The 57,139-nt window shown below is 46.9% G+C and overlaps 2 protein-coding genes across 3 annotated transcripts in view; both read right to left on the bottom strand.

Moving 5' to 3' along the window:
• Nucleotides 1–551: 551 nt before the first annotated feature.
• Nucleotides 552–32,214, bottom strand: SSH3 (slingshot protein phosphatase 3). Its single transcript, XM_056852245.1, has 14 exons — nucleotides 32,141–32,214; nucleotides 24,397–24,434; nucleotides 20,837–21,017; nucleotides 15,781–15,899; nucleotides 13,415–13,486; nucleotides 8,006–8,071; nucleotides 7,384–7,578; nucleotides 6,807–6,900; nucleotides 6,372–6,500; nucleotides 4,781–4,827; nucleotides 4,322–4,468; nucleotides 3,690–3,890; nucleotides 1,355–1,790; nucleotides 552–1,119 (listed from the first exon to the last, which is right to left on the bottom strand). The coding sequence occupies exons 1-14, from the start codon at nucleotides 32,204–32,206 to the stop codon at nucleotides 622–624; spliced, it is 2,289 nt and encodes a 762-aa protein (XP_056708223.1). The 5' UTR covers nucleotides 32,207–32,214; the 3' UTR covers nucleotides 552–621.
• Nucleotides 32,215–43,709: 11,495 nt separating this feature from the next.
• The window catches only part of ANKRD13D (ankyrin repeat domain 13D), a 21,780-nt gene continuing 8,350 nt past the window's right edge, over nucleotides 43,710–57,139 (bottom strand). For both annotated transcript variants that reach the window (XM_056852241.1, XM_056852242.1), the window contains exons 9-15: nucleotides 56,620–56,681; nucleotides 56,317–56,447; nucleotides 55,950–56,107; nucleotides 55,516–55,674; nucleotides 54,528–54,691; nucleotides 54,043–54,122; nucleotides 43,710–44,264 (exon numbers count right to left, since the gene is read on the bottom strand). In XM_056852241.1, coding sequence (XP_056708219.1) covers nucleotides 43,982–44,264; nucleotides 54,043–54,122; nucleotides 54,528–54,691; nucleotides 55,516–55,674; nucleotides 55,950–56,107; nucleotides 56,317–56,447; nucleotides 56,620–56,681 — 1,037 coding nt within the window. In that variant the 3' untranslated portion in view covers nucleotides 43,710–43,981. The remainder of the gene's footprint in view (nucleotides 44,265–54,042; nucleotides 54,123–54,527; nucleotides 54,692–55,515; nucleotides 55,675–55,949; nucleotides 56,108–56,316; nucleotides 56,448–56,619; nucleotides 56,682–57,139) is intronic.

Raw genomic sequence — 57,139 nt, 5'->3', positions numbered from 1 at the left:
ATCTGTCCATGAGATGAAACACACTTTGGAGGAAAGGACATGACCAGAGCTCCTGCAAGTGGAAAGTGAGTTTATTCTCAGACTGAGTGAAGCTGCAATGGCATAGTAGCTGTGTGTGCAAAGATGAGCGGGGATAGTTTCTTCCCCCGTGGATCACAGTGAAAGGCCCTGCTTGATAAAGAAGTGCTCCGTGGCATCAAAGCACATTGAAAGAACAATCAAAGGTGGCCTGTAAATAGAACTTGGCACTTAACGCTCCCACATGGAGCTATGCAACGTTCAAGGCCGTTACGAGGTCTGAAAGAAGTGAACAGTGAGCCTCAGTGAGCCCCCACCAAAGCAGGGGTTCTTTCCTGGCCCTGGTGAGCCCATTATCATCCATGGAAGAATGTGAAGGTGAGCTGGCAAGGTGGCTGTGGTCTCCTGAAGGGCTGATTTCCTTTCCTCCCTGCTGTCCTTCTCCTATGCAGATACTGGTTCCCAGGACAATGTGAGGCCATAGGCTGAAGGCAGAGGAAAGACGACTTCACTATATGGATCAAATCCTTTTTTTCAGCCTCTGGGCTCCGTGCACCACTCCACTTAACAACAGTATATGAGGGGGAAGGCAGAGACAAGTCTTCATCCTGAGCTGGGATCCATGTCTATGCTGGTCTGCCGCACCATCCGCCAGGATCGAGAGCCAGATCCAGGACTTAGGGCATTGTCTTCACCAGGTTGGGGATCTTGTGGAGAGGGCGACTTGAGCTGATCAGGGCTTTCAGGATCTGTATGTCCCTCAAACTCCTTGGCCCGGCTCACCACCAGGGCAGCATCAGCCAGTTGGGCCACAGAGAGGCGGTGCTGTAAGGGGGGCTTGTGGCAGAATGGGACGGGGCCTTCCATGCGCCTGACAACTTTACGCACCCGGCCTTTTGCTGGGTGGTATGAGAGCTGCTTGCAGAGCTGGGAATGGCTCTTAGCCTTACGCCCATGGCGTCCAGGCTTGCGACACTGCACCCATTCTTTTTCTGGCAAGCCTTGTTTCGCTGTAGAGTCTTTTGCTGATCTTAATTTCTCTTCATTTGAGGGGGATGATGTGGAAGTGACAGGGGATTTCCTCTCAGAATGAAGAAACACCTGTTGGAGGAAGAAGAAGGTAGACAGACTTGAGTACCAACAACTACACAGGATTCTCTTTCATCCTACCCCCAACCATTCCATCCCAGGTTCTAAACTTTATACCTCCCACCGCCCCAACCCCTTGCTTAGTATCTGTTTGTGCATTGCCATAACCTTTTCACACATCTCATTATTCCTTGTCCTACCCTCCATCATATGGCTTCTTTTGGTGAATGTCATCACACAGACCTACCCTTACCTCTTCTGTGGCACACACTGGCATGGGGATGTGTTCTGGGCTATCCATCTCACTGATGCTGCGCATGACTGCGTAGAGGTTAATGCGCTCTCGTCGGGGCTGGACTGACTGCTCTGATACTCTCATTGTAGCCAGGTGTCTTCGCACTTCCTCAGCCCCTGAGTCGTCTGATGCCCCAGGCTCCTCTGTCTCCAGAAGACTAAGTCTGGTGGCATCAGGTAGGTCTAAAGGCCAGTTGGGTTCTTCAGGAGGTTCCTGCAGAGGTCGAAAGCAATACTGGGGGGTTGTCACTGGCTCCTCTGGTTCTTCTTCTGAGCTTATTGTCTCATAGTCTGGGCTTCCAGAAGGATCACTGCTGGCATCACTTACATCTGAAGAAACTTCTGACTGAGCATCTTCCACCTTTTGTTCCCACAGGCTGCTATGTCGGCTGCACAGACACATAAGATGATTGTGATGTACTGGGTTGCATTTAAAAAATAAAACTATTCTTTATTACGTGTTACCAGCCTGCTATTTCATGTTAGCAAGGATTGCCTGCTATTTCAAGTTAGCAAGGAATCCTTAAGATCTGGACCAAAAATCACAGTACATGCAAGTTTCCAAAAAAGTTCTCTTAAACCATAAAACACCCATACAGAACTCAACATGGCTTACAATGTGAACAAGGTGGTAAACAATTCAACAATGTTAAAAACTGACCAATCCATGATCTTATATACGACTAGCAACTATATAAAACCAAGCAAAAACAGTTAAAACCACTAAAAGAAAATCCACAGCAGCTTACAATACAGAGTATACAAATGCAAAAACAGTAAAAACAACCAGCAGGGGAAAATTAACTTAAAGCCAAGTGTGAACAAAGAAGGTGTTTTTCACAGGGGAATACACTTGTGTGGTTTTCCCCTTGCTGCTGATGGCTGCAGATACATAGCAGCAGCAACGGTACTTCCACATGGCAGGTTTCCATGTGGCTGAGTCCTTCCCACCAGTGAAGGGCTTTTAAAAAAAACGGCCTTTGAATATTGTTAAAATATTATAGCAATGTGTCTACCAGGTTCTCTGAATTTCCCACTTTCATATTTCAAAAAGTGTGTAGCCCCTTTCATTGCAGAAATGCAAGAGGAAAGGCGTATCTCTCCAGCAAATGGGGCTACACACTTAATTTTTTTTTAAAACAGCTGGGAATTCAAAGAACCTGGTAGACAGATGGGAACATGATATTCAGTTGCTGATTTGGGGGAAAAAACCCTCTGGCGGCAGGGAGGAAATGGATGCAACACAAGGGACTGGGACAGGGGAAATGACACCAATGTGGTTGGGAACAGGGAGGTCCAAATTTCCCTTCTACATAGGTGCCATCCTGGCTTTGCTGAGATCTTTCACAAAACATCACCACAAAGTAGGTTTGGGAAAAATCATAGGAAGGACAGGGAAAGCCTGGAAGGTGCATGGAACCCCCATGATGTTGTAGGGGAAGCAGGATAAAAACCTGCTTCCCGAAGCATCCAAGCTGGGGTAAAACATCCCATCTGTAAATGATTCTAGCCTCTGCCTGATACAGAAAGATGTTTGGCCAAGCACCATGAACAAGGAGTTGCTTAGGCGGCCATCTGAGGGCAGGAAACAGGAAGAGGAACCTGAGATAGGGAACCCAGAGCCCAGGTAGTCCTTCAAATTTCCTAATCCCAAGCCACAAGAAGCTTTATAGGTTAAAATGTACAGTGAAAGACACATACAATGAAATCTAAGCAATATACTACAAATTTTAGCTGCAATTTAAGCAAAACAAGCCACCCCTCACACTATCTGTGGTTCTTCCAGCTCAAACTACACATGATATCCAAATGTGTGCAATGGTATTCCCAAGTATTGTTTGACTAATACAACTGGACTGGAACCTGGGAAGTGGTGGGGGTGCTTAATCTTTCTACCTTTTTTCTTCTCTCACTACCCATTCCAATCACTTTTCCACATGTCTTGTTTCAAACAAGTTATCTCTTGCAAACAGGCATTTGGAACCCCACGAGAGAGAAGGGAATAGGTTAACCCCCCCCCCATCTCTGATCTGCTCCCAAACGCTCTCTGCTTATACTGCTTTTCTACTAAAAAGGGGGCTTTTAGGCTACCGTTTTACACAGTTGCATGCAATGTTTATCTGGGCCCCTGGACAATAACAAACCCAAATTTTGTAAGGGTGATAAGCTAGTGCCTCCTGGTGGGCTGACAAAGTTGGGCAGCTGCAGTCCCCATTGGTCCCCTTGTCCACTGATATCTGCACCAACCAGATAACACCATGCCCTTCTTGCCCTTCCCCTGAGATTACCTGGCATCCAGAATCCCCTGGTAAAGCTCCAGCTGTCTCATGAAGCCTGGATTAGGGTGGACGATTGGACGCCGTTCCCGCACATGGCAAAGGGCCCGTTCCAGTGACCAGCCGTATTCCTTCATAGTATAGGCGATGACTGTGGAGGCAGAGCGACTCACGCCCATCTTGCAGTGCACCAGCACCCGCAAGCCTTGTACCCTGCAGGGGAGAATCTTTGCTTCAGCATTTGCCCATTAGCATATTGCTTACATCATGTGATGTAAGCCACTCCTACTGTTTCCCTGGAGAGAAGGCTGGTGGCTCAAGTGCACAGCCCCAGGTAGGTAAAGAAGAAGCTTCTAGGCACTGCTTCCAGCAGTGACGGTCACACCAAACCAGGTACTTCAGCAAGGGAGGAGGATGCTGGATTCAGTTACCTGCTTCCCTAAATGTGATGTGGTTCCATCACATTTGACAATTATGCCTAACCAGTACTGCATACATGGATCCCAAGCCTGTGTGTCAGAAGCTGCTTGTATAGCCCTAAGTGCTGGGTTCAGAGATTCCACCCTGGTAACCATCCGGGTATGGTTTTGCACATAGCATTTCCCAGTCCAGCAGGAGACTCCATCTCCACGCCTGATTCTCACCGGGCAGCTGAAATGAAACTGTAGGTCTCCTTCCAGTGTGGCAGTAGCTGTGCAGTTTCCTCATCATAGAGCCGCACATTCATGTATGTGAAATGCTCTGGGAAGAAGTTGTCAATCTCACGGGTTACATTGAGGATGTGGCTGATGCTGAAAGACAAGGCAGAGAACAGACTGGGTTCTCGAACACACCCGCAAGTAGAGAGTATAAGCAACTTTGTACCACCATGTTGTTATCCCTGTTCCCCCAACCCCTGTTTTCTCTCCTAATCATTTCATTGTACAATTGTAGCCCAAAGTGAGATCAAAACCTGCAGCAGGAATCCTTTCTGGTTAGAAAACAAATTTTCATTAAGAGGTTTGGCAAATGGTCATCTCAAAGTTAAAAGATTCTCAATTAAAGGAACTTCTCTGGGATGCTGGCGCTGCACGATAGGCAAAGTCTTGTACAGACCCACATACTTGTTCCTTTGAAGCTCCTCAAGATTAGCTGCATTCCATTCAGAGCCCTGGAGCAAAAACAACACCACAAGACATAGTTCAATCCCATGATATGTAAACCATTAGCAAACATGCTTATATTATTGCTTACTAAACACTTCCCCTCAGAGAGCAGCTCAGAGTTATATGTTTAGCAACATTGTGTCATGGAGTCTTCCTTCAATTGCCACTTCATGCTGCAAGAATAAAGCGGGGACCCCCTCTACACACCCCTGCCCTTGGGCCCCAGACCAACATAGTATGAGCGACTGCGTGTGCCTCCCTGCTTTAGTTGATGGACAGTATTGGGGATCAGCATAGTCATTTGTTTGCATCAAAAAAAATATTCTTCCATGGGCCCTCACCCCTTGGAGATCCTGAAGTACATGATGGTCTCTTCTTACCCCCATGGGGCATAAGTAACTTCATCCAGCCAATTAATGTTTTATCTGAGAGAACGTATTCAAGATCATTGATTCATTAGTATTCTACCTAATTTACTCATTTTCTTGGGTTGTTTTCCAAGATCCTGCTGAAAGACCCTCTTTCTGAGGCACGGTTGGTAGCAACATGGGATAACGCCTTTTCAGAAGTGGACCTTAGACTAAGGATCACTCTTGTCAGGAAGTCCACCCAGCACCCTTTCTCCTCTTGTTCAGGAAACAGGTTGAAATGTTCCTGTTCCAGAGGGCTTTCCAGAAACACGGGTGTTGAATATTTTAGACTACTAGGGGGTGGAATTTGTAGTGTTTATTCTTATTGCTGTGATTTTCTTAGCTTTCTGTTGGACTGGATTTAATTGATTATGATATTATGAGCTGTTAGTTGCCTTAGGCACTAAGAAAGAGCAATGCATAAATATTTTAAGGAAAACAAACAAACAACATGGCTTAGTTTTCCTTTAACTCCTTTTGAGAGTAAGTTAAGGTGGATAAAGAGTAAGGAGTTTGACTTATCCTTTTAAGAACAACGGCGATCTGTCATAACTCCATCCAAGAAAAAAAATCAAGCAATCTTATCTGTATTCTGTACCTGTCCCGACAATGAGTCCAGAAATTCTGTGTGTGTGTGTGTGGGGGGGGCAACAACTAATGGATGCCACTAGTTAATTTCAAAGGACTAGTCAGTGTCCATGAACAGCTAAGGCTCCACCTTTAGAAAACACCTCTAAGAAGTTACTGTTTTGATGCTGCTGTATAATTAGGCATGAGCTTCACCATCCAGCCATGTTATGGTTGAGGGCCTTTCCACACAATCAAAAGTAGTGTGCCCAAACCACACTTTGTGGTTACTCCCACATGTTTAGTTTGCCTATAATGGACAGAGGGGGAAAACAACTTTGCTACATGGGAACAACCTGCTATAGATCATTGAGGGTGAGAAGATGGAGGCAATAGGAAGGAAGCTCTCAGAAATGACAAGGGGAGAGAGGCACAGCCTGAAGGCCACTAGGTGGCAGCAAGACTTCCATCTTTTTGTCATGGGAAGAGTTTGAGACAAATTGAGAGGAAGGGGTTATGATCTCCCGGGTGTGACCACAAAGTGCCATGGAGACCTAATTGTACTGCCTCACCAGATAGAGGTGGTCAAACATCCTGGATGGCCGATCCATCTGAGCCATGATGAGCAACATCTCATTATCAATAAATTCCTTGTAGTCCTCCAGGCTGCAACCAGCTCGGTGCTCCAGTTCTGTGCGAATCTGTGGAAGAAGGAGAGCTTGTGAGACCTCAAGTCATGCCATAGCCTTCCTGCTCTTTAATCACCCACTTTTCTCTCAGGTCTTACTCATGCATGTCCCTGCTGCCCCAATCCCCCATATCTCTCTCATTCCCTGACTTTTTCAACACTGCTTATATTTATTGTTCCCATCCCCCCATCTTCTCTCTCACACTCACTCTCTCACATTCACTCTCTCATACTTCCATGTCCTCAGCAACTCTTCACCCCCTTGCCATACACTCCCCATCACCTCCTCTTCCAGCACCCCCCTGTCCCAACATCCCACCTCCTTGGAGGTGATGCTCTCCAGGTCAGTGGTGGCCATCACCTCACGCAGCTTGGCCCGGATCATCCGCTCTGTCATCTCCTGTGCTGTCGGCCTGAGGCACAGAGACGGGAGGGTCGGCAAAGCTCTCGGCCCACCAGACTCGGCCCCAGACACCACCATACCAGGGCTTCCCCTCTATGCTCAACATCACTACCACCAAAGGCAGCAGACTTACAAGTATGATGCTGTCCTCAAGCTCTACCTTTACCCAAAACAGCTTAATTAATTTGGAGCTGGAAAAAAATGATGTTGTGGGAGCAATACTGGGATTTTTTTTTAATGCTCTCACCAGCATTTTCCACTCAGTTCTCATAAACAGTCTCCTCTATTCCCTGTTGGCTATCAAGCAGTGGTGCAGAAGAGGGGCTCCATGGGGTACACAGTAGACCTGAGGTTGACGGGCAAGGCCACCCCAAACCTCCATGCTTTGAACTGCTGCATGGTGTAGAATTCCACCTTGGAACCATCAGAGCCCCACTGACTATGCCACATAGTCTACAATAAGCCCCAGGGAAGGAAAAATGGTATCACTGACTGGTCAGAGGAGACTGCAGGAGAACTGGGCCGCACAGACTCCAGATCAGACATGGCCAGCCACTCATTAATGCAACTTTGCTCAGAGGTCACCGCCTTCTGGTACCACTCAGTCCAGCTCAACGCACTGCCACCAGGGAAATTATTGTAGCAGAGTGCTTCACTGCATGCCTTGTGCAGTACTTGCAGTGCTGACCTGAGAGCCGAGATGAAAGAACAAGACAAACAGTCAGACATAATAAATAATGCCAAGCAACGGAAGTACCCAGAATGTCCGCCACCACATCCAAAGGCTGGGAGCGCCCTGTAATGTTTGCTCCACCCACAACTCCTTTCAGACATGGTTGGAACTGAACACCTGGGCAATGGTTTAGATCTACAAAAGGGGCCTTGTCTTAGGAACTGTACAACAAAGATGTACAGGGGAATATGGAAGGACGATCCCCTCCCATTCAGTTCCCTGCCCCTCCCATGAAATGTTTATATTCTCTGGCAGCTACCACCGCTATCAAGAGAAATTCAATAAATGTCTCTTCCCTGAAACACTGTGATGGCACCTATATCCTGCTCCTTCCTTGCCTGCCAATGTCTCATTTATCATCTCACCCAACAGCTTTGCTTACCACATAGTCTGGACAGAGATGGGCTTAAAGATACGTGTCTGCCCCCCAGATGTCACACTGAATCCCCTAGAAGAATAGAAAGGGAGAGCTGATGTTACAAGAAAAACAGAGGAAGGTGGTACATAAAGGGGGCAAAGAAGAACATATGGACTGGAACCTCTGTGTAACTGCTTTGAGATGTTTAATAATGCCAGGTCCCATCTGTAAGCAGGAAAACTGGGCTTTTTCCATCCTTGGGGGTCTAAAGTCAAGTTGTGCAATGGGAAAAGCAGCCTTAATGTAAGAGTTTTAAAAATGGATTGTACCAGCTAAAGTCAATATGCTAAGCATTCTCCCTCTGCACAGCATGACCATGCTAGATATTCTTAGCATTCATACATCTTAGCATTCATGATTCTGTTCTTACCATAAAGTTTTTTGCAGCAGGGAGAGACCAGTTGAAGTTTGGGAACAAGTATACTGGGGCCAGATAATAGACAGCCAGTTGTCAGGTCCCTTGGATAACCCATTGTCAAACAAAAAAACTGATTTGAATACAGTAAATCATGATTTTGCCTTGAGGGGATGCTAGGAAAGTGAACTGTAGAGCATTAAGGCCTATTTATGCAATTTTAGAAGGGAAATATGAAAGCAAGCTTGTACTGCTTAGCATGTGACTGTGTGGAATGGGGATGAGGCTTGTGTTGTGAGTTGATCCACAGTCCATTGAAATGTTGCTTGTGAGTACACTGTTGTGAGTACACTGTTGCAGTACACTGGTGAGAACTTCAGGAAAGGGGAGGGGCTCAGTGGTATTTGCTTTGTATGCAGAAGGTTCAATCCTGCCATCTCCAGTTAAAACAATCAGGTAGTAGGTGATGTGAAAGACCTCTGCCAAAGAACCTAGATGCTTGCTGGAGACCTTATATAGATGAGGAAACCTGAAATCTGATTGCATGTGCCTGTGGTGAGTTATTAAATCTGATTGCATGTTCCAGTTATTCTACAGCAAGCTAAAGAGACAGGGAAAAGCACTCACAAACAAGGAGTACAAACAACAATAAACTGAACGATAAACTTAGAACCAATCTATATGTATTGCTACAATATTATTAGGCCAATCGAATCCATAGGCTAGTTTGATGTGCTTCAGTCCACCCTTATAAGATGATGTTGCCATCTCCGGCAAGATGCCCTTCTACTTCAGAGGGGAAAGGACCTTCTTGGTGAGTAAACAATGTACCATTCCCGCTCTGAAGGAAGAGCATCTTGATCTTTGGGATCTCCAAGAGCAATGATATAATGGGTGGGAAATCAGTCCTCATCATCTTCCACCAGGTGCTGTAAAATACATCTGCCGAATGCTGCTTCAGCGGATGCCATAGTAATGATTCGATAATGTCTAATGAAAGTAGTCACGTTGGACCAAGTAGCTGCTTTACAGATCTCTTAGTCGAGGCTTGTTTGAAAAATGTGGCCGACGTGGCTGCGCTTCGTAGTGAATGGGCTGTTATCCCATTCGGAACTTGGAGACCACTGGCTAGGTAGGCTTCTCTGATGCATTGTCTAATGGATATGCTGATAGACGGTTGGGACATGTGAAGTCCCCTGTTGGGTGCAGAAATGGAGATAAACATAATTCCGTTTTCCTAATGGATTCAGTTCTAGATATATAAATATGAATAGCTCTACACAAGTCCAAGGTGTGCCAACTCCGCTCTCTGGGAGTAGAAGGATAAGGACAAAAAGAAGGGAGGTGAAGCCTCTGAGACTGATGAAACTGGGAACCCACTTTGGGGGTGAACGAGGGATCAGTACGTAGAACGACTTTATCTTTGTGAAAGATACATAAGTCCTTGCGAATAGAGAGGGCACCCAATTCTGAAACCCTCCTAGCAGAGGTTATGGCAACTAAAAATAAGGTCTTAATCCTTACTAATCATAAGGGAACTTCCCTCATAGGTTCGAAGGGACTTTTGGTTAGAGCAGAAAGTACAGTGTTCAGTCTCCAGGTAGGGAAGCGGTGAATCACCGGAGGGGTAGATTGAGCTACTCCTTTAATAAAAGCCTTAACCTGAGGATGCGACGACAGAGGAATCCCTTCAATATCCAGACAGACTGAGGCAATAAGCAGACACTTGCTTTCGTAAGGTTGCCGCTCTAAGGCCCTGCTGTGCACCATTCTGTAAAAAGTCCAGTAACTGACGTAGCTTAGGAGAGATAGGGTTGATTGTCTTCCGGTGACACTACCTGGAGAAGGCTTTCCAGGTGTACTGATATATCCTTGTAGTAGAAGGATGTCTGGCTTTAAAGATGGTCCCCACCACCTCCACGGATAGACCAAGGGCTAAGAGCCTTGCCCTTTCCACACCCAATTAGTCAATTGAAACCATCCTGGATCTGGATGAATCATTGGTCCCTGTAGAAGGAAATCCAAGGATGTTGGAATCTGCCCTGGTGCCCTGGTGGGGAGTCCCATGAGTGCCGGAAACCATGGCTGGTGTGGCCAATTGGGAGCGATCAGGAAGACTTCCGCTCTCTCCGCCCTTATCTTCCTGATGACCTTCGGAAGGATAGGCAGTGGTGGAAAGTCACTGCTTATTTCCTTTGAAGAATTTGTCAGGTTTGTCCACCCTAAAGGACTGTGGTTGTGAGGTGCGGTTGAATCTGTTGAAACGTCGAAAGGACCCTCTGAGGAGCCTAGTGTGGACGTCTCTGATCCTATCTGAACCTGGATAAGGTATGGTAGGATCGAAAGGTCTGAGAGTATTGGCCGGGTTCCTTTTTATGGGATTTAAGGATCACCTTATTTTATCCTTAATTTCGGACAGCATCCTATCTAGTCTCTCTCCAACAACTTTCCACCCTTGTATGGATGACCCATTAACATGGTCTTGGACCTGGACTCAGCCACCATGGCCTTACCCATAGGGCCCTGCGAATGGCCGTATTGGAGGCAACCGCTCTAGCAGCGAAGATCACTATGTCCAAGGAGGCATCTGCCATAAAGGAGGACGCCTTTAGCACTCAAGACTGGCCCTTGCCTATATTTTTTTTTTAAATTTGTGGTGGGTAGAAGCTGAGTGAGCTTCTTTATCCAGGCATTTGAAGCCCTAGCCATGAGTGCTATAGTGGTATTGGCCTGAATAGCCTCATGCACCTTTCTGGAAAGAAATTCTATTTTCCTATCGAGCTGATCTTTAATAAAGCCCACTCCATCCTCCGCCAGGAAGTCAGAGGGTTGAAGGGCAGAGATAGGAGCACCTACCACAGGCAATTCCAACATATCCATTGCATATGAGGCCATATCATATAGTTTCTTGGCATTGCCAGAGAACTGTTTATTATGTAGGGATTTGTCCCATTCAGCTCTAATAACTTTGCTGGAGAAGCTGCATTGGAGGACATCGAGCTCCTTTCCGATGCAGAACAAAGTATTCTGGTAAGGGGACCTTAATAGTCTGGGCCTCCATTGTGGGAAATATTCCTTGGAACCTTTACGTCTGGATTTAGACTTAGATTTCTCAGGTGCTTCAGATTCATCAGATAGGTCTAAAGCAAAAAGTGCCTTGGCCAAAAGAGGCTGGAAATCATCAGAACAGCACAGCCGAGACTGCTGTTCCTGAACAATGGGGAGTTCTTAGTCTGAAATGAACTCTCCCTCCTTACTGTCAGCCCCAGAATCCCTATCCACAGGGTAGGTTTCATTTCTCTGCTCTTGGCACTGCTTTCATAGCTGCCTTAGTGGGCCACTGCCTAGAGGGGGCGCTTTGGCTGTAGCCAGGCTCCTCCTGCATGGGTTCAAATATGGCTGAGGACCCTGGGGAAGATGTCCAACTATATGAAAACCCTTGAGGAAGTGGCTGAAGGTCTTTGAGGAGGGTAACCCTGCTGGAAGGGTAGGATAAGAGATTGGAGCCTCTGAAAATGTCTTTCCATGGAGCCCTCTATCATATTATATACCTGTTCAAATGTGGGGTTCTTGGGGGATCCCCCTTCCTCAGAAGGGGTGGTTACTTTACTCTCTGTAGGTATCCTGGGCTCCACATCCAAAGGCACAGCAGAGAATCCGGCTGGGACCTTAGAGGTCAAAGCGGAACTCTGCTTAAGCTGGCACTTGCGGCTGCTGCCTCCCCACCCACCCCCGCCATTAGACTTGTTTTTCTTCAGCGATTTTCCAGCCGAAGTAGATGGTGGCAGCGACTTTCCGGTCTCCCTCTCCGATAGTCCGCCAGGGCGGCTAACGGCGGGATCCGATTTTAAGGCCAATTTTTGATATGCATCGGAAAGGAGCTCGATGTCCTCCAACGCAGCTTCTCCAGCAGCCATTGCCGCCTCTTTCCCACGGCTTAGCTGTGCTCCCGCAGCTCAGCTGATAGTCAGCAGAGCCAGGAGCTTAAATTTAAAAAGCGATTGTATACGACAAGGTAAGGAAAATGATCTATTCTAACCTAATTTCACTAGACCTAGGCAGCAGCTATGGCTGCAACGCTCTCACCCCAGCAAAGGCAGGAGAAGAACTGGAAAGGGAGGCGTTCCTCGTCAGGAGACAGGAAGTTGTTAGTTTAGTCCTGCCTACCCATAGCAATGGACGAGAAACACCCAAAGATCAAGATGCCCTTCCTTCAGAGCGGGAATAGGGGACTGAGGGTCAAGCTACACAATACTACTTCTAGTGAGTTGCAGTAAAGCATGTCCCTCCCCCCTCCCCCCTAGGGTTGCCAGGTCCCTCTTTGCCACCGGTGGGAGATTTTTGGGGCGGAGCCTAAGGAGGGCAGGGTTTGGGGAGGGGAGGGACTTCAATGCCATAGAGTTCAATTGCCAATGCGGCCATTTTTCTCTAGGTGATCTGATCTCTATCGGCTGGAGATCAGTTGTATTAGCAGGAGATCTCCTGCTACTACCTGGCAGTTGGCAACCCTACTCCCCCCCACTGAGCATAATTGGGCCTCTGTAGGCTTTTAAAATGCAGTTAAAAGTGAGTTGGGTCTGGGGAACTGGGACACAACTCACTAGAAGACTGAGCAGAAGGTAGCATTGGACAACCTCTTGGGTTGAGCTTGAAAAAAACAGGCTATGTGGAAAATGGATTGAGAAATGTTGTTCTATTAAGACAGGAGGGGAGGGGCAGCTTAAACAAGAAGCAACCTTAAATCCCCTTCTTAGCTATTCTGGATAAACCATGCCACTTCTCTCTGGATATAATTATTAACTAAGATCAGGGAAGAAGACATCTCCTATTTATTCAACTACAGGCTTGGCATAAACATGTGAGGACTGGGGAAAAAACAGGAAACACACACACAAAATGACCTCTCACTAGCCCAGGCTGTTTGTCTAGTTGCAAAGTAAACTTTCAGAGCTTTTCACAAGGATTACTAGTAGAAAGGGTTATATGAATTAGGGAGAAAGACATAAATAGTCTCTTACCCATCGCCATCAAGGAAGACCTGGGTGTCACTCCAGAGTGGCAGCACCATCCCCAGAGTGCAGGCAGCCGAGCTGAGGAAAAGGCAGAGAAGAGATCAGACAGCAGCCAAAGGGGTTATAGTCTGTTTGTTTAAGAGATATTTATGCCTGTCTGTGCTCTCTCCACAGCTGGCTTTTGCAATAGCTTGGCAAACATTGTAGAAGTAATTGCTATTTGGAAATGCAAAGTCAAAAAACATGTGATGTTACATCTGATTTCAGGGAAGAAACAATAAATACTAGACACCAATGTAGCAGTAGCGGTGACAGAGGAACTTGGCAAATGGCATCATTGCCCAGAGACAAGCTCCTGACTGTGGTTAAAGAGAAGAAATGCACCCATCTTCCGTTCAGCCCCTTGACTGCGGAGTCCTGTGGGAACTCCTGTGTTCTAACTGAATACGTTAACTAAAGTTTCTAGGGCATGCATATCAGGAGTAAAAGTGGAGGGAAACGGAGTCAAGGGTTGCCAAACTTGTTTGACCAGGAAGTAAAGCACATTAAGGAGGCTTGCTGCCTAGGAAGACAGGAAGAAACAACTCTTAGGAGCAAAGATGATTTAGATTTTTCCAGAGAGAGAGCAAACAGGTTTTGTTCTTGAATTTCAAATGATCTTGCTTGGAAGTAAGTCCCATTTATTTGAATAGCGCTTGTTTCCAAGAAATAGTCACAGCCTTGGTTATAAAAGCAGAACCTGCAGCCTGAGTCTATTCATGGCTATTCAGGAAGTAAGACCTGGTAGGTGCAGCGGGGCTGACTTCACTGTTAAGGGTACATCAGGTACCCTGCAAGATTTATCCAGTACTCCATGAACAGACAAGCCTTGCTGAAAGACATTGTGCAGGCTAGATACAAGGCAAGTAAATACAATCTACTGAGGGGCTTTCCTGCTTAAATCTGTGCTTTCATCACTGCAACAGGAATATTTTATGCTCTGCTTTGTGAAACTAACAGGGCAGTTCTGCGCAGTTACCCTAGTCTAAGCCCACTGACTTCAGTGAGCTTAGACAAGAGTAACTGTACATAGGATTGCAATGCAAACCATTCTGAATTATCTGGGATCAGCAAATTGCCTAAATCAGAGAATTGCTCCTTGAGAGTCAGTATCCTTTCACAAATAACCAGTTGGAATAAAGCCTTGAGACAACAGGACAAACCACCATATGAGAACAGAGTAGCCAGAGGCAGAACCCCATGGAAAGGAAGTACAACTCAAGAAGCTGCATGCCTGCATGCTGAGTCCAAGTAGTGGGGGTGTCCAGACAACAGCTTTGATGGAAGAACTGGAAGCATTCAAAGAGTGATCCCAACCCTAAATTAATGCCTTCTGGGAAGGAGGGAGGAACCTGAATCATGTTGCATCTCTTGTAGCACATTACTGTAATGCCTATGTCTCCCACTTGGAACAGTATCTCACAGGTGCAGACTCCAAGATCATGGACCTTGCATTAATCGAAGGGAAGGATAATAGTGGTGGGTAACTTCACAGACCTCTTGAAAGCAGACAACTTCCACCTCTCTAACAGCACAGCATCACATGGTGTACTGGAAAAAGTGCTGGATGGATTGGGAGGCCTGGTTTCAAGCTCTAGCTGAACCATAAATCTCACTGGGTAACTGGTACAAATAGCTATTCTTTTAGCCAAACAAATGCCTCAGGGTTGTTTATGAGAGTTATTATCTACACTGCTCTGGCTCCACAGAGAAGGACCAATGACATCAGGAAAGATGGGCTGCAAGAAAAGATAATTTTTTGGGAACACATACCACTCCTCTGATCTATGACAGGAATGAAATATAGATTGTTGCTCCCCTTTTGCAGCAAACTTCCCTCCACATTTCTGCCCTCTTGAAAATATAACCGTGGGTGTCTGTGCTATAGGAAGGTGGCACACCTCTGGCTCGCAGATCTGATTTGTTCAGATTTCTTTCCTATCCTAAAGGCTGAAGTAAATTTCAATTATTTTATGCTCACATTTTCCCCTTAAGGTTAGTTGAATTGGGAGATCTTTGACCAAGGTAGCATTTGACGAGGATCTCTTTTAACCAAATCAATCCATCCCACCTCACAAGCTCCTTGGGCATTTTCTTTTTGCATCTGCCTTTATCTCTTTTCGCCCCAATGATTCTCCACGCCCACTTTTTTTGAAATATTCTATCAGTGTTAGAATATGAGATTTTGGGAATGTGAGATTTTAAACAGCTTTCCCCTCACTACTGGGACAAAGCTATCCTTTCCTCCCTGCTTCGCTCCATACTTCTTCACTTCCTCTGCTCCTGCACATTCCCCCTCCCATGTCCTCCTGCTCACTTGCTTGCCCTCTCACCTTTCTTCAGGAAAGTCCACTCCAAGCAGCACCATCTCACTCTTGCTCTCCCTCTCCAGTGCTGACACAACCAGCAGGTACCGGATTCTGTGAGATCGAGCCGACTCCAGCCTCACAGCCTGTGGAGAACAAAACACAAACAGTCATTGTACAAGTGACCTTCAGTGTCACCTACATATCTCAAGGAGATTTTCCTGTATCAAAGGGGCAGTCAGCTTGTTTAGCATCCATAGCCATCATGCAAACATACTATTGTCCCTGAGATCATTGCCAAGGCATGGGTGCGCTTACATTACATTAAACAAAAAACAACAAAAAAAACCCACATTGCAACACTTATGCGGGACTATGGCACATTCCAGCCAGGCTCAGGCTACACAATGCAATTTCTAGCATGAAAGAAGCAGTGATGTTGAAGGAAAAAAAACTATTTACATTTATCCAGAAATAAAAACATTTGTTTACAAGACAGCCAATGACTAGAGCAAGTTTAAGTGTGTGTTGCCTCCCATTTGAACATTTAAGTCTGCCTGAGAGCTCTGCCATTTACACGTCCCAAAACCACGGATCATCTCTTCAAAATCATGATTATGTACAAAATCATTTGGAGCATGGAACTAAAGCTTCTAATTAATCTTGCACCATCTTAGCCTTTATAACCCATTTTCGATATTTTCTCCACAGTTAAAAGATCTAGGAATAGTCTTCTAAAATGACACATCTGTTAGTCACTCAATAGTGCTGGAGGGAGACTAGATGTATACCCCTTAAACTTCTGACCTCAGACAAATGGGTAGGGAAAGGTCAGCTGATGAGGTTTCCCTATCTATTCCCTAGAGGCATATTGTGATGCTGTCTGGTACACAGTAATCTACGAGGAAGTTACTTTCACAAGAGGCACTGAAAAGTGGTTGTAAGCTCTTCTTACACTATGAACGTTGCTAATATGGGACAGAAAGTAAAAGAGAAACGAAATGTAAGTGCAGATTTTATACGGTCGTTACGGTCTGGTTTAACCTAAAGCCTCTTAGCCTTATGAGTAAAAACGACCTTAGTGATAAGGTGCGCACACAGTTCTTGTAGGGCACTGACTAAACACGCTGAGCCTCACTGTTGCACTACTTGAACTGAGAGTTCACTGTAGGACATACCCAACACTCCCGTGACTCCACATTTATTCATTTCTCCACACCCCACATTACAGGGGAAAGACAACAAGCAAATTTTCCAGGGTAACTGGTCTACCATTACTGACCCCACTGACTATCAAACATACTTGTGTTCCTCCAGCTACTATCCAGAACGTATTGAACAATCCACTGACTACAGTCAAGTATAGTGTTGCAATTGCATTTCCTGTGATCCCTCAGACAGGGACTCATCTGAAGAATTTACAATAGATATACCTAGGATTACAATATCCACTTAAATGAAGGAAAAACAGATTGACAAAGCCAGGCGGATATCCAAAAACTGTCTGCTACAGGACAAGGCCAAAGCAGATCACAGAATGCCTTTAGCTGGTCAAAGGTCAAAGCAATCCAATGATTCATCAACAACCTACAGCCTCTCCTTGATAAGAACATTTATCTTTCATACACCTGGGGTTGCAGGTCGTTCCTTGCCCAATGTAAAACAGCTTCTCACCAACAATGGACTACCTAGCAACCTAGATGCCAGCTTTGTCTTAGATCCTGTGACATTCCCCTCACGATTCTGCCCAGCCACTGTGGAGGCTTTCCTCCACTGGAGCACTTGGTTTTACTGCTGCTAGCACTGCTGTGTGTCCTTCAACGTTTTTTTTAATGGGCCCCTATGTACACACAAGTGCTAGAGGGGGAGGAAGCAAGTGACATAATGGAGGAAATCCTCCACAGGGGCCAGACAGAAGCACAAGAGGAACACATAGGATCCAAGCCATTGTCCCTATATACGAGTGTGTGTGTGTGTGTGTGTGTGTGTGTGTGTAGAGTGCTGTCAAGTCGCAGCCAACTTATAGCGACCCTGTACAGTTTTCAAGGCAAGAGACGTTCAGAGGTGGTTTGCCACTGCCTTCCTCTGCCCTGAGACCCTGGACTTCCTTGGTGGTCCCATCCAAATACTAACCAGGGCTGGCCCTGCTTAGCTTCCGAGATCTGATGAGATCAGGCTCGCCTTGGCCATGCAGGTCTGGGCTTCTGTCAGGCCTGTGTCTCAGATAGTTTTGCATTCCTGTTCCCTTTGAAGCTTGCAGATGTCCGTGGGAGCAGCGGCGCCTCTGTACTGTTTGTAATGTGTTCGAAATAATCTCATGAGACTGTACTGCTGAGTGCTTTTTTCGATGCTTTTATATTATCAAGTGCATGCCAGTTTCCTCCATTGCTGTCTTGGGTTCTCTATGCTCTGTTTGCCTTTGTTACCATTAAACCAACTGCTTTGGACAACTACGTCTCCTGCTGTGGCTAGTGGTTCTCGATAGGGCAAGTGCTTACAGCTTCCCTATATAAACTTTAGCAACAAAATTACAGGACCTAAGAACATCAGCTATACCATCCTGGGCTCATTTCCCAATTTTTAATTAATTTATTTTTATTTTATTTTCAATTTAATATACGCCATCACATGCCAACAGTGCCCTTCTACCATCTACATTGGACAATGGTCAGTTCAGAAAAATGTGCAGCAATATGACGTCAAAAATTTCAACATTCAGAACCAAGTGAGGGGAAATTTCAGAATTCTTGCACACGCTGTTTCAGATCTGAAAGTCAAGGCTCTCCTACGAAAGAAAACTTCAAAGGGAGAATCCAACACAAAAGTGTTGAATTAGAACTCATCAAGCAATTAAACACTGTCCTCTGGGCTTAAACAGAGACATGGCTTTCCTTACTGACTATAAATGCTAATAGCTTAACAATGCCCACTCCTAAGACATATTAATTGGTTGTTTCTACCATATTATCACGCTGTAACTCTTTTCAGATGGCAGACAATTTTTATTATGCTCTATATTGCATATTCCTTTATCCTATTTTATTACACTGTTTATCTGGACTTCATGAGAGGCTGGAACCTGATCTCTCTCATCATTCATTATGGGTAAGAACCACATCCTCCAGCCTGTTACCATCACACAGGGACTCCCACCTGAATGATTTACAGCAGAATGATTTTTGCTGCAACTCCTCCCCTTCCTCCCCCCATTCTGTGATTCTGATTATAAAAGAGTTTCCATTCCATATGCATCTGATGAAGTGAGCTCTGACTCAAGAAAGCTTATGGTGGAATAAACTAGGTTCGTTTTCAAGGTGCCACTTGATTCCTGTCTCACTTTGCTACAGCAGAATAACACAACTATCCTTTTGAAATTACTGATCTGGTTAACTGAGAAGCCCCCAATAAGCTTCTGAGCAGCACTAGAATGATCCAGAATTCAGCTTGAAAACTATGACCTAAAGCACTGGTTCCCAACCAGGGGTCCATGGACCCCCAGGGGTCCGCGAGAACTAAATTAAGGTCCGTGAAACAAAGTTATAAACCCATAATAAATTAATATTTTCAATTAAAAGTTCTCTATTATAATATATATATATATATTCAAATATAATTCTAAGTTTAATGTTTAACTAACAGTTATGATTAAAGTTTATTTTCAAATTCCTGGAATTTTTATTTTGAACCTTGGGGTCCCTGCACCGAACAAAAAAGTCCTAGTGGTCCCGGGTCAAAAAAAGGTTGGGAACCACTGGCCTAGAGGGATTGCCTCAGGTACACAGAGGCAGCCATGACTCACTTTCTAGGGGGGAAAGAAAATACTTCAGCCAGCCTAGGAATCTCCCAACAGCGTCCCCAGAGTTGAAACCAGGCTCACTGAGAGTGCCGCCGCAATCTTGTGCCGCCTGTTCACGAAAGACCCGCAGGCCATAAATGGGGAAACGGCTGCAGCTCTGGGATGCATGTCTGCCCGGAAGTCACATTCTAAAAAGAGAGGAATCCCTCCCCTTGCCCACCCCCACCCCCACCTCCATGTATGGACAACGACTCCTTAGCCATGTCCTCCCAAGCAAAGAGTCCCGGCCCTCTTGGGTGGGGGCAGGGCTGATTTCCTTAACCACAAGAACGCCACGCCAGAAACAATACAGATGTTGGACTCACACTGAGGAGAGAGAGAGAGAGGCTGTCAGGTCACGAGCAAGGAATAAGACTCAGATGCCTACACAGAATCATGACAAATGTCTCACTGAGATAGTGGGACATTTGCTTTGGCTGTAACACTTACATGATGAAATGTTCCCACGTGAAAAACAATCCTCCATCCGGGAGAACACCCCAAACTGTTCACCCCGACATGGTTCTCTATATGTGGGGAATTGTGTTTGTATAGAAGAGCATTCAGCCCATGAACCCCAACCTGCAGTCTGAACAATGGCAAACAGGTTTACCTCCTCAGTGTGCAGCAGGCCAGCACCCTACAACCCTGTCCTCCGAAGAGCTGCTACTTTTTTAAAAAAACTAGCGAAACAAATCCTCTTGTTACCAACAGTTCCTTGATCTGTCTCAGCCTGCCCAGTGACTGCAAACTGAACTTGTAGGGCAGGGGCGAGCGAGTGACTCCTGAAACAGCTTCATGGGATAGATAGCTAAATGGAAGGAAATATCTGACTGGTTTCTTACAGTGCAAAGGGGACCCTCTCAAGTAGATGGGATCATTTGATTGACATAATGAATGGGACAGCAAGAAGCTCATCCCCTTATTAATGTAATAGCGAGGAATGCTAAATCGTTAAAGGGCATTCGCTCCAAATATGGGGCCTTACATATAGCCATTGGTGTTGTCAACTGCGGGGGCCAATTCTTGGAAAGGCAGGCTAGAACAGAGCAAGAAAGTGGTGCAAGCCCTAGAGCAGGAAGAGGAAGGAGAGGGCACAGATCCCCACTTCCTCTGGCAAATGACCAAAATACTGGACCAGATGTTCCAGCCTCACTGGGGCTATCCAAAAAGGCACACATCAACAGTTGGTTTCCAGTCCCTATCCTTCCCACACTGCTGTTTCCATGCCCCCGTTAATCATCTCACCAGGCGGATGGTATCTTGCGGCCGCAGCAGCTCCACCATTTGCTGCAAGTGCAGCTCCTGCTGTCCTGCAGCATTCCCACTCTGCTTGTGGCCAGAAGGGGCTGGGCTCTCCTGCAAAGCCTCAAGCTTTTCTTCTTCTTGCAGAAGCAGAGCAGCTCCTTTGACCATGACGAAGCTGTGTCTGCAAAAAGGGGGGAAATCAGGGAGACCAATACAGTAAAACCACCTCTTCGTTCATGGAAAAGATCCAGGAATTAGAAAAGACCAATGGGTCCCAAAACGCTTTTGCTCCAGGGGGCAAGGAGAGCCTCTCCCCTTAAACCTAGCCCCAATTTTTTTAACGGATTACAGATTACAAATCAATCTCAAATTCTGAAGTAGTGAGACAGACAACCCGTAAATTCAAAGCAAGCACGGCTGGTTTGAAGCATTAAATAAGGCACATTAAATACACTAGAACAAATGAAAAGGGAAGAAAAAAACCTATGTCGTTTTAATTGTAAGGCATACAGGACTGACACTACACACACTCCATTTGAGGACATACAGTGAACCAAGAATTTTAGGAATTGAATTTTTAAATGACAAGAATTTTAGGAATTGAATTTTTAAATGACAGAATTATTTACTTTCTATACTTATAACCCTCCCCTTTGACTGCAGAGGGCCTCAAAATTCATGTTTTTGAAAATAACAGCATTTTGCCAAATTATCCTTTTGTGTCATTATATAAACAATATCTTGCCAAAACAAAAACCCTGATTGTGTGGGAAATCTCGGAGATTTATCAGTGTAGTGGGGAATAGTCTCATTTAGTAAAAAATGTAGATCAACCAAAAATGTGGAAGAATACTGTCTCTTAAATAGAAACATCTCATGGAAACCTTTGATTCTAGTGTACTGTAAAATCCAAAAGCATTTTGAGCCCATGGTGGAGGCAAGGAATTACAAGGTGGTGGTGGTGGGTGGAAGAAGGGCACTGGATCAAAGTCCTAGTAGTTGGGAGGGGGGTTACACCTCCTCACCTCTCTATCCTGCCCTCCAAAAGCAGCTCTGTGTTTGTTTAAAAATATTGGACCAAGCAAAATGATGTGGTGTGCTGCTGTTTGGCAAGTATGCCTGGGGTTGCAGACCCCTGATGTAACACAGAATTGACATTTTCCCCTCTTCTCTTTTCTTTTGGATGGTTTCTGGAGCACAGAGTCATAAAACTGCACAAAACGGGGGAATCAGTGCAACAAACATTCAGCTATTACACATCTGCTGTGCACAAGGTCTTTCCTCAAGCTTATGCATCTGTTGCAGAGATCATACGTTCCCAGAAATGTATGCAGTATGTTTTGCACTTGGGAAAGTTCTGCCAGGATAGCCATATTAGTCTGTTGCAGCTAAACCAAGGAGCCTTGTGGCAATTTAAAGACCAACAGACTTATCGAAGCATAAGCTTTCATGAGCTAGAACTCACTTTGTCCTACATCTGCAATGGGCTCTAGGCCATGGAAGCAGCGGGGTGATGTAGTGTAGTGGTTACAGCATGGGACTAGGACCTTGAACGACCAGATTCAAATCCCTTGTTCAACCATGCAACCCTGCCAGGTGACCATGGATCCGTCACAATCTCTCAGCCTAATCCACCCACACAAGATCATTGTCGTGAGAATTAAGCGGAGGAGGGGGGAATGATGTGAAAAGCCGCTCTGAGTCCTGATCAAGGAAAAAAGCGGGATATAAATAAAAAATAAGCAAAATAAGAAGCACAAGCTTCAATACACCTGTTAATCTTTAAGGTGCTACAACTAGGGTTGTCAAGTGCCAGGTGGTGGCAGGCAAATCCCCGCCAATCCACCTGGCTGCCCGCCAACCAGCTGAGGGTCAGCGGGCAATGTGTGCATGCGCGCCTGCCTGCAGTGGTACATCACTTCTGGTGCTGCATCGCAAGAGTTTGAGTTTGAGTGGAAAAGGCCTCTTGATGTAGCACTTCTGGTTGTAAACCAGAATGTAGCACTTCTGGTTGTAAACCAACTTCTGGTTGTAAACCAGAAGTGACGTAATCATGTCGGTCCGGCCGCGATCCCCCCTCACCTCCACCCTAAAAACCTCCCGCCCAAGGACAGGAGGAACCCGGTAAGCCTAGCTACAACACTCCTTTTGCCTTTTAATTAGGAAATGCAACTCTTTCCTTAGAAAATACAAGCCACTGCTATGTAGTGACTGCTAACTGAAATTTCATTCCACGCTGGGTATTAGTTATGTTTAGTAACACAAGTAACACAACTCTTATCCTTTGCTGCCAAATGCCCGTGCTATTTTCTGAACTTGCATTTTCTCTATTGTTGTTATTTTTAAACATATTGTAGGTGGCTGTGAGCTTCTTTAGGACTGAGGCAACCATGCAGAGCTAGCTTTAAAATTTTTAAAAGGAGCAAGGCTACTCCCTTCCTGCTCCCCTCTCCCGAATCCTATCATTTCAGCCCACCCCATGTTTCCTTGCAGTGCAAATCCAGTAGGGGAGCCCTTACGCAACTCTTTTGTAAACAGTCGCAATTATTAGCATGGCGGCACTGCACAACATTCCTGCCCCATCATTAAATCCTTTATGGAACATTGTTCTATTGATGGCAAATCATTGCTTTTTTAAATATAATTTTGTATTCATTTTTAATAGGGGGTACAGAAAAAAGAAGGGGAAGAGACAGATGGGGAAAATTTGACGTTTCATTTTATGTCAGTGCCCAGGATAACCCGTCTAATTGTCCTCACCCCACAATAAAATCTCTTATAAAAATGAAAAAATTTGACTGGTAATTCAAAACTCAATACTACTTCATTTCTATTCTATTCTTCTCAGTCTTTACTAAAGAGCTATTATAGACTGAAACCTCGGCTAATAACTACATCTATATTTTCATTATAGAAAATTAAACCCATTATTGAAAATGCTATAGTCGAATCTATTTGAAATAACTTCACATTTTATTTAAATCTGACCCTGATCCCTTGTTTCACAAACAGTTATACATATCTGTCAAAGAATAATTGCCATTTCTCGTTATATTCATCAATCAGCTTTCTTTGAAGCAGGTTCGTCTCGACATGGTTGCGAACTCGTGCAATTTTGTAATCCATTCTGTTAGTTCCAGTACATTCTTGGCTTTCCAGTACTTCGCGAACAAGATTCTTGCCGCTGTTGTAGCATATTGGAAGAGTTCTTTATGGATGGATTTTATCTGGAATCTGAATCATTGCTAATGAGAATATAATGCTAAAACTAAAATAAAAAAGGGGGGGAGGTTGGCGTGTAAGAAAAGGTCCAGCATGGTGTAGTTGATAGGGTATTCAACTAGGATGTGGAAAAGCCAGGACACTTATTGGGTGACCTTAGGCCAGTCTCTTTCTCAGCCAAGCCTACCTCACAAGGTTGTTGCTGTGAGGATAAAACAAAGATGGGAGGAATGATATACACGTCCATAAGTTCCTTGGAGGAAGGGTGGGATAAAAATGTATGAAATAAACATTTGTATGGGGGGGAAAGGACAGGGTTATGAGGGTTGACTTCTCACCGTCTTTGCAGCTGTCTCTTCCTGGGAAGATCTTCATCCTAGAAGGGAATTCCGTATGGATTAGTCATGCTTGCTCCAGACCAGAGAAAGACACTCGTGTTCCAGATTACGAGGAAACACTAGATCCCACTTTCCCATTGCTAAACAGCTTTCTGCACTCAGCAGTTTGCACCAGGACCTCCCAGTGGGATAAGGTAGCTCAGTTCAGATGAAATAGTCAGAGATGTGTGCAAGGCAAACCTTCAGCTCTACCTAGCAATTAATAACCTTGTCTAAACCATAGGCCCAAGTCATAATGTATGTTAATGCACTGGTGTAGCAAATGTAGCATATAAAATACTAAACCATACCATCAAATCATAACAATCTACCTCATGCACATTTGAAAAACGTAAATACACTCTTTTCATAAGAAGCATCCTTTTTAGTTATATCCCCATTCCTGTAGCCAGCAAAGGTTCATTTTTCGCTAGCTAGATCCAAATAGCATACAGCTCAGGCATTTCCACAGTTGTTTGCAACTCATTTGTACCAGGTGGAATCCAGGTGTTTTTGAGCAATCTCAAATTGGTTTTGCACTGCTGGCTTTGCCACAGAAGGTCATAGTATGACTAAATTTTTCCTGTTCCCAAACAACTTCTGTGCCACAAGCAGAATGGAGGCCCACCTATTATTCTGAACACCAAAGGGCCTTCCATATAGGGTTGGGTACATTATGATCCAAATTATGCAACCTAAATGTGCATATTTGTGTTTATTTTGCATAATCTATTCTGCATCTGCTAGTCATAGTGAAAGGACAAGCTCAAAGAGTTGCATAATCTTCTACTGATTTCTCAGAATTCATAAGCAATGTCCAAGGTTCATAAATTCTTTACAGCAACCAATATGGGCAGAAGCATGTTTTTAAAAACAGTTAAAGCAGAGATTCTCTGATAACTAAATCCTGTGCTTGCATGAAGTGGTTCCAGACACATAGAATATACACAGTGCTGCTTAATGCTAGTAGCTCCAGTACTGAAACCTCATTTGACTGAAAAGATGGAAGTGTCTAGTCTTTTATGATCAGCTGAAGACCAGCTGAACAGTGAAGACATATGAAACAGCTGTTGTAAATTCAAGATGGGCACCTTTTTCCCATGTCCATTCTAATTCTCTCTGGGTCATTTAAGATGACAGCTTCAGTTTGCAATAAAGGGTTGTCCTACAGACCTTCATTTCAGGAGTGAAAATACCTTTAACGTTTGTCCTGGCCACAGATAAGGGATACTTGCCTGGTGTTATTTTCATAACTCTTGACCTATATAAAGTGGCTGAAGCAATTTCTCAAGCAAAAAGCAGGATGTAAAGGTGACTAACTCTAGTAATTCCAGAAAGGTAGCTTCAGCAGAGTTACTATCTTCTAACTTCACTGAAATCAATGGGTTTAGAAGGGTGGCATTCATAGTTTAAAGTGTTGTGCACCTAAAAGATTAACAGAATTTTATTCCAACATAAGCATTTATAGACTGCAGCCCACTACTTCAGTCAACGACAGTGCAATCTTATGCACACTTACCTCTAGGAGTAGACCCACTGACTACAGCAGGACTTACATCTGAATAAACATGCCTAGGATTGTGGTATAAGACCCTGTACAGCAAGCCTCTGCAGTGGATTAATATTTATGTCACTACATTATAGATGGTGCTGTTGACAATAGGAGAATAATGACTTGCTGTGCAATCCACAAGGAGGGGCAAAACTGCATCAGAGCCGGCGTGATCTCAATGCCGGCACCCGTGCCTCTTGTGCCATTCAAACTGGCACAGACGCCGGTGTAGGGCGACTTACACCAACCCCGGAGAGCAACCCAGCAGCGTGGCGCTTGGACAATGGTGCAGCCTCCCTGCCGGCGTTTTCCTGGCGTATCTCCCTGCACCAGCATCCGGGGGAGGCGTTCCCTGGGGCGGGGCAGCCTTTAGGCAGCTTCCTAACCACTTTCGGCTCCAAAGAGTGCCATTTTGCAGGCTTCGAAATACGCCTGCTAAAAATGAGGCACAGCCCCATGGAACTCTATGGGGAGTTCCATTGTTGTTGCTTTTAAATTAATTCTTTTTTCGGCTTGCTGCGCTGGCAGCAAGGTGCTCTGGAGATGGTGTGATGCACCACCTCCAGCCGCTGTCATCATAGGTGTAAACTATGGGGGGCTGAGGGGCTCAAGCCCCCTCCCCAGGAAACCAGTGCCCACATGAGGGGCTCAGTTACAATGGCAGCTGAAGCACAGTCCTGTCCTACCTTCCTGTTGTATCATATTACAATTTCCATGATTCTTTGGGACTTTGTTCCTGTTTGCCAGTATGTATTGGTGTGTTTATTATACAATTTATACATTGCCTTAAAAGACCTGTGTTTATGGCCCAAACAAAAAGATCTTGCCACTGAACTCTGCAGGTTTGTTCTCACCCACAACTACTTCAGGTTTGTTGAGGAGATGTACCTTCAAATCAGTGGTACAGCTGCGGGCACCAGCATGGCTCCACAGTATGCCAATATTTTCATGGCGGATTTAGAACAGCGTTTTCTGAAGTCCTATCCATTGGCACCTCTATTTTACTTGTGATTAATTGATGATATTTTCTTCGTCTGGTCTCATGGCAAAGAAGCCGTCAGAATATTTCACCAGGCTTTCAACAACTTCCACTCCACAATCAATCTAACTATAAATTTATCTGAACAAGAAATCAGTTTCCTGGACACCGCAATATGGATACACGAGGGACGCACAAGCACCACATTATACTGGAAACCGACAGATCAGCAAACATATCTACATGCCTCTACGTACCACCCCAACCATACCAAACAGTCCATTGTCTAAAGCCAAGCCCTATGCTATAGTCATATCTGCTCCAACCTCTCAAACAGAGATACTCACTTGAAGGAGCTACAGCGAGCATTTTTGCAACTACAATATCCTGCTGATATGGTTAAAAAAATGATTGCAAAGGCCAGAATGATACCCAGGCACAGCTTGCTATTAGACAAACCCAAAGAAAACGACAACAGAACACCTCTGGTGGTCACATACAGCTCAAAACTCAAACCAGTTCAATGTATTATTATTAACGATCTACAACCAATTCTGCATTGTGACACTTCCCTCTTCAGAGACGAGAACTTCTAATGTGAAGCAAGAGCCAGGCCGATAGTACCAAGATACTTTGAAAAGAACCTATGAATGGCTCTCTCATGATGTGGCAATGGAAAAAGCATATTGTGACATCTGTTGCTTAGCAGCAAATGACATGAATGTTCCTCTTCCAAACACATCAAGAGACAAGGATACACATGAAACTTTTGTTCAAAATGGCTTCTCAAACTGGAAGAAGTCACTGTTAAGATTTCAGAACCATCAGAATTCTAACTTGCACCATGCAGCTGTCCAAGTTTAGTCTCTGTTAAAGCAGGAGTAAATGTACTGAGCAAGTTTTCAGAAGGCCAGCAGAAGCAAATGCAAGATGCTAGAAAGGCACAGCTGATAATTTTAGCATCAGTAAGGTACCTTGCCCGTCAGGGCACTGCAGTATGCAGCCATGACGAGGAAGAGTCAAACCTGAAACAGCTCTTGCTGCTACATGCTGCAGATGTTCCACAGCTGAAATCATGGTTGAATCGTACAAACTACAAATGGATTTCACCTACCATTGTGAATGAAATGCTTGAGATCATGGCTCACAATGTTCTATGTACACTAGTAAGATTAAAGTAGCTGTTTATTACAATGTAATGGTTGATGACACCACAGGTATCACTACACAAGAACAGGTTTCATTTTGCTTCTGCATTGCTACAGAGGATATGTTTGTGGAGGAATTCTTTTTTGGATTTTGTGAAACTGAATCCACCACTGCTTAAACTCTCTTTTCTGTTTTGAAAGATGTACTCTGTTGCTATGATCTTTCTCTTGACAGATGTCGTGGCCAATGCTATGATGGAGCATCAAATGTTGCTGGACATCTTAGTGGAGTACAGGCTCTTGTAAAGGCTGAGGAGCCAAGAGAACTATATGTTCATGGTTTTGCACATGTTATGAACTTAGTAGTAACATTTTCTGACACATCATGTACCATGTGTAGAAATTTCCTGAGTGAGTTATCTGACATGATCACCTTTGTAATAACTCTTGCTTAGTTTAAACACTTTCAGCATTCAGAGAACATAAATCTGAGACACTTTTGCCCCACTAGGTGGACTGTAAAAGCAGCTTCCTTATTGTTAGTGGCTTCAGATTATAGGGAGTTGATTCAGTTTTTTGAGAATGTATCATAAGAAAAGAACATAAGAAAAGCTGGATCAGACCAAGGCCCATCAAGTCTGTTCACATAGTGGCCAACCAGGTGCCTCTAGGAAACCCACAAACAAGATGACTGTAGTAGCATCCTGCCTGTGTACCACAGCACCTAATATAATAGGCATGCTCCTCTGGAACTGGAGAGAATAAGTATGCATCATGACTAGTATTCATTTTTACTAGTAGCCATGGATAGTCCTCTCCTCCATGAACATGTCCACTCCCCTCTTAAATCCTTCCAAGTTGGCAGCCATCACCACATCATTGGACAGGGAGTTCCACAATTTATGTGTTGTGTGAAGAAATACTTCCTTTTATTTGTTTTGAATCTCTCACCCTCCAGCTTCAGCAGATGACCCCGCATTCTAGTGTTATCTCTCCATACAATGCATGTTATAATGTCTCCACTTAACCACCTTCTTTCCAAGCTAAACAGCCCTAAGTATTTTAACCACTCCTCATAGGGCAGTTGCTCTAGCCCCCTGATCATTTTGATTGCTCTTTTCTGCACCTTCTCAAGCTCTGCAATATCCTTTTTTAAGGTATGGTGACCAGAACTGTACACAGTATTCCAAATGTGGTCTCACCATAGATTTGTACAAGGGCAGTATGACAGCAGTTTTATTCTGGCATGGAATCTTCTAAGAGAGGAGATCTTGGGCAAAAGCACATGCATATGCACAAAGCTTGTTAAGATTTGCTACTTACTTCACAGTACGGTTACTGCTGCTTGTGTTTGGTCATTTGGACACATTAAACAAAGCTCTTCAAAAAATAATCTACAGTTCCATCAAACAGAGTTTCCTTTTGCTTCTGCAAAGGAGAGTACAAAGCAACTGTGGAACAACTTTGAACAGTCATGACAGCAAAAGACTTCAATTTAGACAGTCCTACTGTTCCTTGGTGGAGAAAGCCTGCACGATGTGTTGATGCCAGGTGTGACTCTCACCTTAGGAAATCTTCAATCTCCTAAGGATTTCTACAGCAAAACCTTTTATGAAGTCACTGATAATATCTACAGCAGTTTACACAATCACTTTTCTTCAGCTGTGTCGCAAAATTCAAAAGTTTGCCATAGCAGAGGATGACAGTACATACATTCTAAACTTTTACAAAACTGACTTGGATGCTGCCCGATTACAGCTTCATTGGGATGTTTTTGGATAATGCAAGGGAGAATGTTTGATTTTATTGTAATTTAAAAAATGTAAATAAAGAAATAGTTTGCATTGTTAATTAAAAGTTAAAGTTGTATTTCAGCTGTCTGAAGAACATTTGTTGAAGGCCACCTAAATTTCTGGGAAGCCCCTACCTAACTCCCCAATGCCCCCTCTGTGATGTCACTGGCTCCTCCCCATAATGTCATAGCAATGCCTCTTGCCCAGCCCCACCCCCACCCCGAAAATTGGAAAGTCTACGCCCCTGGCTGCCGTACACCCCCTTAGGAATGGGCTGCCGTACAGGGTTATTTAATAAGTATACAGCTGAAGCAACATTTAAACTAGGAGCTGCTCAGCTCAGTCTTGACCACCGCATTAGCTCTTACTATGGGACACCAGGCGCACACAACTTGGGCTCATCTTATTCTTGCAACTCCTGAAGAGCTTTTTTCAAATCTCTGGCACACCACAATATATGGCTGGTTGGCTATTTAGTCTGGTAAGTCTCAAGTTGTGCAGACCTACACTACATCATAACTTCAACAAATACCAGTGGCAACCTCAACAAATACCAGGCTCCAAATACCAGGCTCGCGTGTATATACACATGGGGAACAGAATGGTTCCCTTTTAGGCCACTGTACATGCTAGACTTCCTTCTACAACTGCAAATATTCGCCTGAGCCAGCTTTGAATTCAAACCGTTGCACAACCTTATCTATGTACTTCCAAGCCTGTTAACTATTTCCTGTGGCATTTATAAGCATGGGGGGGGGGGGAGAGGAGGAAAGAAACAATGTCACCATCTAATTACCAGTTCCTGCATAGCATCTAATTACTCTTGAAGCTCCTTCAGTCCTGTACTTTAAAGCTTGGGGTGGTAACTCAAGTGCTGAGTACCGCAGTTTAAGGAACACAAGGGTGTATCTCTATGCTGATATTGTAGCCTGGGATCTCCTGCTTTTCAGAGACCTTTAAGCAAAGGATTTTTTTTTGGGGGGGGGGGGCTACATTTTCTATGTCTATGATGTAGCTATGTGCAAGGAACTAGCAAGAAGTGACAGGTTGTGAAATTCAGTGACAGGTCTCTATTACTGCCTGGTTCCCCACCACAGCATCTTCAGTTGTCAAATTCTGATTAAGCAAACAGCACATTTGTACGGACATGAGGAAGTAAGGACTATTGGCCACTGGCCTGCTGCTAACAGGTTTCTTATTTTTTTTCCCTTACATGGAGGAACTGCCCAGGGAGGGAAGAGGCACTACAACAAGCCACTCTCTGTTGCAAAGGCCCAAAGCAAGAGTAGCTGAATGGTCCTTTCACAGCTGGCTCCTTCCTTCAAAAGCTGCAAATGAGGAGGTTTTTCTGCTCAGGGAGGCAAGTTTCCTACAGCTGGAGCCCCCGGGTTACCCTGCTCCTTGGGTGAAGGCCAGTTTGTGAACCCCCTTAGGCAAGGCAGAAATCAGCATAATGCCCCCACTGCAGCCTGTTGGGAAAGACCCTGGTATACTATATGCCAATAAAGGCTTGTGTTGTGTGACCCTGGTATATCCCCTATTTGATAACCCAGAAAAACTACAACCACTACTACCCTGGTTCCGTACTCATAAGGGCCAACAGAGATGGCAATCTTGCCCCACTGCGTTATTCATTTGAATACCACCGCTGCTCCCTAAGCCCACACCTCAATCACTTTTTGCCCATGAAAAAAAATGTGAAAACACCTCCTCCTCCCCCATTGCCAGGCTGAAAGGCCATAAGGGGTAACTGATCCACCTTAAGAAGCAAAGCTGGGGTATAATATGCCAGTCTCTGCTACAGCCCGGAGGAAAGACTAGAAGGAGAAGGAGCGATCCTATCCCTGATCTTATCAGCGCTGCTTCCTCCATGCCGATCCCTCTACTGGGAAAGCGGAGGACCGGGGGAGCCGCGAGGTCGCCCCCCGATGCCCAGGATCCTACCCCCGACAGCGCCCTCTGCAGGGACATACGGCGGGGGAGGGAGGCCAATTAAAGAGGGAACAGCTGCAGACGCCCACTGCACAAGTCGCACTGGTAGGGAGAAGCAACGCCGGGCATGCGGGTGAAACACGCGTCGGGGGACCCCCGCAGGCTGCCACGCACACACACACACACGAGCCCCTTGAGGAACAGCAAGGAAAACCAGGGCGGGGTTCCTTCGGGACAGGCTGGCTCAGAGCCACAGGGGTCTGATCCTGCCTTGCCGGGGCTGGTCTAGAGGGGGGCTTACCTTGCCGCCGGTGGGCGTAGAGCGGCCGCTTCCCGACGGAGACCGGCAGACGGTAACAAGCGCCATGCGGGGATCCCAGCCCGGGAAGCCTCCGAAGACACCCGCACCGCTTGGGGCCAGCCGCCGCGGACAGCCTGGAGGAGGAGGAGGAGGAGGAGGAGCCCAGCCTCCCACCCACCCCGCCAGCGGTGGGATCTGCCCGCAGTAAACTTTCTCCTCCAGCGCCCACCCGCTTCAACCAGGAAACGCAGGGATGCTGGCGAGCCAGGCAAACCCCGGCACGTCCTTCGGGGGCGGCTCTATCTAGACACGAGCAGGCCGGAGAGGCGAGGGGGCTGAGATGGGAAGGGTGGATGGAGGAGGAGCATCGGGCCACTGCGGCGCTCGCTTTCCCGGGCCGCCGCCGCCCACAGCTGCCCACAGCTGCCTGTTTCTCCTCCTCCTCCCTTGCCTTGGGGCTTCCTTCGGGCGAAAGGCCCGACCGCCACCCCTGTTGTGAAACAGGGTGTCACAATGAAGAAGGGGATGTGCAGGGTGCCTTTGCACTGAATACTCCAAATAGAAATCTTAGCGCTCCCACGGACTTCCTCCTCTAGCAGCTCCCCCGCCCCGCAAATTTACCACCTTTCGTAGGCTGGATAGACTCTATAGGCCCAACCTTTTATTGACCAGGGACCACTAGGACTTTGTTGTTCGGGGCAGGGACCCCAAGGTTCAAAATAAAAACCTCAGAGAATTTGAAAATAAACTTTAATCGTAACTGTGAGTTAAACATTAAACTTATAAAAATATATATTCAAATACTATTCTAATAGAGAACTTTTAATTGAAAATATTAATTTATTATGGGTTTATAACTTTGTTTCGTGGGCCTTAATTTAGTTCTCGGGGACCCCTGGGGGTCCACGGACCCCCAGTTGGGAACCAGTGCTATAGGCAGATGAAGAGCAGCTGATCGTAGTACTGGTTCCTACTACTGTTGGGGGCGGGGGTGGGTGTAAATCTAGCCGCTTTCCTTTTTTTGGCACGTTGTTCCGATCCATGCTGCCGTTACACGTGGAGAAACGTCTCCCTTTAGGCTTGAGGTGACCCGATCATTACAAGGGAAGGGAGGACAGCGTGTTAATTTGTTTTGACGTGTACAAATTTTAAATCTCGCCTGCTGGCAATGAAGCCGGGGGTAAAATAAGAAAACTCTGCCCCAGGTGGGAATTCAACCCTTTTCATGGTACTACAATAACTCAGCAGGTGGTAAATAAAAGGGTCGCACCAAAATACAGGCAAGCAGCACAATTCCTCCATCAGCTAGCAAGAAAAGGCCATGATCTAGTTTATTTTCCACCAGGAGGCCCTCCACAAGCTTACCACAAATCAGTCTTCATAATCCAGAGCGCAAGGAACAGCCTATAAGCATACCTCTCCAGCTGACACACATGCACAAGGAAGCCAAACCTAAAGATCAAAGGCAAAAGGGCAGTGCTAGAATCCTAAAACCTTTGGAAGTTGGGTAAGATTGTGAGCTGTCTATCCAGAGATGTCTGTCCTGCTGAAATTACAAACTGAATAATGTCAAGGAGCTTTAAACACAAGCAACTATCCTAAAGCAGGGGTGCAGAGGGAAAGTTTGAGGAGCAACTCCTTAAATGTGCGTATGTGTGTGCGGAGACTTTAAACATTTTCTGGGACATTTGCTGCGACACACTTCAACACTTGAAAAGATAAAAACACTTCTGGAATGGTGGGGGGGGGTGTGGGAGAAACTGTAACGCCTGATGGGAAAAGGAAAAATATTTGGAGGAATTGCTATAATGGTTGCAGTGTTGGGCTAGGACTTGAGAGAGCCTCGTTTGAATTCCCACTCTGCCATGGAAGCTTGCTGGGTAATCTTTGGCCTGTCACACACTCTCAGCCTAACCAACCCGACTGGGTTGTTGTGAAGATAAAATGGAGGAGAGGAGAAGGGTGTAAGCCTCTTTGAGTCCCCATTGGGAGAAAGGTGGGGTATAAGGTACTTAACAGTTTTTCTGACTGGGTATTGAGATCTTGTTGGGGTTCACTCCAGGAGGGTGAGAGGTCTCGGATTCTCCCAGAGACACCTAGCTTCCAGATTGCCTTAGAATACCAGCCAGAAAATGCACTGATTGTTGCCAGGATACAGCAGCTCAGACCCAGTAACTCTAATTAGCTGAGCGATACTGAGGAGCTTTAGTCCTAATGCTGTCATTCCTTCCAGTTTAAATGTAGTGAATTTAGACTATCCTTTCCAGTGCAAAAGATTTCACCATAAGACATAAAAGAGATGCCTGTCTGCATCCAGAGACAATAAAAGCCGATGGCAGTTTTTAGCTGAATACTAGAAATGTAGTTTTGGTATGGAATTGAATAGTTTCTATTCTGAAAAGTTTTTCCAGACCTCTTCTCACTCCTGTTCAGGCAGCTTCTCTCTAGAAGTTATTTCCAGTAAGGAACGTTCTTGCTGTCTCTGGTACAAAGTCTCTTTCCGTCAAGAGGTAAGATTCATTAGAACTTGGGCAGAGCATTTTAAGTTGTAGCTCGACAGAAGGAACTATCCTTGGAGACTTAACCTTATAGACAATACACAAATATTTTACTTTAAAGTGGTTGATCAGGGTTTCGTTCTAGCTTTTCACATACAACCCCTCCACGCATTGACTGAATGTGTGAAGAGCAGGAGCGGGCACAAGTGCACAGTATCCCTCATCATGTTCATGGACACTTCCTCTGCATTGGGGTTGCCGGGTCCCCTCTTCATCAGCGGTGGGAGGTTTTGGGGGCGGAGGCTGAGGCGGGTGAGGTTTGGGGACTTCAATGCCATAGAAGCCCATTGCCTAAGCGGCCATTTTCTCCAGGTGAACTGATCTCTATCGGCTGGAGATCAGTTGTAATAGCAGGAGATCTGCAGCTACTACCTACTCTGCTGGTAGGGTTTGGCAACAGGGAAAGGAGGTTCAGTGAAGGGGGACACACACACCTCAAATGGGCTCCATACTCATGTCCCAAAGCATTTTGAGTAATCCGTTCTTTTTCAGGGGACTGTCTTTAAAATGAAAGTATACTGAAAGTATACACATTTCATACCATATAATTCCCATGATTACTGAACATCAAGCATCCAAGAGGTTTATTTATTGGGGGGGGGAAGCTTAGAGGAAGCTACCAAAGTGCCTCTGCTAACTGGGGTAACAGGCTTTCCTCAATATAAGCTTCCTGCACACATTGTGATGGTTTGGTATGTGTTTTGACACATTTTCTTCCATTGCTCAAGAGAAAGGACACAGCTGTTGCACCTCCCACTCCTCTACCCAGCTCCTTTATCTGCTATGGGCTAAAACAAACATTTGCTGCCCAATGGAGTGAAAGGCTCATCAGTGGCATCCCTACACCTACACCTCCAAGCCAGTTAATCCCAAATTATTGACCTCCAGCACCATCCATAGCATAGCTCTACATTTTGAACCGAAAGCCAGTGAGTGTTGATAGGCTGAGCTGGGCTCTGGCCAGGCAAGCAAAGGGATAGGCTATGGGACTACTGGCAGACTTTCCCAGTGTGCCGGAATATAAATGATAGGATAATTGCTGCAACATCACCACCGTGCTGTAACTGTTCAGCAGTAGCTGAACTCCTGCTTGACATTGTGCCATCACATGGCTACTTTCCTCATACAATAATCAAGTCATGTCCTAGCTCCTAGATTTCCCCATGCAGAAGTTTTTTTTTGGGGGGGGGAACACTCTGCAATTCTGTTGAGCAAGGGGGGCATTCGTTGCAATTCTACGTATGGACACTAGATGGGGATATGCACAGTAACACGGATAACAGGAATCTATATTGTATTGCAGTTATAGCAGTGAAACCTCTTAGCTAAGTAAGCATCAATGGTTCAGAATATTCAGTTGCTCAAAGAACAAAGTGGTTTTCCTTACAGGTTCTGTGAAGTACGAGAGTTGTGAGTGGGGCTGGGATTAAAACCTCATGATGGAGATAGCTGAGTACTGTAGGGGTCCCAGGATGCTGGGAGGTTAACAGTCAGGAGGTCCAAGGTAGAAGGAAGAGTACAGGGCAGGGGACAGCTTGAGAAAGAGGAACCTGACAAAAGCAATGGGGAACGAGGCTAGAGGCACAGATGAGCAGAGACTGAGAACTGAGGCAAAGTGCTAATCGGAGAGGAATCTCTGAAGAAACTTCACATTACTTGAGGAGGGATGATATGCTGAGGTGGAAGGGACAGCAGAGTACGAGGGAGGCTGGTCAAAGTAAAAGGGCTAAAGCTAGAGGGACAAAGAAGGCAGTGTCCTGAAAAGCAGGAACCTGCAGAAACATGATCACAGAGACATGAAACCAAATGAAGGAGGAACAAAGGAGAAAGTAGAAGTGGGCCAAAATTATATGGGCCTACAGACAAGAAGGCAGTGTGCTATTGGCAGGAAGGAAGTGGGCAAGGAAGGTTATGCAGAATCTAGTTCCTGACAGGGCAATTCTGCCCGTTATTGCTTCCGTTGTCACTGTCCAGTCTAAAGGGGGTGATGAGGACCAAAAAGTGTCTGTATGTGAACATGTTTGGGGTGAATTTCACATGATTTGAACAAACCAGCCATTTTGATTGTAGACTTCTACTGCGTAACAATGTTAAGGCAGTCCCAGTTTGTGACTATTCCTATCTCCCTCTTTCATCTGAATGGCTTCTATGCAGTCCCACATTGGGGACTGCGCAGGCGCAGGCCAGCCATGGATAAGAATTATCAGCTTCTAGCAAATTCTAAAAAGAGTGCTCCCCTCCCCTGGGGCATGCAATCTCCCTGCCCATCGGTCACATGACCCAAGGAGGAGGGAGCACTCTTCCCTCCAGTTCTCTTTCTGCCGCCACGGAGAAAGAACGTGTTTAGCTTCGTTCCTAGCAATGGAGTCCAAAAAGATTCCACCATTCAAGAAATGTTCTTCTTGTGGGGTGAAGGTGGCGAAGTCCGATCCTCATAAGGAATGCCTCCTTTGCCTGGGAGAAGGCCACGTTTCCTCATCTTGCAAGAGCTGTGGCAAACATTCGGCCAAAGCCCTCAGGGAATGTTCCACTCGCCTTATCTCCCACCTTTTTAAAGAGTCTCTTCGTCCTCAAGATGACTCGTCTGGCCATCCCACCGGTAAGGCAAAATCTGTCGAAAGGGCCCCAGTTGGGGAATCCAGTGGGGTTCCCACCTCACAGAAGCCATCGTCGGTCGTTCTGCAGCCAGCAAAGTTTATAGCTCCGGGCTCACAAGATGGCCGCGGTCGCGGTTCATCAAAGCATGCTTCCTGCTCCAGATCTCCTAGGCGCCGTCCGCCGTCCAGACCGTCAAAATCTCCACGGCACCGGTCACCTCCGGAGTCGTCGAAAGTTAGTCGCCTCCGTTCGTCCTCGAAGTCGCTTAGGTCTTCTCGACGCTGTTCGTCCTCGCCGCCGTCAAGGCTCCAAGCCCAGATTGAGACGCCGCTCTCCGCGATCCCTCGATGGGGCTGCGCTGCCGGTTATCACTGTAGAGGATTCGCCTCCTCATCCCCTGGCAACCCCCTCGGCTCCAGATCCAAGCAGGGCCCAGGAGGTTTCAGCAGAGTTTAAGGAACACCTCCTTCAACTCTACAAGGACGTGCCCCAAGTGCCATTGATGTCCCCACCGCTGGGGGCTCAGGAAATTTCTTCGGGGCCAGAGCATTTCCAGGATGATGCTGCCCAGGTAAAACCTCGCCATCCAGCCGAGGAAGCTGCTTTGGAGTCGTTGAAAGGTTCTTCCCGACGCCTCTCTATTCAGCGTCGTTCTACAAGCAGGGCTTCGTCCAGGCCTCGTCAGCGCCACTTGGTCCATCGGAGTCGGTCTCTTCATCGATGCCGTACTCCTCGTCGGGGTCCATCCACTCAGCGGAGCCGGTCCTCAAGTCGAAGCGTGCATACATATTGGAGCCGTTCCGCCTGTCGGAGTCATTCTGATTGACGGAGCTGTTCTGCCCGGCGGAGCCAATCTAGCTGTAGGAGCTGTTCCGTTCATCGGAGCCGTCCTCATCGTTGGTCTCCCTCACATCGATGCAGAGAGGCTCATTGCCACCGGTATACCATGCCTTCGGCTGATTCGAGGTTGCCAGTGTATTGTCATTCCCGTTCCCGTTCTCCTGTGGGACATCCCTCACCCAGGTCCCCTGCTATCTTGAGGGACGACGATCACTCCGATTATGACCCTGATTACAATCCTTCCTTCTCGCCTGATTTGGATGAGGAAGACGAGACCCGCACATCTCTCCCTTCACTGGAGGACACTGTTGGGGACTCTAAACCATTATCTCCCACAAGAGATATACGTTTCTATGCGGAGCAGTTAATCCGTATGGCAAAGGCTCTTGAAATAGAGGTCAAACCAGAGGATTCTGGTCCCATTGACGATGTCATGGACATCCTACATAATCCTGGTGTGGGCCCTGCAGTCTTCCCAATTTTGAAGAGTGTTTTAGAAATCCTCCATGTTAACTGGGCTAAGCCAGCCTCAGTTCCTTCTTCCACCAAACACATAGAAAATCTATATAAAATACGTAAAGAGGGCGGAGAGTTCCTTTACCAACATCCTCCCCCTAACTCAATCATAGTGGAAGCCTTACCTGGAAAGTACACGTCAGGGTCACATACCTCTCCACGAGATCCAGAAGGCCGCAAATTAGATACCTTAGCCAGGAAAGTGTATTCCTCTACTGCGGTTAGTGTCCGCATTTCTAATTTCATGGCCATGATGGCGAGATATCAGTATTTCCTTTGGGATCGCATATCTCCACAAATCGCTATCATTCTGGATGATCAACGTCCGTCTGCCTTAGCTGTCCAATCAGAGGGCATGTCCCTAGCGAGGCAGCAATTAGCGGCTGCTCGACATGGGACAGATTCGTCCAGCAAGGCCATAGCCTCCGCCATAGTTATCCGCAGACACGCCTGGCTGCGCCAGTCTGCGCTTCCTCATGACACCAAAGCTCATATCGAAGACCTTCCCTTCGAAGGGACGGCCTGTTTAGTGATCAAACAGGCACCTTTTTAGATAGCTTGAAGAAAAATAAGACGAATGCCAAATCCCTTGGGATCACCCGTCAGGTTACTGATGCTAAACGGCATTACTTTGGTCGCCAGGCCAGCCTACCCGTCCTTATCGGTTTCAGGCTCCACTCCACCAACCTTCTTTTCGCCCATCCTTTCCTCGCCCACAACAGGACAGGAAGTTTCCCAACAAAAACAGGGCCCGCAGGGGTCAAAGGGGATCCCCTGGTTCCTTTTCCAGGGCAAAACAAGCATGACTAGACGTGCCTGTTAATTTACTTGACCGTTTATCAGCTTTCTTCCCTGCTTGGTCTTTGATCACAACTGATGTTTGGGTTCTTCAAATAATAAAAGTCGGTTACTTTATTGAATTTGACACGTTACCTCCTTTTAGACCTATTGGCCACTCTGCTTCTCCTGATCTCCTATCTAGAGAGGTTCACACCCTACTGTCCAAGGAAGCTATATCAGAGGTTTTGCCCTCGGATCAAAATTATGGGTTTTACTCCCACTTTTTCCTAGTGGATAAGAAAGGTGGGGGGAAACGCCCTATCCTGGATCTCCAAGACCTTAATATCTTTGTCAAAACCAGGAAATTCCGCATGCTTACCCCCACAGAGGTGCTCCCCTTCCTTGACAGTCACATGTGGTTTGTGGTGTTGGACCTCCGTGACGCTTATTTTCATATAGCGATTCATGGGGAGTGTCGCCAATATTTACGTTTTTGGTGTAATAACAAATACCAATATAATGTGTTGCCATTTGGGTTGTCAACTGCCCCTAGGACCTTCACTAAGTGTCTTGCCATTGTAGTAGCCCATCTTGCCCTTAAGGGATGTGTTATATTCCCTTACCTCGATGACTGGTTGGTGGTGGCTCATTCAGAGTCGCAATTGTCCACGCAGGTGGAATTAATCCTTTCAACTCTTCATAATTTGGGCCTTTTGGTTAATTTCGATGTCTCAACTGATTCCTGCTCAAGCCCAAACATTCATTGGAGCGTACTTGGATGCCCGGTCAGCTAGGGCCTTCCTACCGTTACCGAGAGCCTGTGCCATTAGGAAATTATTGAATAGATTTGTTAAGAAAAGGTTTCAGACAGCACATCAAATACAAAAGCTATTGGGCCTTATGGCCTCCACCACGGCTGTGGTAGTTTGCCAGGCTTCGGATGCGTCCACTTCAAAACTGGTTCCTTCGAGTTTTTAGGCTTAATGTGGACCCCCAATATAAGCGTTTGTCCATCCCCAGATATGTAATCTCTTCCTTGCAGTGGTGGACACATGATGACAATGTTTTGTCAGGGGTACCTTTTCTCAAGCCATCTCCTGACAGATTTCTGTTCACTGATGCTTCCCTTTTGGGTTGGGGGCCCCAACCCTTACTGCACAAGGGGTTTGGTCTCCGTCAGAATCTCAGCTACACATCAATTTACTTGAACTGAGTGCCATCCGTCTCGCTCTGTCTTCGTTCGCAGGGTACCTGGATGGACGGCACGTTCAAATTGCCAGACAGCTCCACCACCCTGTATTACCTAAACAAACAGTGTAGCACAGGGTCCGTTTCGCTCTCCAGGGAGGCCAGCGATATCTGGGAGTGGTCCATACATCATGCTACCACTCTGGTGGCAATTCATATTGCGGGCAAGAGCAACACGTTAGCCGACGCTCTGAGTCGCCTTCCCAACCAGGCTCACGAGATTACCTTGAACAGCAATTGCCTAAACCACATATTCCAACAGTGGGGCTTCCCTCAGGTAGACCTGTTTGCTACGCACCTCAATGCAGTGTGTCTCACGTTTTACTCGAGGGCGGGAGCCAGTCCGGGCTCAATGGGAGATGCCTTCCATTGGAACAGGGCCCTGTTCTACCTTTTTCCTCCATTCCCTCTACTTCAAAAGGTCCTAGCCAAGTTTATTCAGGACAAGACAAATGCCATACTTGTCACTCCTTTTTGGCCCAGGAGGTCTTGGTTCACAGTGCTCATGTCACTTGCGCAAGGGAACTACATCATTCTCCCAAAAGATCCCTCCCACTCTCCTCCCGACCTTCAGTTGGCTGCCTGGAGGGTCCTGCCTCAGGGCAATGGTCGGACAGGGTAGCCAAGGTCCTCCTTCATTCACTTAAGTCTTCCACATGACGTTCCTATGACACGAAGTGGAGACATTTTTCTGATTGGGCTACGGGCAAGAATGTCTCACCTATTTCTTGCCCTTTGTCTGTTGTGTTTGAATATTTACTGTTCCTTAAAGATGAAGGTTTATCTAATTCCTCCATTAAAGTTTATTTGGCCGCAATATCGGCATTTCACCCAGATATTGACTCCTTTTCAGTTTTTTTCTCACCCTCTTTCTAAGAAGTTTTTAAAGGGACTGAATAATTTGTACCCCCCGGTCGCTCCACCAGTCCCTCAGTGGAGTCTCTCCTTAGTGCTTTCCCACTTGATGAATCTTCCCTTCAAGCCCTTGGCTACCTGTAATTTGGCCCTGCTCTTGTTTAAAACAGCCTTTCTGGTCGCAATTACCTCAGCAAGGAGGGTGAGTGACTTATCGGTACTCTCACACTCTCCTCCTTACACTATGTTCTATTCAAACAGGGTAGTTCTCAGACCAAAGATTTCCTTTTTGCCAAAGGTAGTCTCAGCCTTCCACCTTTCACAGGACATTGTCCTCCCCGTTTTTTTCCCTAACCCGTCTTCGGATGCTGATAGGGCCCTACATTCCCTCGATGTTAGGAGAGCCCTCCTTTTCTACATTAAGCGGACCCAGTCCTTTCATAGGGAGGATAACCTCTTTGTTTGCTTCGGGGGGAAACGTAGAGGGCACCGTGCTTCTCCTCAGACTCTTTCAAGATGGATCACATCTGCCATCAAGTTAGCCTACGATCTTGCTCATCAAGAATGCCCTCCTATGATCAAGGCTCATTCTGCCAGAGCATACGCAACCTCCAGAGCCTTCTCGTCAAAAATAGATCTCCGGGACATCTGTAAAGCTGCCACCTGGTCTGCTCCCTCCACGTTCATGAAACACTACTCTGTGGATGTGGATTCAGCGAGAGATGTAGCTGTGGGACATGCAGTGTTGCAGTCCTTATTCCGGTGATTGTCCCACACCCGCCGTCCTGGTAAGCGAGCTCGCTACTCTCCCAATGTGGGACTGCATAGAAGCCATTCAGATGAAAAACAGAGTTTCACTTACCTGTAACTGTTGTTCATCTGATGGATCTTCTATGCAGTAACACATTCCCTCCCTCCTTCCCCGCTGTGGGACCGTTCCGCTCCAGTGGTTGGTTCTGTGGCGGCAGGTTGGAGAACTGGAGGGAAGAGTGCTCCCTCCTCCTTGGGTCATGTGACCGATGGGCGGGGAGATTGCATGCCCCAGGGGAGGGGAGCACTCTTTTTAGAGTTTGCTAGAAGCTTACAATTCTTATCCGTGGCTGGCCTGCGCCTGCGCAGTCCCCAATGTGTTACTGCATAGAAGATCCATCAGATGAACAACAGTTACAGGTAAGTGAAACTCTGTTTTTCTCTCCACTGCATTTCCCTCCCAGAAAGGGGACTTTATAGAAAACAGCAAAAAAAAGGAACTAAAAGAGGCCTGTACCACTTGAGAGCTCCCAAACTAAATGCAGCTCTCTGGCCATGTATGGCACCCCATAAGGGGGCCTAATAAACCCCTTGCAAAAACTGGGGAGGGGGATTGGCCAAACACCTGCAAGGCCCAATATATGGCTGGTGGGCTGCATTCAGCATTGTGGCTAGCATTTTGTGTGGGTCTGAGCTAAAGATAAGACTAAACCATCTCTTGTATCTCTGCCTATATTAAACCAAATTGTGGCTCAAACTGCAAGTTGGCTTTGCGTATACAAATCAGCTAGTTTGGTAATTTGCCTGAAGACCAACAAAAATCCCGGCAGTTAAAACTGATGTGATAACCAAATACTCTGAGACAGAGGAAAGGGAAGAATGGCACAGAAATGCAATGCTGGTTTCTTAGTTTTATTTAGTAGTTCCTGCTGCCCAGAGCTGCCCCCGCCCCCATGCCTGGTCCCTAGACAACAGGAAAAAGCCACTCAGGAGCGGGCACAGCTGTTCCCTTTAGACCCACTGGGTTCAGTTAAAAAAAAATACACACCTCCCGCTCCCCTTCTTGTATATATCTTCAGAGATATAAATAAAATAAATTAAACACACAGGTGGGGGCGGGGAGCAGCTGACAATGAAGAAGAAGAAAATGCAGGAATGAAAATTATTCATCACGCTGCAGCCTGGCTTCAGATCACATTGCAAACATCAACGCATCAAACTCCAGTCCTCCACCCACCTCTATCGCCACTCCTCCAACTAGGCCCGGTCTCCAACAGGCCCAAACCCTTGCAAGGACAGAGACAGCAGTGCATTTATATCAGTCTTGGAAAACTAGACACTGATACCAAGGTGACCTGACATGCCGATTTCCATGACCTCTTGCACTTCATTCACTCCTATCTGCTGCCCCACCCCCACTATATAAAACACTTTCTTCAGTAAAGGATGAGGATATAAAACAATTTTTAAAAATTCTTATAGGAAATAATACCAGGGTGGAACTGAGTAAGTCCCAAGAAATGCAGAAGGTGCTGTCTTCTCGCATCCAGGCCAACCCCAGTAGGGAAGGGGCAAAGTATGGAACTCACCCCCACCCCACCAGCAGTTAAAAAACACAATGAGAGCAAGGGCTTGGTAGGCTGGGTGGTGTGAGGCTTGAAGGAGGCGAGGGGCCCCTTGCTGGCAGGCTGGGATGCTACTTCTCTGTCAGTGAGAGCTGGAGGATGCGCTGCAGCTCCTCATCTTCTTCTTGGCGTTGGCGTTCCCGTTCTTCCTGCTCCCGTGAGGACAACTCCATGGCCAAACGCAGCTGCTCGTCAAAGCTGGGGTAGGGTGGCGGCAAGGCAGAGGAGCTGCCACCATTGGTGCTGAGAGCTGGGCTGCCCTCAGAAGAAGGAGGAGCACCATTGTTGCCGCCTCCTGTCTCCACCGTGCCCAGGCCTGGCCCAGACTGAAGGAACATGCTTTCCTGGATAGCCCTGAGGGGGGAGAGAGAAGGGAAGAAAAATAGGCCTTAGCCAGTGAGTGGCCAACTGATTATGTGGCCACATTCTACAGGTGTGTATCACTGTGCTTAAAAAAGCCTCTTATAGAACATTTCACAATGGATCTGGCTGTACTGAGTATCTGCAAGTCACATCCAGCATCTGGGAAGGCAGTGAGGCTGTGTGCAGTGTACTCATATTTTGTTTCCATTAGCCTACATTTACATGCATGTGCATCTGCTCCATAGTCAGAGATTTTGCTTCTAAAGTTGCTACCTCATTCTAAAAACACTTTTCTCGCCTTCTCTATTTTCTCAATTTTGTTTGCATCATCCCTCCCCCAACGCGCACAACTGGCAGAGAGCCGCTTATCTTCACTTAGATTGCTATTTCTTATTTCTACTTAAAATCTCTTCAAGAATTGCACAACTGCAAAAGCCCAGACGGGTGATTCTGTTCTGGTTCTAAGGCAGGCAGGAAATAGTAACAAACGTTCTCCACTTCCCATTCCTGCCTGGAATCACCCTCTGTCTCCAGTTTCAAGACTTTCAGAGCGAGGGATTCTCAGGAGGATAGAGCAACAGGAAGCTGTAAAGGAGAAGTTATACAAGAAGCAAAAGAGAGACTCACCACCATGGCATAGGCATGTGAACTAAAACTTTATATATTAGGAACTGCAACTCATAACAGAAACAAGAACACAACATGAGCATGGCTAAAAAAAAGCCCACAACCTAGACAAATAATGAACAGTGGTGACCGTAGCTGTAGGCCATTTACAGCGAGGAGGAGTCCTGCTCACTTCTGCTGACTGGCCCTGTAGTATGGGTCCAGAGGGTGCTCTGGTTTTTGCCCCAGGGTGGGGCAAGATGCCCTCTTTATCTCACAGTGGAAGGAACCTTCATGGTAAGTACCCATAGTCCTGTTCCCACTCTGAGACAAAGGGCATCTTGGAGACAGATGGGAAGTCCAAGAGCTATGTAATTGAAGGGTGGGAGTCATCCTAGTCAATGACGTGCTAGAGCACCCGACGGCCAAAGGCTGCATCCGCTGAGGAGTACTTATTTAGGCAGTAGTGGCGGATGAAGGTGGAGACCGACGACCACGTGGCTGCTTTACAGATCTCCTCGACCAATGCCTGGTTGACAAAGGCTGCCAATGTGGCCACACTGTGGATCGAGTGCGCTGTGATGCCGGGAGGGATTGGTCTGTCATTGAGCTTGTATACTTCCTCAATGCATCTACACAGCGTTCTACTGATGGTGGGCTTGGATAGCTTCCTGCCCTTGTTGGGAGCAGTCATGGTGACAAAGAGTGCATCGGTCTTGTGCAGTTGAGATAGATTTGCAATTCCCTTCTCAGGTCGAGGGTGTGCCAGTCCTTCTCCTTAGGATGTTGTGGATGAGGGGGCAAAGGAGGGAAGGTGTATCTTCTGTTGCCTATGAAAAACTGGACCACCTTGTCCTTGTGAAACACGCAGAGTTCTTTCCTTGATGACAGGGCACCCAAATCGGAGACTCTGCGAGCTGACGTAACCGCCATGAGGAATAGCACCTTCATGAGGAGAAATCTCAAGGGGGCCTCCCTTAGGGGCTCAAATGGTGGTTTGTTCAGTGCTATGAGGACCACACGAGGCCGCCAGGAAGGAAACCTGTGGAGCACCGGTGGAGAGACCAGGGACACCCCTCTTAGGAAGGTGAGGATGTGTGGGTGTCTTGTGGTGGCGTAGTCTCCCAGAGTGGGGCTGACGGTGGCGATAGCCGCCAGTTGCTTGCATAGAGTGGAGGGCTGCAGACCCTGCTGGGTTCCCTCCTGCAGGAAGGCTAGGATCACGACCATGGAAGGTTCAAGCGGGTCCACACCCTTGCGTCTGCACCAACGAATGAAGGCTTTCTATGTGGTGTTGTAGATTCTTTGAGTGTATGGGTGCCTGGCTGCCATCATGGTACTGATGACGTCCTGGCCGTAGCCGAGGTCTAAGAGCCGTTGCCTTTCAATACCCAGATGGTCAAGCGAAGCCAGCCTGGGTCCGGATGAAGGACAGGGCCTTGGTGAAGCATGTCCGTGGACATCGGTATCCTCCATGGGGGCTGTATGGATAGCTCCATGAGGGTAGAGTATCAGGGTCTGCGTGGCCAGTTGGGCGCCATGAAGAGGACCGTCGCATGGTCTTGTCGCAGCTTCCGCAGGGCTTTCAGTGACCACTTGCCCTCGTCAACCTTCTGCCTGCTGAGCCAGTTGGCTAGGACATTGATCTCGTCCCGGATGTGCTCCACCCTGAGGGACATGAGGTGTTTCTCTGCCCAGAGCAGAATCCGGACAGCCTCCTGGTGAAGCGAGGATGACTTGGAGCCTCCCTGCTTGTTCAGGTGAGCCTTTGCGGCAACATTGTCTGCCCGGATCAGGACGTGAGAGCCCTTGAGCTGTGACTGGAAGGTGGTGCACATGTTGTAGATGGCTCTTAGTTCCATTCGGTTCATATGTAGGGCCTTCTCTTCCTCTATCCACATACCTTGTGCCACCCATTGGCTGACTGTGGCACCGCAGCCCTCCAGACTGGCGTCGGTAAAGATCTGGATCATTTCCTGGTGCCAGTACTGGCGACCCCTCTGAAGGTTGGTGGGGTTGGCCCACCAGTGCAGGCTGTGCTTGGTGGAGTTCAGAAGGGTCAGGCGAGTGTTTCTCCTCTGCAGGATGTGCTGCTGATGGGGCTTGAGGAACCACTGGAGAGGGTGCGCATGCAGACGGGCCCAAAGGACTGAATCTATGCAGGCAACCATCTGGCCCTGAAGCTGGGCCAGGGACAAGAGACTGGCAGTCCTCGATTGGAGTGTGCGCTGGGCCATGGCAGAGATTTTGGGGGCTTTGTCCTCTGGCAGGTAGAGTGTGTTGCTCATGGTGTCTATGATTACTCCCAGATGCTGGAGTTGTTGCAATGGGGATTTGTGGCTTTTGTCCATGTTGACCATGTGTGCCTTGAGCACCTGCATCACTCTCACTGTGTGTTGCGCGGCCCTGTGTTCTGTGGGAGCAGAGATCAGGAGATCGTTTAGGTAGGGGTAGACGTGAATGCCTTCTCGTCTGAGCAGGGCTATCAAGGTGACAAGTACCTTGGAGAAGACTTGGGGAGTGGAGTGGAGACAAAATGGCAGCACCTTGAACTGGAAATGACGATCTGCGTACCTGAAATGAAGGTAGCTGCAATGGTTGGCGTGGATGGGTGTGTGGTGGTACGCCTCCTTCAGGTCTATGGAGGACATGAAGTTGCCTGGGCGAAGAGCCTCCAAAATGGAAGGTAGGGTCTCCATCTGGAAATGCTTGGCGCGAATGAACCTGTTGACATACAGTGCGCCACATGGAGTAGACACCTGAGGGCCGCTCTTGATGGCCTCTATCTGCTGTAGGTGTCATATGGCTGCTAAAGTCCTCAAGTGTTTGACATGGTTGGTTGACCTTGGAGATGAGATGAAGCGGTCGGGGGTGGGGGGAGTTGCTGGAACTTGATCTGATAACCCATCCGGATTATCTGTTGCACCCAGTGGTCCAGGTCGGCCTGTTCCCACTGGTGTCTGAAATGTTGAAGCCTTCCCCTCACTGGTGCTGACTTGGCATCACTGTCTCTTCTGCTTGGCGACATGGTCGGTCCTGTCATTTCTGTGGTTCTGAGGACCCCTGCTGAACCTCCCGCCTCCCCTGGCTGCTCCTCGCCTGGAGGACCATGATGAGCGGCAGGCGTCAGATCTTGGCCGTGGTAGGACCGAAAGGACAGGTAAGGAGGAAGATGAGTGGCCCTTGCTGTCTCTTTTGAGGCTTCGGGGTAGGACCTTCTTCTTGTCCCTCATGTCCACCAAGATCTGGTCCAGTCTGTCACCAAAGAGGCGGTCTCACTGGCAAGGGTAAGCCAGGAGCAGGGCTTTGGAGGAAAAGTCCGCTGGCCATGCTATTAACCACAATGCTCTCCTGGCCACTGTGTTGGCTGCCACTGCTCTAGCGCTGAGCGTCGAACTGTTTATGGTGGCATCCGCCAGGAAGGTGATGGCTTTCTGGACTCTATTAATGTCCTCTGTGGCATGTCTGTGCTTGGGGGGAATCAGGGTAGCCAGCTTCCTTGCCCAAACAATAGCTGCTCTGGCAATGAGAGACGCTGTTGTGGAGGCCTGTATGGCCGTGGTCAGGGCCTTGTGAACTTTCCCAGAGGCCAGGTCAGCCCGCCTGTCCAGGGGGTCTTTGAGGGAGCCCATGCTACCTTTGGACAGGAGTCCGGAGGATTGGAGCGCTGCCACTGGAGCGCCCACTAGCGGTAGTTTTAACATGTCCATGACATGGGTCACTAAATTATACATGCTTTTGGCACTCTTTGGGAACTGCCTGATCGAGGTAGGCTTTTCCCATTCTCTCTTGACCAGCTCTTCAAAAAACTTGGGAAAGGGGACCACTTTGCTAGACGTCTGAGACCTGGGGGAAAACTCCTTGGGCCCCTTGGGTTGGGGGATGAGCTTATTCTCCCCCCCTCCAAGGCCTCTGTAAGGTCCAGAGCCATGATTGCTTTGGTGAGAAGGTACTGATAGTCCCCCCCAAAAAAACAGGCTATTTTGTTGTTCTGTTGTGGGCTGTGGCTTGTCCTTATCCAAGGAAAACTCCCCTTCTTCCCTTTTTTCCTCCTCTGAGGCTAGGGAGGCATCTGGAGAGGTCTCTCTGTACCTAGGACTCTGCGGCCGCCAGGTCTTCCTCACTACCTTGGTGGGCCAAGGGGGTGGTATATCCCTGGGGCAGTGGGCGTGGCTCCCATCAGCGAGTCCCTCTGGTTCAGGGGAGGAACCTCGCTGCGAGGCTTGTGATCCCCCATGGGAGGGAGTGAGGCTGCCTGCCTGAAGGAAGGGGAACTCCTCTCTGAGCACCCACCTCATGAAAGCCAGAAGGTCCTCGCCCTTCTGCCCCCCCCCATCTCCAAGACTCTGGGCCCCTGTAGCTCATCGCTCTGCTGGTGTAGTTCCAGCTGGTGTGAGGAGGCTGCTGTGATCTGCAGCTCTTGCCTGGGGCCATCGTTGCTTACTCTGGCCAGGGGAGCCTCTCCAAGGGTCGCCTCCTCGTGGTGCAGCCTTCCTGGGGCCTGCGACTCTTGCTGGAGGTCCTCACTGCCCGCTTGGGCTGAACGGACCTGGATCAGGGCTGCAGCGTTTTGGCCAAGCTTTTTGGAGTCGGCCTTGCCGTCCTTCTTTTTCCTTTTGCCCCTGATGCCGCTCCTTCCTGGCTCCTCCGTGTCGGCCCGGATGGTCATCTCGCCGCTTCTGGGCTCTGGTGCTTCTGCAGGCGCCCAGCCAGCTGCCTTGATCTTCCCGGACTCGACTGCCTCCGCGGGAGCCCTGTCAGCTGTTCTGGTGCTTCCGGGCTGCCTCGCCTCTGCGCGGCCATCTTTTGGTGCCATGCTGTCGAGAGGAGTCCCGACATATGGTCCTCTGGTTGGAGGAAGCCGTTGACTCCTGGATTTAAAGGTGTGGCCATTTGCTTCCAGCTCCTTTGGAAGAAGCGGGGAAGCAGTTGAATCGAATGAGTCCGGTGAGTTGGGAACAGCTGGGTTGCTCTCAATGCCTGTGGAGAGATAAGGATCCCAACTCCATGTGGTAAGGGTTGCTGTGGAGCAACCTCAGTAGCTGCCTTACCCTAGCTAGGCAGGAAGGAAAACTGGAGACAGAGGGCTATTCCAGGCAGGAACAGGAAGTGGGGAAAGTTAGTTAATATTTCCTGCCTGCCTGCCTTAGAACCGGAACGAAATCACTCATCTGTCTTCAAGATGCCCTCCGTCTCAGAGTGGGAAAGGATGTTTTTGTCCTCTTATGTTCAGGCCATTCCAGTGTGAATTTGGGCTGAACTGGAAAGTGGGCCACATTCACTCAGGTACATGTGTCTCCTGGACCACACATGGTAACCTGAGACTAGCTGAAAAGCTTACATCACATCTATCCTTAAACAGTTGTGCTTGTTACTAGTTGCTTTCTGGCCTCAATTCAAAGTGTCTGTAAAGTCCTAAATGGCTTGGGCCCAAGCTATCTGAAGGAAGAACTCTTCCGACATTTTCCCATTTGTCCCAGAGAATAATCAGACAAGGTCCTGCTTATATGTTTTCAGGGAGCACATTTGCAGGTGACAAGGATTAAGGCCAGTTACTTCTTCCTATTGGTGTTTTGCCCCTGGAACTCTCTTCCCTTAAAAAGATGGCAAAGACTGATTATTGAAGGGAGATTTCAGAGAGAATTAAGACCAATTGTGGCTGCTGTTTGCACCTATGAGCTTGTGATTGCTACTTGTATATATTTTAATATTTCATTGTGCTTTATTGTTATTTTATCATGACTTTGAGAGTCATTTTGAGAGCCTTCTTTTTGTCTGTAAACAAATGCAATTCATATTAATAGAGTTTAGTACCGCTGTGATTTCTGAGACACAGACAGGGTTCTACCTTTCCCTTCAAAGGCTACCAACAGTGATGTGTTGGTTTTAACTGACAAAACTATGCAGAGGTGAAACCCCCTCCCCACTTCATCCCTTGCATGACCTCAATCTAAACTGGGGTCTTGTACCACTATTTGTATTTTTGAAAATGCTGATTTCCAAGCAGCCTGCCTACTTAAACTCTTAGACCCTATTGAACTAGTGAGGGCTTTAGTACTATTATAATAAGTATATAGCTTGCAGAGTTCAGCTTTTTTGTCAGGGTAATCGGAAGTAGGTTTACTACAGAAAACTGATTATAAACAAATACACTTTCCCTGGATAGCTAAATATTTTAAGGTGATTTAAGTCTGAACTCTAGTCTCAAATCCTTACACTCTTACACAAATACTAACCACAAGAAGTCTTTTATAGATATGCTCTAGTACCACTTATCCCTGGCATGCCATCCTCTCTCTTCCTTCTGCAGTAACTGAAAACTCAAGCTCTTTTAAAATATTTCTCCTGAGACAGAATTCAAAATGACACATTTCCACTTCTACAGTATTGTAATTTCTCCATTTAGAGGATTCTCAGTTACCTATAGGGCTGGATTAAACATTATTACTGTCAGTAATAGGGCTTTTTATGTTTGTGAAGTGTTTAGTCAGATAATGCTATGTTGGACAGATATGTCCCTGGTTTGAATGAAAGTCGTCTGGAATTTAGGGCCTAAATCAGTACTTTGCCACCTGACATTAAAAAGCCAGATTAAATGAATAAATTAAGGGGGCAGTTCTAAGGCCAGTCTGCAAACTGCTTAGGATAACAGCTAAACCCAATGTCAGTGTAGCTTGGAGATAACACTGGTAGGTATAGCATTCCACCAACACTCTGTGTGCGTGTGCATGCCGTCAAGTCACAGCCAATTTATGGCAACCCCATAGGGTTTTCAAGGCAAGAGATGTTCAGAGGTGGATTGCCATTGCCTGCCTCTGCATGGGCTGAGAGAGTTCTGAGGGAACTGTGACCGGCCCAAGGTCACCCATCAGGCTTCATGTGGAGGAGTGGGGAATGGAACCCAGTTCTCCAGATTAGAGTCCTGCTGCTTTTAACCACCACACCATGCTGGCTACCACCAACACTGCACAGGTGTAAACCCAATGCTGGCACAACTGACAGAAATGAGCAACACTGGGCGTATTGAGAGAGGAAGTGGAATTTAGTTGGTATCCCATCCCTGGCATAACGTTATGCAGGAGAAAACACTGGCATAAGTATAAATGCTCTCACTAAAAGAAATGGGAGTGGCAAGCTCCCCAACATGCATCCCATCCAAACGCACACAGACATGGCACTCTTGAGTCTGTAGCCAAACACAGCTCTCCTTACAATATAAACCCCAGCCATTACACCCATTTCTCAGATGACAGGATATGCATCATAGGGCTCCAACCACATGTTGGGCACACTTAGAACATGTACACACATGGGAGACTTTTGTAATGGGAACTCTAGGGACAGCCAAAGAGAAGAACAAACTTTGTTTCAGCATATTGCTAATGCTTCTTTGCTCAGAATCTTCAACACAAGCCTTTATTGGCATATAAAAAGGAAGAACATACATTTGGATAAAACAGTACAAATAAATAAAATTGGATAAAACCATCCCAAATCAGCCATTAAGGAAAGCTACACACCAATCACAATACCTGATTGCTAGCTGTAAGAACCTTGCCACTGATTCAATTATTTTTGGGTTTGCTCAGAATCCTTATAGGTAATCCATTTCAGGACAAACACCAACCTGGCCCGTCCACCTCTCTAAATGGAGCTGCAAGGACAGTACACCTCACACAGGTGAGCAAGGGAAAGAGATCCCTTACTTGAACCTTTGACTACTACAAATGCCCCCCTCCCTCAGTCAATATTGGGGAGGGGCTGTGGCTCAGTGGTAGAGCATCTGCTTGGCATGCAGAAGGTCCCAGGTTCAATCCCCGGCATCTCCAGTTAAAGGGACTAGGCAGTTGGGTGATGTAAAAGATCTCTGCCTGAGACCCTGGAGAGCTGCTGCCAGTCTGAGTAGACAATACTGACTTTGATGGACCAAGGGTCTGATTCAGTATAAGGCAGCTTCATGTGTTCAATATGTACCTGCTGTGCACTGCCTAACATTCTTTCCTGCCTCAACAGTTACCAACACTGTCTCTCACACAGAGGGCACACAGTAAGTACGTACAATGCAGAACCCACACACACGCACTCCACTTGGAGAGATGCTGGCAGAACATTACTCCAATGTCAGCAAAACCTCACACATGAGGAGGAAACACAAATCACAACATTTCGCTCCAACCACTGCTAATGTTGACCAAATGCTCATGATCTCTTTTGCCTTGCAGGATTACATCCCTATACAGTACTTCCAACTGACATTGCAGAGACAATTCCAATGCAACTCTCTACTAGGAACATGTGAATATTGGCCTAGTGACTAAAATATCTCCCCCAACTGTGGGATTCATCCCCAAGCAGAAGGGGACCGAGCTGCGGGAACTTAAAGAGGGTGTAGCCACTCTCTCAAATCTGTAGCTCAAAGCATATGCAGTGTTCTGGAGCCCTCTTGCTGTTCCTTGCTGCTGGTGAGCATCACTCATTACTGTGCAGTGGAATCACTGCATGAAAGATGCTAAATGACTGGTATCTGGGGCAGCTAACCAGCACCAACAGCTTCAGCAACTGGGGATGATGGTGCAAAACCTCTGCTTGTCAAAAGGGAACATGTTGTAGGCTGGGATTCAAATGCCCAGAGCACTGAGGAGTGTGGTAGTTACAAGGCTCCTATCAGGCACACCAAAGTTCTCCCTCCAGTGCAAAGTGTTTCCTATGTTCCTGTGTTGCATTCTATGGTTGGGGTGTGTGTGTGTGTAGGTGTGCCGGCATCACTGTGTGCTGCCTGCCTGCTTCCATGTATGGCTGATATGGGGGCAGGGAGGCACCATCTGCATGCCACTCTCTGACTGGTGGATGTCAATGGTATTACTAAGAACTCTGGTGCAGTTGCCATTTCTTTTCTCTGTTGAAAGAGCATAGGATACTGACTAGCTACGCAGGCATGAATGATGCACTAACATCTGGAGTTTAGGATTGAGTTGTCTGTCATCTTAAGCATATCAGATTTATATTTAGGTTTTGCTAAGCTGCTATATGATTCACCCTTCAGTTCTCACACTGTAACTTTTTTGGCTATGTTTGCATACAGCCTTGAATGTGACCATGGAAAATAAGCTTGCTGCTCATGGACTCTGCAATGATACCTCCTTGTTGCCACAGAGACACTCACCGTTCCAGCTGCAGTTCCTCGTCATAGGATGGGGGATTGGATCCTGGTCGTGTGTTGGTCAGAGCTTCCCATATAGTGACCTGATGTAATGTGCATGAAAGAACATACTAAAAAATCAACCATATTACTTATCCCCTAGCTAAGCCATGGACTCAGTGGCTGGTCTTGAGCTAGTTGTAGACTCAGTTTTAAAAATGGAAATATTGAATCGCCTGTGTTCACAGGTATGTGAGATTAAGATTTGTTAAGGCATTTTGTGCCACCTGTAAACAAAAACCAATAATAAACCTGGCAGCTGGCTTGCTATACAGCCTGATTCAACCCTCTGCTTGGCACCCTCATAGCCATAGTTAGGCCACTCTGCACGTGCAGCCTTTGGAAGACCATGTGCCTTGATCCCAGGAACCAAAGAGGCTACTCACGTCTGTCTGCTAAAGGTGAATGGATTTGCACCCTTCCCCACGTAGGCCAGTTGCTGCTCTCACCTGGTCTGTCTCTGTGCCAGCATCCAGAAGGCTCTGCTGAATGGCAAACTGAAGGAGGTCATCATCTTCGTCCCTCATGGGCTCTGTACGGCCTGCGCCCAACATTGTGTAGCCTTGGGGCACCTCAAATACTGATGGGTCTACCTCACAGGGAAAAGGGTACACTGGGGCCAAGGATACAGACATAATGGTTAGCATGGTAGTCAGGGATGAGGGAGCCCCCATTTCCACAATTCCCCACGTCACCAAAGACCGGTTGGTTCACTTGTGCCTTGTTTTCCCATCTACAAGAGAGGCTCTTAAAAATGTTTGAGATACCAAGTCTCCTTAAGGTTAGAAGCTAATGGTTTAAGTCTTCCTAGGGAGGTCTAAGTTGAAACAAAAATGACAGTAGGCTGGCAGAGCTTATTCTCCTGATTAAGCATTTAGCTAATTTATTATTATTTAAGATTATTCCACTGTCTTCCCATACCATCGAGCTACTTGACTGGGCAAGCAGACAGATATTCACCTTATTGTGACTAGGACAGGTCCTTTCTCTGACTCTAAAGCCATCCTCCAAGGCCACCAATTACCCAAAAATCTGTGCTGGAGGAGAGACAGTCAAAGGAGGGTTCATGCTTAGACAAGAAGAACATAGAATCAATATTGATCACCATCCTGAATCGATATGGCTGGTGGGTTGGGGGTGTGGGAGGAGGAAAGGAGAATGTGTCTTCCTCAGCAACGGTTCTCTTCGTGGAACAGGGGCTCACATAATTACTGGGTACCCGTACCTATTACACTTTTATGCCTCTTCCTACTGTTTCCTTACTGCTGGCTTTGCAAAGTACCCTAGCTGCCACTGCATATAACCCCTAAGATAGCTACCTAAATTTCCTGGCCACAAAAGCTGTATCCTCTTGCTAACCCTCATGCCTCTGCAAAGATTCAGATCAGTGAAGGCTTTGGAAGCACTGGATGTATCTCAGAAAGCCCCCAGTCTTACCTTTGGTGTTATCGGCTGCTTCTGCCCCAGCACTTAACTCCTCGGTGCTCTCTGGACTGGGTGTAGGAGTACAGATCCGTACTGAACTCAGGGGTTCATCACAGCCACACAGATTACTGAAAGTGATCCGAGCATTCAGCACGTGAAAGAGGGGGATCTCTGAGAATTAGGTGGAAAATATGCAAAAGGAAGCAGGGCGGGGAGTGAGGAGATGAATGCTGACAAAGCTCTATTCTCAAGTCCCCTTGTGTCCCCACCTGATCTTCTCAGGGTATCTTCTTTTCCCCATACCTACTCCTCCACCTCCATTCCCCACTTAATTCTTGATCCTCCAGATCTGCCTCAAGTCAGCGTGTTTTCAAGCTCCTTCTTACAACAGCTGGACCCCTTTCCTCCCGTCCCACCCACTGCCACCCATGCCTTGCATCTCTCACCGATTTTGACAGGGAAGCCAGGAGGTAACTTGAGGGTAATGAAGTCACGCAGCTTGGCAAAGTGGGCATTGCTGATAGCCATCAGATCAATGATGGGTGTTACCTGCTCCACCAGGGAGAGGGGATGGTCTTCACACAGCCATAGGGTGGCCTTGAACCTAGCAAATATGAAGTGTGTTTTAAACGCCACAGAAACCTTAGCACAGGGAGATATGCCTCCAGTTTGCAGGGCCCTGCTTTCATTTCCCCTTTTCTATCCATTTAATTTCTCTGTAGACCCTTTTCCAAAGGTCATGTGCAAACATCTTAACTCCCAGTTCTTCCACCTCATCCCTACTGCACATCTTCCCAACGCTGCACACCTCACCTCTGCACTTTGCTGGACATCTCAACAGGGCGACCAATATTGCGAGACTCCAAGTTGAAGTTGGGATCAAAGTATTCCTCAGGGGTAATAGCCGTTGGGTTGGTGGGGGTAGCTGACTGTAGCACAGGGGCCTGCAATAGTGGGAATCAGGGACCACCTATATGAACCCACAGTCTTTAATCCATGATCCAGCTTGTTCCCTACCCCACACCACCTTGCCATCCCCCCTCCCTTGCTCATTTGTGAGGTTGGGCCAATGTCCCCTCTCCCCATGTATAGATAAGATCTGGCCCTATCACTCACCCCATTCTGGGCAGCATGCTGCTGGGCAATTCCCAGGAAGGACTGGAAGGGAGTCTTGGAACCTGTAGGGGAGGAGAGGAAGTCCAAGACAGTGAGTCCAGTTTGCCTTTCCAAGGAAGTCTTTTCTCTACCTCCTTATTAATGCCCATGAGCTAAGTGATTACTTATGTTTTGGGGAAAGCTTTATACTACAGTTTCCAGATTCAACAAGGTACAATGCTTCTCTGCCTTTTATAACCACTGGACCTCGCCCATCCCCTCTTGGGCTTTCTGGGCAAACAACCACAATGCAGGAAGGGGTGGGAGGCCACTTCCATGATCTGCTTTGACTTATTATAGATTGCTTTTGTTAGCAGACTTGATGGTTTCTGTTAGTGGGGCTAAGTACCTGTTAGTACCACATACCTTTAGTGGCACTAGTTGCTGTATGGGTAAGATATTAGTAAGGTAGGTTCACCCTATTGTGCGATACATGGTAAGACTGAGGCATGATTGCTTCAGGGCCAAACTTGACATGATG

Source organism: Euleptes europaea, chromosome 6, assembly GCF_029931775.1.
Source record: "Euleptes europaea isolate rEulEur1 chromosome 6, rEulEur1.hap1, whole genome shotgun sequence".
Taxonomy (NCBI): domain Eukaryota; kingdom Metazoa; phylum Chordata; class Lepidosauria; order Squamata; family Sphaerodactylidae; genus Euleptes; species Euleptes europaea.
The sequence above is the reverse complement of the archived record's forward strand: the minus strand, read 5'-3'. Positions and strand labels throughout refer to the sequence as shown.

What these genes read in the sequence shown, in the direction of transcription:
- SSH3 (XM_056852245.1), bottom strand. Translation starts at nt 32,206, where the DNA reads ATGGCGCTTGTTACCGTCTGCCGGTCTCCGTCGGGAAGCGGCCGCTCT. An exon ending in AAGAGACAGCTGCAAAGACG is followed by an intron (nt 21,018 to 24,396) that starts GTGAGAAGTCAA and finishes CCCTTTTTGCAG; the next exon opens with ACACAGCTTCGTCATGGTCA. An exon ending in CAGGGGATTCTGGATGCCAG is followed by an intron (nt 1,791 to 3,689) that starts GTAATCTCAGGG and finishes GTGTCTGTGCAG; the next exon opens with CCGACATAGCAGCCTGTGGG.